The 57,004-nt window shown below is 47.5% G+C and overlaps 4 protein-coding genes and 3 long non-coding RNA genes across 9 annotated transcripts in view; 4 read left to right on the plus strand and 3 right to left on the minus strand.

The window, feature by feature from the left end:
- Positions 1-2,103: 2,103 nt before the first annotated feature.
- LOC126510060 (uncharacterized) lies at positions 2,104-3,220 on the minus strand. Its single transcript, XR_007594313.1, has 2 exons — positions 2,860-3,220; positions 2,104-2,407 (listed from the first exon to the last, which is right to left on the minus strand). It is a non-coding gene; the product is annotated as an uncharacterized lncRNA (long non-coding RNA).
- Positions 3,221-3,361: 141 nt separating this feature from the next.
- Positions 3,362-5,810, plus strand: Apoa4 (apolipoprotein A4). Its single transcript, XM_050156370.1, has 3 exons — positions 3,362-3,529; positions 3,798-3,924; positions 4,615-5,810. The coding sequence occupies exons 1-3, from the start codon at positions 3,481-3,483 to the stop codon at positions 5,603-5,605; spliced, it is 1,167 nt and encodes a 388-aa protein (XP_050012327.1). The 5' UTR covers positions 3,362-3,480; the 3' UTR covers positions 5,606-5,810.
- Positions 5,811-14,037: 8,227 nt separating this feature from the next.
- On the minus strand, positions 14,038-25,190 carry LOC126509957 (uncharacterized). 2 transcript variants are annotated; one of them, XR_007594288.1, is made up of 3 exons: positions 24,807-25,190; positions 16,688-18,782; positions 14,038-14,566 (listed from the first exon to the last, which is right to left on the minus strand). It is a non-coding gene; the product is annotated as an uncharacterized lncRNA (long non-coding RNA). The 2 variants fall into 2 exon arrangements; XR_007594287.1 differs by lacking the exon at positions 14,038-14,566 and having other exon boundaries at positions 14,574-16,841; positions 18,673-18,782; positions 24,807-25,151.
- A 1,173-nt stretch (positions 25,191-26,363) lies between these two features.
- Positions 26,364-33,091, minus strand: LOC126509958 (uncharacterized). The gene is made up of 3 exons (XR_007594289.1): positions 32,857-33,091; positions 31,197-31,508; positions 26,364-28,220 (listed from the first exon to the last, which is right to left on the minus strand). It is a non-coding gene; the product is annotated as an uncharacterized lncRNA (long non-coding RNA).
- A 170-nt stretch (positions 33,092-33,261) lies between these two features.
- Positions 33,262-35,762, plus strand: Apoa5 (apolipoprotein A5). Of its 2 annotated transcripts, none has more exons than XM_050156197.1 (4): positions 33,262-33,389; positions 33,891-33,947; positions 34,035-34,134; positions 34,615-35,762. In XM_050156197.1, exons 2-4 carry the CDS (start codon positions 33,908-33,910, stop codon positions 35,564-35,566), a joined length of 1,092 nt encoding a protein of 363 aa, XP_050012154.1. In that variant the 5' UTR covers positions 33,262-33,389; positions 33,891-33,907; the 3' UTR covers positions 35,567-35,762. The 2 variants fall into 2 exon arrangements, with proteins under 2 accessions (XP_050012154.1, XP_050012155.1); XM_050156198.1 differs by lacking the exon at positions 33,262-33,389 and adding an exon at positions 33,485-33,657.
- A 670-nt stretch (positions 35,763-36,432) lies between these two features.
- On the plus strand, positions 36,433-46,474 carry Zpr1 (ZPR1 zinc finger). The gene is made up of 14 exons (XM_050156196.1): positions 36,433-37,917; positions 38,044-38,205; positions 38,606-38,696; positions 39,029-39,099; positions 40,176-40,262; positions 40,520-40,642; positions 41,005-41,052; positions 41,224-41,290; positions 41,608-41,678; positions 42,449-42,538; positions 43,133-43,243; positions 44,295-44,381; positions 44,510-44,575; positions 45,947-46,474. The coding sequence occupies exons 1-14, from the start codon at positions 37,741-37,743 to the stop codon at positions 46,079-46,081; spliced, it is 1,386 nt and encodes a 461-aa protein (XP_050012153.1). The 5' UTR covers positions 36,433-37,740; the 3' UTR covers positions 46,082-46,474.
- Positions 46,475-47,737: 1,263 nt separating this feature from the next.
- The window catches only part of Bud13 (BUD13 homolog), a 22,750-nt gene continuing 13,483 nt past the window's right edge, over positions 47,738-57,004 (plus strand). The window contains exons 1-4 of the mRNA XM_050156205.1: positions 47,738-48,425; positions 51,507-51,597; positions 52,999-53,083; positions 54,203-54,985. Coding sequence (XP_050012162.1) covers positions 48,283-48,425; positions 51,507-51,597; positions 52,999-53,083; positions 54,203-54,985 — 1,102 coding nt within the window. The 5' untranslated portion in view covers positions 47,738-48,282. The remainder of the gene's footprint in view (positions 48,426-51,506; positions 51,598-52,998; positions 53,084-54,202; positions 54,986-57,004) is intronic.

A 57,004-nucleotide genomic window follows, 5' to 3' on the forward strand; every position in this document is an offset into this window, starting at 1 on the left:
ACAGACTCGAAAAACCAAAAAAAAAAAATAAATAAAATAAAAAAAATAAAAAAAAACCAAAGGCCCAGTCAGGCAGAGGCCTACTCGGTGCATAACACCCAGCCATGGAAAAGCTGGGTCCCAGCACCTGAGCTGGCCCTCGGCAGCTGTTTCTACCTAAGCTTCCTCTAAGAAAAGCCCTTGGTGACAGCCAGGAGGGAAGGACAGTGAGAAGAGGTACCAGGATCAGGCACTGTGTGTGGTGGCAGGAACTGCTCGGCTCAGTCCTCTTCTTATCTCTTGCTCCGAGGCAAAGGGCACAACAGGACTCAGATCCCAACCTGGGATTCTGTACTAGGTCCCTGGCCCTGAGAATGCTGTGACAGGCCCACTGGGTCCTTTTCCACTGGGAAGGAGGTCTGGGAAGCCTGCCAGCTTCACTGCACAGAACATGCCCCCTGAATCAAAGAAAGCCCAAACGTGCTGGCCAAGAGCCCCAGCCATGTGATACTGAGCTACACGGTGTGTGGACCCCACATAGCTGGCCTGCAGGGTATCGTGGGACCTGGGGCCTGGGACTGAGCCTCTTCCAGAATATTTGTGACTTCTCAGCCATCCAGCTTGGGCCTCAGGAGGGTTCTTGGTGGCTTTCTGGCCTAGAATCCTCTGCAGAGAGGACTGTACTTGACTTACAGACCCAGACCCAGGGAGGAACCAACAGTGGGTGGGTATCTTTCTCTCGCTATGATACAGCATCTTGGCAAACACAAATCAAGGGTTTTGTCCTGGCTCACCGGTGGGGAAGTCTTGGTGGCAGGAGTTTAAAGCAACTGGTCACAACTAAAAACCGAGAGCTGTGAAATGCTGGCTCTCAGCTCAGCTTGGCTAGCTGTCTCCATTCTCTGCAGCCTAGGATCTTCACCCAGAGACCCCCTCTCCAAGGTGGTTCAAGGCTCTGCCCAATTGACAGTTAACATTAACCATCGCGGTGGGAAAGACGTCTTGGACTGAGGATGGCCCTCAAGAGCGGCTGCCAGTCTCCTGTCTGGCTAAGAGCAGGCTGGGTGATGAGAGTCCCAGGGCTCTGCTCCGACCCTATCTGGGCAGATTTAAGGGTGGCTAGAGATGACGGAGAGCATGTCACTGGCCATGAGCTCTGGATGAATGCAGGCAAGCAGATGGAGGGTCAGAGATGCGAGTGCCAAGACCCCTTGACCCTCTGTGCCTGATGTCCCCTGACTGTTGCAGCTGGCTGCAAGGTGGGTCTGTTCACCAACAGCTGAGTTATGGGGTTCTCACTTTGCCCCACCCCCTATGCAAATTACTTGCAGCTGCAAATGGAATATGCCCTCGTCTTGGAGAAGTCAATATGTTCATGTATGCTTTGTCAGGAGGCAGTACACCCTCTGTGCTAGGGTCGTACATACATGAATGCTGGGCGCACATGTATGCATGCTGTCCCAGTCTCTTAGCTCAGAGCCAAGTTCTGTGTCCACAGACAACTTGGATATCTATGCATATCTGCCAATCAATCACTGGCACCCTTCCTGAACAAGTTTAAGTAACATAGGTCTTCTCAGAGAGGGTACAAACGGGCAACTACCTCTGGACCTGTCCCATGCTGGTGGCACCTGGTACTCAGACTGCAAGTCCAGGAGGTGGAGCTGCAGCCGAGGCATCCCTTGTGACTTGTCCCCCGTCAGTTCTGACCTTTGGGACCAGCACAGGGTGGACCAGGCCTGATTCGGCAGAGTAAACTGGAGACCGATGAGTCAGTGGTACAGAGAGAGAGAAGCCTTTTTAGAGGCAAAACATGGCTAATATTCAATGAGCACCTACTGTGTGCCGGATTATCTCACATAATCGTTTACCACTGAGACTCAGAGGAGTCATGAGACTTGCCAAAGGCCACCTGGTCCAGACTGCGTAGAATTCATATGTAAACCCAGTCAGACTCCAGAGCCTGCACTCAGAAAACACCGAGAGGCAACAAGATGACTCAGTGGGTTGAGTCATCAAACCTGATGACATTCTCAAGTTGTCTTCTGACCCCGACTCATGTGTTGTGGTGCAGGCATACCCACCCCCACCAAATAGAAGTAAAAAAAAAAAAAGAAAAAAAGAAACTCACTAAGCGTGGCTGCTTTATGAAGGATCTCACTCCTGGCCACTTGAGAACACATTGCAGTATAATGGGGACTCAGCAGGGGAGGGCAGCTGTCTCTAGTCCCCTGAGACAAGCCAATCAGGACACATTTAAAAAATGGGTGGTGATGTAGCAAAGCAAACTTGGCACAACTGTGGTCTCTTCTGAGGGTTCTTGTTTCACAGATATCTTGTGGACAGCAGTCAATGATGGGTATCATCATGCAGTCCCGGGTGTGGACTCACCGTAGTCTGGAACCTCTCCTCCGGATGTCCCCTGCAACTGTATGTGTGGACACATTTGGAGTCTTAGCAGGAGATCAAAAAACTCACTTTCCACAGCAGTGTCTGTCACCTCCTGTTGGTGGCCATTCTGTATGACTCTTGAGTGTGGCTGAGGACAGTGGGATAGCGATCGAGCCTTAATCAGCCCCACTGTCTCGGTGTTGCCTCCAGTCCACTTGGTGACCCTCTGAGGGGAAGGGAGGCTCTCTCTCTGCCACTCTCTAGAGAGGGTCAGGTTCTCTGCTACCTTCCCAGCTCTGATCCACGGAAGATCACCGTCATTAGCCTCAGCACTTACTTCCGGCTAAGCCCCTTGCCCGTTTCACAAGTACTGTATAATTTAATATAACAAATTATACATTGTCCAAAGGGGAAACTGAGGCTTGGGGCTTCAGATAACTAGACTGAGGTGATTCAGCTTGACAGTCATGAGACATAAAGCACACTTACGCTTAACCCCTTCAATCCTGGGTTCTGACCAAGGGTTGTCGCAGATACCTAGGCCACAGCTCACTGCCTGCTGCAGCCCTGAATGGGCCTGGTGTTTTGTCCATAGCTGATGTTCTGAGACAGAGTTTGGGTTGGCGACAGCTGTCAGAGAGGGCCTGTCTCACTGGGGCAGAAAGAGGAGACCTGGACCTTGTTCCCCAAGCCTGGCACAAACCCAGAGCTGCCAATGGGGCCTCTGGGGCCTCAGTCCTGCTCAGGGACACCCCTTGTCTCCCAGGCTTGTTTCTCTTGAAGTTCCCAGGTCCCCTTCCCAGACTCCTGAACAGGGAGGGTGGGGCCAACCCAACAAGGCCGCTTCCCCCTGCTGCCTGTGTTCCGTCAGCTTCCACGTTGTCTTCTTAGGGTCACTAAAGTCCAAGAGGCCTCCTGGGAAGGTGTGTCACCTTCCAACGTGGAGCCACACACTGGTGAGGAGGCGGGGAGAGAGGGCTGGAGGGGCTTTAAATGCGTGGCTGGCTTTGCCTGCAGTCAGTTCCGCAGCGACACAGGTGAAGTGTTTCTTCTCACTACCGGAAACATCCAGTGTAGCCAAGACTGTTGCAGGCCAGCGAGGAGCCCAGGATGTTCCTGAAGGCTGTGGTGCTAACCCTGGCCCTGGTGGCTATCACGGGTAAGTAGACACAGCTCTCTAGCCGCCGCTGCGTACGAGAGGCAGCGTGGAAAGGCAGCTCTAGAACTAGAGAACAGCTGAGGGTGGCCTTGGGTTTGCTGCTCCTACGAGAACAGACCCTTGTTGGTACCAGGGCTCTCCGGGTTAACCCGGAGATGGAGAAATGGGTTGGGTTACCCCAACTCCAGCACCATCCAGCTCAGAGCTGAGGCAAGGGTCCAGAAGAGGAATGTACACTGTTCATGACTTGTGGCTGCTCTCTTCCCAGGCACCCGGGCTGAGGTCAGTGAGGACCAGGTGGCCACTGTGGTGTGGGACTACTTCATTCAGCTAGGCAACAATGCCAAGGAGGCTATGGAGAAAATCCAGAAGTCAGACATTACCCAACAGCTCAAGTAAGTGGGGTCAGCCTGCAACGCCAGGCTTTCTTGAAGGCCAAAGCTGATGAGAGGTGGGACGCCAACACTTGGGATCCTTCCTTTCTCACTAGGGGACTCTGGCCTCTCTGGACCTAGACTGTCCCTATAAACAGGGAAGTTGGGCCCAGGCATCAATCCCTATAGTATCTTCCTAAGTGTGCTAAGTTTGGTAAATAGCCAAATCCCATTGCAAGCTCGTGGTAGAAGGAGAAAGAAGACATGTCCTGTGAGGTGGGATTTCTAGAAACATGGGTGCCTGCGAAGTCAGGGGAAGAGAGGTTGGAATGTCTGCAGATGCTCTGATCGTGAGCAAGGACTTCAGACCTTGCGCCGCTGGAGGACTGCAAGGTTGCACAATGTGACCCTTGCCTGGGAGGTAGGGGGCAGGAGTTAAAGTCCAGTCCTGTTCTGTTCTTTAATCACAAGGAAAGGAGTCACGTGACAGGTAGATAAGGATGCTGAAGCCGAGCAGAAGTCTTGCAGATAAAAATCCAAAGGAACACTAATCCTAGTAGATTTCCTGAAAGCATGACCTACCCCAGGGAGGGCCACAGGGACAAGATGGAGGTCTTGGTTCCCATGGACACACTCCTGACCTAGACAGGTACATAAAGCAGAGTCTCTACTGCCAAGTGTAACAGGGCTTCTCTCCACCTTTCCCTGAAGCACCCTCTTCCAGGACAAACTTGGGAACGTGAATACATATGCAGATGACCTGCAGAAGAAGCTGGTGCCCTTTGCCGTGGAACTCGGTGAGCGCCTGGCCAAGGATACAGAGAGGGTAAAGGAAGAGATTAAAAAGGAACTGGAGGACCTACGAGCACGCATGATGCCCCACGCCAACACCGTGAGCCAGACATTCGGGGAAAACGTGCAGAAGTTGCAGCAGCAACTGGGTCCCTATGCCGAGGGGCTGAAAACCCAGGTCAACACCCAGGCACAGGAGCTGAAGCGCCAGCTGACCCCCTACATGCAGCGCATGCAGACCACGCTGCAGGAGAATGTGGACAACCTGCAGGCCTCAATGACACCCTTTGCCAATGAGTTCAAGGACAAGTTTAACCAGAACGTGGAAGAGCTCAAGGCGAGCCTGACCCCCCGTGCCAGCGAGCTGAAGGCTACAATCGATCAGAACCTGCAGGAGCTGCACAGCAGCCTGGCCCCCCTCGCCGAGGGCGTGCAGGAGAAACTCAACCACCAGCTCGAGGGCCTGGCCTTCCAGATGAAGAAGAACGCCGAGGAGCTTCAGACCAAGGTCTCCACCAACATCGAGCAGCTGCAGAAGAAACTGGCACCGCTGGTGGAAGACGTGCACAGCAAGCTGAAGGGCAACACCGAGGGCCTGCAGAAGTCTCTGGAAGACCTGAACAGCCAGCTGGACCAGCAGGTGGAGGAGTTCCGGCGCACCGTGGAGCCCCTGGGGGAGATGTTCAACAAGGCCCTGGTGCAGCAGATGGAGCAGTTCAGGCAGCAGCTGGGCTCCAATTCGGGGGACGTGCAAAGCCACTTGAGCTTCCTGGAGAAGAACCTGAGGGAAAAGGTCAGCTTCTTTATGGGAAGCCTGGAGAAAAAGGAGAGCCCAGACCAGACCCTGGCCCTCCCCGTCGCCGAGCAGGTCCAGGAGCCCAACCCCAAACCCAGCCCCGTGGAGAGCTGACCTGTCCCTGGTGCCCGAAACCCATCCCAGCAGCAGACACCTGCCCTGCCCCACCCCCTGTCTGCCCTGCCCCACCCCTTGTCTGCCCCGCCCCACCCCCTGTCTGCCAGTCTGCCCCTAAACACTCCTTGTACCTGCTTGAGGACACTTGTCCTGCAGGAGGTGATGTCTCATCTAACTACTCAATAAAGCAACTGAGAAATTAGCCCCCGTTGGTTGCCATGTGATTCCTTGGGGGCTGGCCTGAGGTGGGGATGAGGACAATGCTGGTCCAAGCTGAGCAGCATCTGGCAGGGACAGGGTGGCACTGTGGGGGAGCCTATCTGAGGCTCGGGGGTTGGTGTGACAGAGAGGACAGAGAGGAGAAGGCAGAAAAGATGTCAGTCTATCAGGAAACACACACCCCATTTACAGTCTTTTAGCCACTGCCAGTTAACAAAGGCCCTGGAGGTTCTAATCAAACTTCCAAGCACCAGACAAGCCAAAAACGGCTTTGGTGGCATTGTGTGCCTGGAGACCGGGTTTCATGTTGACAGGGGCCCCAGGAGGGCAGCAAGACAGTTCGTCACACAGCAAGTGCCTTCTTGCAGGGCCTGTGTCCTTGAATTTATTTATGTAAAAGTAAACCATCCTCCTCTATCCTACGGCAAAGTGTAAATTTCTCCACCTGTTGGCTAAACCTGTTGACTGCAGAGCGGTGTGACAGAAACCACAGGATGTGAAGGAGTCAGGGTGGAGCAGGCGCTGGAGCTTGCAGAGAGCCCTGACACGCTCTGCTCAGCAGCCTCTTGAGGGATGGCCTGCCTGTCTGTCACAATGCTTAAAGCATTGTGTCTCTTAGGCGCTGGCCTAAGAGATGGACCCGAGCAGTGGGCACAACCAGCCATGGCAGTTGCGGTCTCTGAAATGAACAATTCCTCTCTGCCCTTGGAGACCCAAGGAGGGAGTCTCAGAGTAGAGTCAGTCCAGGGCTTCCTCCCATAGTATGGCACAAACTGGCCGCTGCCTCCGACTCAGGTCTTTAAGTCACACCCCTGCTCCTCAGAATGGGGAAAGTCACCCTGCAAAGTTCTGGAATGGACTGAAATATGCTGGGGGTAGCCCCAGCTGCCCTGGCCTCCTCCTCTGCTCCCAAAGCTTCTTCAGTGTGTCATAAGTTCAGGCCTGGGTTTGAATCCTGGCTTCCCAGGTGCCTGCTGGGTGATTTGGGGGCAGGTAACATTTTTTTTTTTTTGAAAAGAAAAATGAGGAGGCTTGGGCCCGAGTTGTTCAGAAAGTCTGATGGTACACGGAGCCAGGCACTTACTCCTACCTCAAGTGCAGTGTAAACACTCAATGAGCAGAGTGTGCTGAGGACACCCCGGAAATGTCCTCTTCTGCTCAGCTCCCTAGCCTCCAGGTCCAGGCCACCAAACCTTCAAATCTCCCCGGCCCCTTGTAACCGGATGCTCAGGTCAAACCGTCACAGTTACTCCCACCCATGACCACTAGCCGGGACGACACAGGTGAGTACATTTTGCTAAGAGAACTGGCTCCAGGAGGCTTGCTGACCAGCTAGGAGAGGCTTTCTCAGAGCGCCAACGCACAGAACAAAGGCTAAGTTGGTTTTCTGGGCTGGTTTGGAAACTTTTGCTCTCCCCTGTAGGTCTTCTAGATGAGTTCTGCCTCTCAAAGCCCCTGAGTCTCCCAGACCCTTGTTCATACTACAAATCTTGAGTGGGACCCCTAAGGTTTTTTCCTGCTGTCTCCAGGACTGCCCCACCCACTCCCAGGGTCCTACTACAGTCCTAGTTTCCCTGAATGAGATACACTCGCTTGCTTTCTCCTGAGCCAGGATGTCACTCCTGGTCTTCAGTCTCTCAGGTCTCTGACCTGGCATACACTTCCCGGTCACAGCATTGCTTTTGGCTGCCTTAATACGCTGGATATTCCTGTCCCCTCAAACTCATGTGTTGAAATGAACTCACCGTGGTGAGTGTGTGTGTGTGTGTGTGTGTGTTTGCGTGCGCATGTGTGTGTGTGCGTGTGTGTGTGTTTGGGTTGGGTGGGTGGGTGTAAAGGTCAAAGGATAACCTCTGCTGTCATTCTCAAGAGTATCGTTTGCTTCCTTTGAGACAGGGTCTCTCGTTAGCCTGGAGCTCACCAATTAGGGCAGGAAGGCTGGACAGTGATCCCCAAGGACCCGCTTGTCTAGGCCTTCCTGAAGTGAATGTGTTTCAACCATCAATATAATGATTTTGGGCTCACACTTTTAATTTCAGCACCCAGAAGACAGAAGCAGGTGGATCTCTATGTGTTCCAGGCCAGCCTGGTTTACATCGTGAATTCCAGGTCAGCCAGGGCTACACAGTGAGGCCTGTCTCAAACAGAAACAATTAAACCAAAAGACGATGACGATATTAGGTTGGTCTATTTTTGCCTCCTATCATTCAGTTTGGGGCTGGGTCTCTCCAGAATTAAACAGTTATATTCGGAGTTAGCTTTTGAGTTTTCTGCCCATTGCCATGAAACCATCACAAATGTTTTAAATTTACTGTGACCCCTGTGTCCTATGAAGAAAACACCCACAAAGATTCAGCTGGCTCACAGTGAGAAATGACAATCAAGGATTTGTGCATCAAACTAGGACCAAGTTTCCCTCCCCTTGCCAGTGGGGGCGGCAGACCCAGGACAAGAGCAACGGGATCTTGTGGAGACCACCTGTGGCTTCCTGGGGAGGGGGGAAGTGTGCAAAGACACACGCAGGCAAATTTGAGAAAATATTGCCATCTTAAAGGAGGTCAAGAGAAGCAGAAGTGGCTTTGACAGGCCTACAGTTTTTAATCAAGGGCTGGGTACTACTGAGAATGCTCAAATAGAAAACGGCCATTGTCAAGGGGCTAATCTTATATTCTCTTCTTTTAGTAAAAACTACATTTAGTTGTGTGTGTGTGTGTGTGTGTGTGTGTGCAAGCGCATGGGCTTGCACATGTGCTGTGAACCTCTCCCAAACTTGTCATTGGTGATCTATAAGGAATGTGTGTGGTTTGTATATGAATGGCTTATCTATACCTTTATGCTTTGATTTGACCCAAAGAAACTCTAAGAAGTCTGTTATTCCCATATGCTTTAGAAACCTCAGGTATTAGATGAAATATAATAACTTGAAAAAACGTAGCTAGGATTTTGGGTAGTTAGAGTAGATTAATAGATTCCCTACAAATTTGGAAATTTGCAACAAAATGTAATTTGTTTTAATTTAGGAAAAAAAGAGAGCTGGGTGGTGGTGGTGCACGCCTTTAATTTCAGCAGAGGCAGGTGGATCTCTGTGAGTTCGAGGCCAGCCTGGTCTAAAGCGTGAGTTCTAGAACAGCCAGGACTACACAAAGAAACCATGTCTCAAAAAAAAAAAAAAGATAAAGAAAAATAACAACAAACAGGATTGGAATTTTTACTTATGAAAGGGACCGTGGAGAGCTGTCCTCACTTCAGTGGTTAAACATAGCTAGACAGCACCATCTCTGTATCAGGAGGTGGTCCTCATCAGGTACCTGATTGCTGGAACCTGTATTTTGGAGTGCCCAATCTCTAGGACTGTGGGAGATAAACATGTGGGCTTAAGGGAAAAAAATGAAAACTGGCTTATATGAGATTTGTGCTCTTATGAGCCTTCTTATCTGTGGTATTTTGTTAGAGCAGTCTGAACCGGTCTTTCACAAAGGCTGCCTGACTTCTGAATGTTCCTGCTTTGGCTGGGGAATTCCCCTTTAAGGAAGCTTTGTTTCTGGGTTGTTTTTTCTTTCTTTCTTTCTTTTTTTTCTTTTTGAAATAGAGTCTCATGTATCCCAAGCTGATCTCAAATCTGATGTGTAGTCAAAGATGACTTTGAATTTCTGCTCCTCCTGGCTCCTTCAGCCAAATGCTAGAATTGCAGTGTGCACCACTGCCCCAGGCTTTTTGGTAAGTTTTAATTTTTAATTCTCTTATTTATACATTTATTTACTTATTTTCTGTGTGTAAGTGGACACATATACATGTGAATGTATGAATATGGGTACATGTGTGTGCGCTCCTGGCATGGTATGTAGAGGTCTGAGGACAACTTTCAGGTTCACCAGGCGGGACCTGGGCTTGGAGTCAGGTGACCAGATCTGACAGCAAGCACCTTTACTGGCTGAGCCAACAACCAGCCCTCCACTGAGTTTTAAGGGAGCACACTTGTGACTTCTATTATAGATGCCAAGAACAGCTGCCTCTTACAGCCCAGGAGCAGGCCTGTAATCCTACTATTAGGAGGCTGAGGCAGGAGGATTATGAGTTTGGGGCCATGCTGGGCTTCACAGTGCAACTCTGTATGAACAGAAGGAGTGAGGGAAAGGAAGGAAGGCGGGAGGGAGGAGGGAAGGAGGGGGAGGAAGGAAGAGGGAAGGGGCAGTATAACTCTCTCCAGGAGTCTGGTGTATGGTGGCAGTGGCTATGTTTTTCTCCTACTTTTACTGTTGTCTTTTTTCCAAGCTTTGGATCAATTAAAGAAACAAAACCCAAAAACAACAAACTAGTTTAATCAATTCAATTTTGGCTCAAGTCTTCAGCACAAGGTCCATGGCTTACCCCACACACCTGCCCAGTGTTTTTTGGGGAGTCTCATGTGCCTTGGCCTTTGTAAACCACAGCCTCTTTCCTGCCTGTCTGCTGGACATGGTCCTCAGTAGATTGATGGCTCCTCGAGGAAAGAGCCATCCTCTTTGCTCTACGACAGTGCCTTGGCTTAGCCTCCTCTGGCTCAGTTAGGCCTAGGTCATCTCTAGCAAGCAAGATACTGGGCAAATGGAAAGTCACCTCTGGGCTTGGGAGACCTGTTGAGGTGTGCGCTGACACCTGCGCTTAAGTTTTCAATGAGGACCTGAGTTCAAGGGGGGAAAAGTCCTGATATGGGTCTGGGGAACTTTGTATTTTATTTATTAACTTTGAAGGCGCTATGTGTGTCTGATCTGCCTGCCCGGACTTTTTGTGTTCGGGATTACAGATTTGAGCCGCCGTGCCTTGTTTATCCAGTGCGGGACACTGAACTCAAGCCTTGTGTATGCTAGGCAATCACTCTGTCAACTGAGCCACATTTCCAGCCCTGTTATTACATTTTGAAATAGTGAGATGGTCTGGCTTATGTAGTCCAGGTTAGCCTTGAATTCCTGACCCTCTTGTATCAGCCCTAAACGCTGGGATTATAAGAATACATCAACATACTCAAATTAAGTTTCTATTTATGAAAATATATCCCAAAGATCTTAATTTAAAAATAGGTTGACAATTACCAACTACACAACTCTATTGTTACACTTTGGATTTGAAGTGTTCCTCAGATGACCCTCTGGTAAGATCTGACCATTAGCCCATGGCGCTACTGAGGGAGGGGGTAGAATCTTTAGGATGGGACGTAGTGCATGAGTCGTTGGAGGAATCACAGTTCTTGAAAGCGACAGAGGTAGCCAGTCCCTTCTGCTCTCCTTCTTTGCTTCCCTGCCAATACACGGTAAGCATCTTCCTTCAGATACGCTCTTGCTGCAGGTCCAAAAGTAGAAGGCTAACCGGCCTTGGGACCTTTGAGACCCTTAACCAAAATAAACGTTTTTTCTTGTTAGGTTGATTTCTTTTGGGTGTTTGTACAGGCAACAGAAAGCTGATGAACACAGTGTGTGTTTGTATGTGACAGTCCAAGGCAGTGAAGAGGCTCTTGAGACCTTGGCATCCATCAGTCAGAGAGCATGCTGGGTGCTGAACAGGAGGCCCTGAAAAATGGCAGGAAGGAGATTTGAAACAACTGTTCCGTGTGTGAGTTCTCTGACCAGGCCTTTGGAGAGCATGGAGGGAGGGGGTTGAAGGAGGGAAAACAGATCGAAAGAGAAGGCTAACTGCCCTTCCATGATGGCCAATGAGAAATGTCCAGTAGCAAGGGTTGTGGCACTTTCTTGGGGTGACGGAGATAATTCTCATTGCTGACTAACGTGAGGTGTTTTTGAAAGACAATTATCAATACTAAATGGGTTGTGTAATCCTTAGACTGTGGCGTCAGTGATGAAGAGAAGAGGCAAAGGCAGTTAGCTCCACAAAGGGTGCAATTGGAATTTGAACCTGGGAAAACCAGCTTGGCAGACTTTTCTGTTAGCTACCCAGCTGTGATGGCAAAGCCCTCACGGATAAGTAGGGATGCTCCCGCACAAGGGGCAGGCTGGATTCTGCCTCATCATGTTCCAAGCCCAGAATCAGGCTTCCATTGGAGTAAGGAGTTCAGAAGCCAACGGAGCCAGCCCCAGGACTCCTGAGGAGGAAGGGGTTTCCATTTTTATTTTATAAATTTCTAGAACACTGGATTTTTTTTAAAAAAAAGATTTATTTTTATTTTCTGTGCATCAGTGTTTTTCTTGCATATATGTGTATGAGCCATGTGCAGTGCATGCTTGGTACCCACAGAGGTTAGAAGAGGGCATCGGAATACCCTGGAACTGGAGTGACAGACAGTTATGCAGCACCATGTGGGCGCTGGAACCACATCCAGGTCCTTTGCAAAACAACAAATGCTGGTAACCATTGAGCCATTTCTCCAGCCCAAGCTCTGGATATTTTTTTTTTTTTTGGAGATAGGGTCTCTTTACATAGCCCTGGCTGTTGTGGAACTCACTCTGTAGACCAGGTTGGCCTCAAACTCACAGAGATCTGTCTGTCTCTGCCTCCCAAGTGCTGAGATTAAAGGCATGCCTGGCCTTATACTACTTTTTATTTGGGGAAAATATTTATGTGACGTTTACCATTTCAACCATTGTAAGCAGTGCTATTCAGAGACCTTGCTGTATTTCCAATGCTGTGCGATCTTTTCCCACGGGTCTTCTAGTTGCCCTCTGGTACAGAACTATCTTCCGAGCCAAACCCCCACCATCTTCAGGAGTTTGGCAGAAGATGAGCACAGCTGGTCTTGTTGACTCTTTACTTTGCCTCACAGAAGGAAGAGGCCAAGGAGAGTCATGGAAACCTGACCTGAGGATCCTGTCACCCATCCCAACCTGTCACATGCAACTCAGCCCTAATCGCATGTGGTCTTGGGAGAGGGGCTGGAGGGTATAGACAGGGAAAGATACGCATAGGAGGTTCTGTCTACACAGTCATGTGGAAGTCACTGTCCCTGCTGGGTGTTTTATGTCCCCTGTGGTCTTGCCAGGAACCTCTTCACCTCTGTGTAAGAAAGCCCAGGAAAAGAACCAAGGTGAACTTTGGAACCATACTTTGGTTTGTCCTTGGACCTTAGGCAGAGGCGCAGATGTTTGTGTTTTTCCCCAGGGAAAGAATTGTGATAGCACACTCCAAACAGAAAACTCATTCCTGAACTAAGCCATCGTGAACACAGGGATAAACTCAGGGGTTCAGGAGTACCCGCTTCCATCCCAGTCCCTGCTCCTTGTGATTTTGGCTATGTGTCCAGGGGTATCACATGGTAATTCTATGCTTAACTTTTTAAAAAGATCTCTCTCTCTCTCTCTCTCTCTCTCTCTCTCTCTCTCTCTCTCTCTCTCTCTCTCTTTCTCCCTCTGTGCATGTGTGCATACCGAGTGCAGTTGCACACACCTGTGCATGTGCCTGGAGGTCAGAAGAGGGCCTTGCTGTCCCCTCTGTCACTCACCACTTCTGTTGAGGTCACTCCCTGAACCTGGGTTTCTATTTTTCTTGTCTGCACTGAAAGCAAGTAAGCCCCAGGGATCTTCCTGTCCCCGACCTACTGAAGCTGGACAGTAGGCACTGGTAGTTCTCTGTGTGTGTGCTTTACCAGAGAAGTTGCTGGTCCCCCCCCCCCCACTCCCGAGTTCAAAGGTCAGCAGGCCTCTGAGAAGAACAAAGGGGTCACTACCCTTGGAGTCTCTGGTGTCCCCAGTGGCCCTGATCAGATGCCCTCCTGCACCCTCACTGATCTTGCTGCTTTTGAGAGATTGTCCTGGCAGGGTCAAAATCAGCTCCTGTCTGGGATGTCCTGTCCATCCGCTGTTGGCATGGGACACCCACTGTCCCCAGGGGGAAAGTTCAAGGCTGCTCTGCAAAGAGAGAAACAAGTCTGAGGCCCACCGGGGATGTCTGTGTCTGGGAATGAAGAGAGTGGGGTCCTGGTTGTACTGCCATGGTAACCAGCAACTGACCTGGGGATTTCTGTGTCTGGAAATGAAGAGGATGGGGTCCTGGTTGTCCTGCCATGGGTGACAAGCAGCTCATGACAGAGGGGAACATTAGAGACCCCAGAATTTCCAGGACACAGAAGGGAGGAGGTTCTAAGATGTGGGTTAGTGCTCAGGGGATTAAAGACAGGAACCTAGAGCCAAATACAATGTAGGATAGTGGACACCACCCGGTGTCCCTGATCATTACTGCAGGTCCCCACTAGAAGGTGCTCAATAAATATTTGTTCAAGTAGTAACTGACAATTGGCAAATCCTTTTATTGCTAAGCCTCATGGTGACACACGTTCACCACATCGAAATAACACCCAGTTGTTCCTCAAGGGGATTATGCCGCTTCATCTCCTCCAGCCAGGGGTGGTCCCTGCAATCCTTGGTGCTGGTATTCACACCTCATGTGGTCTCTCTCCTACTGCAGCAGGCTGACCTGTGTGATCAAGAAGCTGTCGTGGAGGACAGAGCGTACATTCCCAAAGTGGGGGTGTAGAGGGTATTGCGGCTCCCTGGTTATTTCTCTGGGACCACCACTCTCAGGAAGAGAGTCACCGTGTCTGAGGAGACTCCAGCAGTCATAGGGTAGTTCCCTGTAGGGATGAATGGAAACACTGCCCCAACAGCTAGCAGTGATGTGCTAGCCAAGCATGTGACCTGCCTTGGAAACAGACCACACTGCCATGCCCCCAGTCTCAGTCCAGCCTCTACAAGGTGATTGCTCTTGCTTGCAGCCTCCCGACAGGTCCACAGAAATGGTGAGATGAGGCTGAGGAGGCTGAAGAGAGAGCTGATAAAGTGGCTTGCCAGGCAAGCTGGAGGACCACGCCAACACACACACACACACACACACACACACACACACACACACACACCCAGGCAGGCCTAGTGGTACACACGTGTAATCCCAGCACTGGGGAGACAGAGGTAGGTAGATCCCTGGGGTTTGCTGCCTAGTCAGCCCAGCTTAATCAAAAAACAAAATGAAGCTGAAGTTTTCTCTGTCCAGATGCTGCATTTCAGACCTTCCTTCCTGAGGCCCACAGGGAAATAGCCTCTGTACTTGTACCTCTTCACAGTCTCTACACAGAGACTCTTTCATGGAGCCCCCAGCATTTACAGAGACTATCAAGCTGGATGGGGTCTGCACTTCACAGTCGTTTCTGGATGAAGGATCTTGGGTTCTGTTCTCCTCTCTCTCTCTCTCTCTCTCTCTCTCTCTCTCTCTCTCTCTCTCTCTGAAAAATCACATTATTCATTTAGTGTGTTTCTGTCTGTGCATTTTTTGTTTGCTGGGTTTTTTTTTTTTCCTGAGACATGGCTTGTCTCTGTGTGTCAGGCTGGCCTTGAACTTGCTATGTAGCTGAGGGTGGCCTTGGACTCCTGAGCTCCTATTTCCACTGCCCACGTTTTGGAATTGCACCTGTGTACTGCTTGTGGCTCTACAAGCTCATGTATTTATTATGACACATGTGGCTGATGACTCAGAGTGTTTTGAGAAGGGCAAAGCTGTCTCTAATCCATATGCATGAGCAGCGTCACCCAGCAGGTGTTCTACTGGAATTCCTTAGCCCTTTGAGAACCCAACGAGGTGAACAAGCGGAAGCTCACCTTTCCCTACTGCCAGCTTAGGACCAGCGCTCTCAGGCCTGCTAAATTCATCGGAACTGGTTCACTTTCTTCATAATCCCTCCTCCTCAAAGTTGTTGTGGTTTATTCTTCCCTCTTCCTGTCCTTCTGAGTCTAAATATTTTCTGTAACATGATCTCTTCTCTGTTTTTAGGAGAGGTTCAGCCCCAAGTAAAAGCAGGTACATATACTCTGCTAGCCATTTCTGCACAGCTGTCTACAGAAGTGACCAGGACAGACTGCCAAAGGCTTTGCTGTGTATCCCTCCATTAGTATGGAAGCCACTGGTGCTAGACACCAGGGAGGGCTGCAGTACTGGGGCAAAGGGTCCATGGACAGAAATGAGCTTGTCCACATTCTTCCAGCTACACTTTCAGTGTGGGAGAGAATCATGACATACATGTATCTCACCATAGAATTTCACTGTAGTCTTATTTATAGCATATTTTATTATTTTTGAAGTTTTTATTTATATGTATGTGTGTGCCTCTGTGTGTATGTATATACATTACATAAGTGCAGGTATCCCAAGAAGCCAGAAGAGGGCGCTGAATCTCCTATTACAGTTGTTCTCTCTCTAGCCCTATCTATAATTCTAAAACATGGAAACAATGCAGTAAGAGGAAAATGCTTGACCCCAAGCTTGAATATCGTGAACACAAGCTCTATGCCCCCAGCCAGTGGCCTTTTATGGTGGTGCTTTGTAGGGAACCCAGGGCTTCTTGTCTGCTGAACAAACACTCCACCAAATGAGCTACACCCCCGGCTCTATGATTCCGGAGGCCAGTGGAAGGTCAGGGGTAGTGCTCCTGATCTCAGTTCTTCCAGAGGCTAAGGTGGGAGGGTCCCTTGAACCCAAGCACTGGAGTCCAATTTGACAACATTGTCAAAACTTGTCTTGAAAATAAAAACCAATGTGCCGCGCTAGTATCGTGGTGGCACATGACTTTATTCGCAGCACTCGGAGCTCTGGGAGTTTGAAGCCATCCTGATCTACAGAGCGAGTTCCAGGTCAACAGGGCTACATATTAAAATCTTGTCCAAATAAATAAAAAGACAAATAAACACCCTCTGAACTGTTTTCCACACTGTTTGGTGAAGCCCTGTCCCATTGAATCTGGCATGGCTCCTTTCTGATGATAATTACGTAAGTGGCTGAACTGTCCCCTTCCCAGGGGAAACCTGGAGCCAGTGTGTCGGCCAGCTCCTGTACCTTTGACCTCTTACTGCCTCCGTGACTATGGGTTTTGCTTTGTTTTATTGTTTTTACCAGCTCATGCGCCTCTGCTATTTTGTTATCCTCTCTGGCCTCAGGTTCACTTTCTTCTTCCCCCTGCCCTGGTCTCCACCGTCGTCCACCTCAGCAGGCATTTCCAGTAGCCGTGGGTCTCTGGTGGTGCAGCGGGGTCCTCTCTAAACACAGGCTGAGCAAATAAATACCATTTATCTTGTTTGGCGCATCCACACGGTGTTTACTCACTATGCTGAGTACATCTGTGGTATCAGTCCACGTCAGTGGCTCCACCCAGCATTGCGCCATGAACAAGGGTCACACACATACACATCAGGCTGACGGCACTTCACAGACCCCGCGGATCATGGTCTCAGGGAGTAGACAGGTCATAGAGGCATTCCTGAGGCCTGAGGACTTAGTGTCCTAGTTGTAGCTAGATCTGGTTCTGACTACAAAGGGGTCAGGAGAGGAGGGACACAGAGCAGGGTGTGGACAGAAGGACCGCCCACTCTCAGAAGTGACAGGGTGGTTGCACTTGGCTTCTATCCCCTGGCTGGCCCTGGGCTTCTCTTCCTGTATTCACTTGAGACACCATGTGTCCCCAACAGCCTTCTCCCTTGAATGATAAACATCATGGGACAAGGGGAGGGGCCCTGCCTTCCCTGTGAGCGCTGGCTTCTCCCGCTGGGGAGGGTAGCTGATTCTTGTTTTGGATAGGAACTGGGTTCTTGATTGACTTCTGAGCACAAGGCTGTGAGCTGAACGGGACATTAGAGGCCACAGGCCTGGAATTGGCCCAGGGAAGGACCTTGTGATGTCTCTTTGAACCCTGGATTGTCTGTAAAGAGAAGCATCTGCCTTGGAGTGTTGATTAGTGCTAGAGATGCAGTTTATACTGTGCATGGAGGGGGTTCTGTGAAGGAGACCATCTATTAACATTCTCCAACCTTCCTGGGCCCACACTCAGGAAGACGCAGGCCTCCTTCCCCACTGCGGCTTGCCGCTCTAGCTGACTGTCTTTTTCCTGGCACACTGACTGGGGGTTGTGTTTTATTTTTCTCCCACACATGACAGAGCAGCAGTTCTCGACCTGTGGGCTGCAGGGACTGAGCGACCCTTTCACAGGGGTCATCTGAGGCCATCAGAAAACACAAGTTTACATTATGATTCCTAACAGTGGCAAAATTACAGTTATGAAGTGAGCAACAGAAATTCTCTCATGATGGGGGTCACTCCAACATGAGGAGCTGTATCGAAGGATCACAGCATCAGGAAGGCTGAGAGCCACCATTCTAGGAAGAGTCTATTCCTTTGCCAAACTCCATGTTTGTCTCCGACCTTTTCTCTTACTGATCTGCAGTGGCCTCTTTTCCATCCAAGGTTTAGTCTTTTGTGTATTTTTCTGCAGCCACAGTGACATGCAGCATTGTCTCACATTTTATAATCAGGCAGCTGAAATACCCTTGTCCATATCCTCCAGTAGCTTGCTGGTCTCCCTCTTTCATTGTTTGGGGCATGATTCCCTGTTGACCCATATGTACCACGTCTGTTCATCCTTATCAGTTGCGTACTGCTCCAGTTAAGGAGTAATTTACTTGCCCATCTGTGCATGAAGAATGTTTAAGTGGCTTTTGAAAAAAAAATCTGGTTTTATTTATTTATTTATTTATTTATTATTTATTTATTTATGTGTATTTGTGTGTCTGTCTGTTTGTGTCTATGTATGTGTGTGTCTGTGTATGTCTGTGTATGTTCTGTGTCTCTGTGTGCATCTGTCTGTGTCTGTGTGTGCGTCTGTGTATGTTCTGTGTCTCTGTGTGTATCTGTCTGTGTCTCTGTATGTGTATGTGTGTGTCTGTCTGTGTCTGTGTATATATGTGTGTGTGTCTGTATATGTGTGTGCATGTGTGTACCTGTGTCTGTGTGTGGATTATGTGGAGCTTAAAGACTGCTTTCTAAAACGCTACAGTAAAGCATTGCTCTCCTGGGCTGGAGAGATGGCTCAGGGCAACAGCACATACCGCACTTGCAGAGAAGTAAGCCTGGATCCCACCAGGGCAACTCATAGTAACTCCAGCCAGTAACTCCAGCTCCAAGTGATCTGATGCTCTCTTCTGCTTGCTGAAGGCATCTGCACTCATGTGATAAACACACATACATAGACACAATTCAGAATAATAGCATAGGGATTGGAGAGCTGGCCCAGCAGCTAATGCCCTTGGCACGCTTGCAGAGGGCCCAGGTTCAGTTTCCAGCACCCAGATGCTGGTTTAGAACTATCCATAACTTCAGTTCAGGGGGTCCAATACTCTCTTTTGGCCTCTGCAGTTTCCAGATACATACACAGTGCACTTACATACATACATACAGGCAAAATTCTCAAACACATAAAATAAAAGTTAATATATCTTGCCAGACATGGTTCTGCACATCTTTAATCCCAGTACTCAGTGGGCTGGAGAGATGGCTCAGTGGTTAAGAGCACTGACTACTTGACCTGAGACAGCGAACTCCACAGGAGCAGATATAGGGGAGCAACTGCTGTGCGAGTGGGCCAGAGCCAGAGACCCCTGCAGATCCAGGCATGAATCTGGGACCTTCGAGAGAATAGACCTGAGCCAGGACCCCTGCATGTCTGGGCATGAGTCTGGGACCTCTGATGGAGTAGTCAGGAACCAGAAACCTCTGGAGGCCGAGGCATGAATCTGAGACATCTGAGGGAGTAGGCCTGAGCCAGGTCCTTGTGGGTCAGGGCACACCCAAGTCTGGGACCTCCAAGGGAGAAAATCAGAGTCATAGAAATTTTCAGGACCAATCCCAAGCCAGGGACCTCAAAAGGAGCAGATCTAGACCAGGGACATTTACAGAAACAAGTCTGAGCCGGCAACCTAGATCAGAGCAAGCCTGAGACAGCAAACTCCACAGGAGCGGAGCAAACCCCTGGAGCACTGAGTGACCCCCAGGAACACAGAGTGACCAACGGGGTAACTAGAACTGTGGCACTGACTATACCATAATGAACAACCATCTGAGCCTTTTATCCACTGGCACCTAAAAGATTAATCACCAGAGTCACAGACAGCACCAACCACACCAATCAGAGGAAAAGATGAGTAGACAAGGTAAGAACACACGCAACCACAAAGAGCAACATGATACCAGTAAAATCTAGAGAACCTACAATAGCAAGACTTGAACAACCAAATATAGATGAAGCAGAAGAAAATGACCTAAAAAAAAAAAAAAAACTTCAGGAGGCTGTTTGAGACTCTCAAAGAGGAAATGAGAAATTCCCTCAAAGAAATGGAGGAAAAAACAAACAAAAAGTTGGAAGACATCAGCAAATCCCTTAAAGAAAATCAAGAAAAAGCAATCAAACATATGAAAGAAACTATTCAAGACTTGAAAACTGAAATAGAGACAATAAAACAGAAACTGAGGGAATTACAGACACAGAAATTATGAGAAAATGATCAGGAACCACAAATGCAAACATAAACAGAATACAAGAGATGAAAGAGAGAATCTCAAGTGCTGAAGATACAATAGAGGAAATAAACTCATCAGTCAAAGAGGACATTAAGTCTAACAAGCTTAACACACAATATTCAGGAAATAGGGGACACCATGAAAAGACCAAACCTAAGAATAATAAGTATAGAAGAAGGAGAAGTTCAACTCAAAAGCACAGAAAATATACTTAACAAAATCATAAAAGAAAACTTTCCCAACATAAAGAAAGATATGCCTATGAAGATACAAGAAGTGTACAGAACACCAAATAGACTGGATTTAAAAAAAAAGTCCCCTCATCACATAATAATCAAAACATTAAACATACAAACAAAAGAATCTTAAGAGCTGCTAAGGAAAAAAGCCAAGTAACATATAAAGGCAGACCTATCAGAATTACACTTGACTTCTCATTGGAGACAATGAAAGCCAGAAGGTCGTGGTCAAGCGTTATGCAAACACAAAGGACCACGGATGCCAGCCCAGATGACTAATACCCAGGAAAGCTTTCAATTACCATAGAAGGACAAAACAAGATATTCCATGACAGAACCAGATTTAACCAATAACTAGCCACAAACCCAGCCCTACACAAACTACTAGAAGGAAAACTCCAACCCAAGAAAGTTGGCTATATCAACAAAAACACAGACAATTGATCTCACAGCAGCAAATCCCAAAGAAGAGAAAAACACACAAATTAACATCACCAACAACGAAAACTAAATTAACAGGTGATAACAATCACTGGTCATAAATAGCCCTTAATATAAATGGACTCACCTATAAAACTCACCTATAAAACGACACAGGCTAACAGATTGAATATGAAAACAGAATCCATCCTTCTGCTGCATACAAGAAGCACACATCAACTTCAAAAACAGACATCGCCTCAGAGTAAAGGGTTGGGGAAAAAATTCCAATCAAATGGACTTAAGAAACAAACTAGTGTAGCTATCCTAATATCTAACAAAATGGACTTCAAAGTCAAATGAATCAAAAGAGACAAAGAAGGACATTTCATATTAGTCAAAGGAAAAATCCATCAAGAGGAAATCTCAATACTGAACATCTATGCCCCCAATACAAGGGCACTCTCATATGTAAAAGAAATACTTCTAAAGCTTAAATCATACATTAAACCCCACACACTACTGGGGGGACTTTAACACTCCACTCTCACCACTGGACAGGCAAGTCAAACAAAAATAACACTCCACTCTCACCACTGGACAGGCAAGTCAAACAAAAAATTAACAGAGAAATAACAAATGTTATGACTCAAATGGACTTAACAGACATCTATAGAACATTTCATCCAAATGTTCACAGCACCTCATGGAACCTCAAAACTGACCAAAACAAACCTCAACAAATACAAAAAATTGAAATAACCCCATGTATCTTATCAGATCACCATGGCTTAAAACTAGAATTCAACAGCAACACTAATTCCAGAAAGCCCACAAACACATGGAAAGTAAACAGTGCTCACCTGAATCACCAATGGGTCAAAAAAGAAATTAAAGGAGAAATTAAAGACTTCCTAAAATTCAGTGAAAATGACCACACAATATACCCAAATTTATGGAACACAGTGAAAGCAGTGTTAAGAGAAAAGTTTATAGCACTAAATGCTTACATAAAGAAGCTGGAAAAGTCCCACACTAGTAAATTAACAGAACACTTGAAAACTTTAGAGCAAAAAGAAGCAAACACACCCAAGAGAACTAGACTGCAGGAAATAATCAAATTGAGAGCTGAAATCAACAAAATAGAAACAAAGAAAACAATGCAAAGAATCAATGAGACAAAGGGTTGCTTCTTCAAGAAAATCAACGAAATAGACAAACATTTATTCAAACTAACCAAAAGGCAGGGAGGGAATATCCAAATTAACAAAATCAGAAATGAAAAGGGGAACATAACAACAGACATGAAGGAAATCCAGAGAATTATCAGATCATAGTTTGAAAACCTGTACTCCACAAAATTGGAAAACTTAAAGAAAATGAACAACTTTCTGGATAAATATCTCTTACCAAAGTTTAATCAATACCAGATAAGCAAATTAAACAAGCCTATAGCGGCTGAAGATATAGAAATAGTCATCAAAAGTCTCCCAACCAAAAAAAGCACAGGACCAGATGGTTTCAGCTCAGAATTCTACAAGATTTTCAAGGAAGAACTAATATCAACACTCCTCAAATTGTTCTACACAATAGAAACAGAAGGAAAACTGCCAAACTCTTTCTATGAGGCTACAATTACCTTGATACCCAGAACACAGAAAAACATTACTAAGAAAGAGTATTACAGACCAATTTCACTCATGAACATTATTGCAAAAATACTCAATAAAATACTGGCAAATCGAACCAAGAACACATCAGAACCATCATCCACCATGATCAAGTCGGCTTCATCCCAAAGATGCAGGGATGGTTAAACATATGAAAATCTGTCAATGTAACCCACCATATAAACAAACTGAAAAATAAAAAACACATGATCATCTCATTAGATGCTGAAAAAGCTTTTGACAAAATACAACATCCATTCATGATAAAGGTCTTGGAGAGAGCAGGGATACAAGGACCATACCTAAACATAACAAAGGCAATATACAGCAAGTCAACAGCCAACATCAAACTAAATGGAGAGAAACTCACAGTGATCCCACTGAAATCAGGAACAAGAAAAGGTTGCCCACCCTCTCCATATCTATTCAATATAGTTCTTGGGGTCCTAGCTAGAGCAATAAGACACCAAAAGGAGAACAAGGGGATAATCAAGGGGAAAAAGAAAAAGTCAAACTCTCACTATTTGCTGATGATATGATAGTTTACATAATTGATCCCAAAAAATTCTACCAAGGAACTTCTACAACTCATAAACACTTTCAGTAATGTAGCAGGATACAAGATTAACTCAAAAAAAAAATCAGTATCCCTCCTGTATACAGATGATAAATGGGCTGAGAAAGAAATCAGAGAAACATCACCCTTTATAATAGCCACAAATACCATAAAATATGTTAGAGTAACTCTAATCAAACAAGTGGAAGACTTGTATGACAAGAACTTTAAATCTTTGAAGAAAGAGATTGAAGAAGACACCAAAAAGTGGAAAGATCTCCCATGCTCTTGGGTAGATAGAATTAACATAGTAAAAATGTCAATCTTACCAAAAGCAATCTACAGATTCAATGCAATGTTCATCAAAATCCCAGCAAAACTCTTCACAGACCTGGAAAGAACGGTGCTCAATTTCATATGGAAAAGCAAGAAACCCAGGATAGCCAAAACAATCCTGTACAATAAAAGAACTTCTGAAGGCATCACAATCCCTGACTTCAAAGTCTATTATTACAGAGCTACAGTACTGAAAACAGCCTGGTATTGGCATAAACACAGGCAGGAGGAACAATGGAAACAAACCAAAGGCCCAGATATTAGTCCACACGCTTATGAACACCTGATTTTTGACAAGGAAGCAAAAAAATGTCAAATGGAAAAAAGAAAGCATATTTAACAAGTGGTGCTGGCATAACTGGATATCAACATGTAGAAGAATGAAAATAGATCCATATCTATCACCATGCACAAAACTCAAGTCCAAATGGATCAAAGACCTCAACATAAAGCCAGCCATACCAAACCTCATAGGAGAGAAAGTGGAAAGTACACTTGAACACATTGGCACAGGAGATGGCTTCCTAAATATAACCCCAGTAGCACAGACACTGAGAGAAACAAGTAATAAATGGGACCACCTGAAACTGAAAAGCTTCTGTAAAGCGAAGGACATGGTCAACAAGACAAAACGACAGCCTACAGAATGGGAAAAGATCTTTACCAATCCCACATCAGACAGAGGTCCGATTTCCAAAATATACAAAGAACGCAAGAAATTGGACACCAAAAGTACACTTAATCCAATAAATATGTTTGTCATAACCAGAACCTGGAAACAACCTAAGTGCCCCTCGACCGAAGAATGAATAAGGAAAATATGGTGCATTTACACAATAGAGTACTACACAGCAGAAAAAAATAATGACATCTTGAAATTTGCAGGCAAATTGATGGAGCTAGAAAACATCATTTTGAGTGAGGAAACCCAGACCCAGAAAGACAATTATTATATGTACTCACTCATAAGTGGTTTTAAAACATAAAGCAAAGAAACCCAGCCCACAAATCACAGTCCCAGAGAACCTAGATAACAATGAGGACCCTAAGAGGGACATACATGGATCTAATGCACTTGGGAAGTAGAAAAAGACAAGATCTCCTGAGTAAATTGGGAGCATGGGGACCATGGGAGAGGATAGAAGCGGAGGGGAGAGACAAGGAGGGAAGCAGAGAAAAATGTAGACCTCAATAAAAATCAATAAAAAAAATTAACTGTTAAAAAAAAAAAAGAAGAAGAAGAAGAAAGAAATATGCCGCTGGGTGGTGGCGCCCACCTTTAATCCCAGCTCTCCAGAGGCAGGTGGATCTCTGAGAGTTTGAGGCCAGCCTGGTCTACAGAGTAAGTTCTAGGACAGCCAGGGCTACACAGATTAACCACGTTTCCAAACACAAACAAGAGGAAGAGGAGGAGGAGGAAGAGGAGAAAAAAGTATGCTAAATACCTTTTGTATTATTGACATGGATAAGGCCTTTGGGAGGACAGAGGTAGACGCTACAACTCGGATATGAAAAGCTTTCCCGAAACTCATGCGCCGCAGGCTTTGTTCCCGGTCAATGCACAGTGGTGACAGGGGTGGGGCTTCTGGGAAGTAGCCAGGTCACAGGTGTTCTAACCTAACTGATGGGTCAGTCCTTGGTCGGTTGTAATCTTTGGGATATGAGATCTAGTTGGAGGAAGTAGGTCACTGGGGTGTGCCGCCTGATGAGGGAACACTTTGTCCTTAATTCCTTTGTCTTCCTATTTCTTGGCTGCCCTGGGGTGAGCAGCTTTGCCCCACATGCCCTTTTTCCGTAATGCTCTGTCTACTTAATCAAAGTCCCAGAGACACAGAATCGGCTGACCATGCACTGAAATCTCTGGGAACAGGAGCCAAAATCAATCCTCCCTTCCCTAGACTGTTTCCTGGGTATTTGATCAAAGCAAATTGGCCTGGGGAGATGACACAGGTGGATAAACATGAAAACCTGAGTTTGGATGCCCTAAACACTCCTAAACTCGGATCAGCACACACATCTGTAATCCCAACACTGCTGTGATGAGATGGGAGGCCGAGACTGGAGAGTCCCCAGAAGTTCACCAGGCAGCTAGCCCGGAGTCCTCAGCAGCAAACAACTAGAGACCCGGTCACAGGCAAGATGGAAGCAAAGACCAACACCCGAGGTTGTTCTTTGACTTCTACTTGTGTGTGGCACATGTGCACCCTCACTCACCAACTTGAACGTGCACGTATGTGCGCACGCATACGCACAAAGATTAAAGAACAACAGCCCAAATAAAAGCTCACTAACGGGCTGCCAGTGTAGCTCGGTTGTCAAGAACTTGTTTAGTATGCACAAGCCCTTGGATTTGAATTCTCGCACTACATAAACTGGGCATGCTGGTGTATATCTATAGTCCTCAAACTTGACAAGTGGAGGCAGGAGAGTCAGGATCTCAAGGTCTTCTCTGCTAGGTAGTGAGTTCAAGATCAGCCTGTGATATATGACTCTGTATCAAAAATAAAACTTGATTAAAGTCAAAATACAAGTGTGGTAAAAGCACAACATGCTGGGGAATATAAGAAGCGAAGACATGTGACGATCAATAGAAAATGCAGCGATTTGGCAAAAAAAATCCTTGAAACCCAGCCAGATTACATAGATTGAGGTCACAGAGCTGTACTGCAAGGCTAGAAGGCTGGAACTCCTCAGGTCTTTAGACTTAGTTATTTAATTGCTCCATGCCTCAGTTTCCTTGTTTGTAAACTGATGGCAATACTAGTACCTAACTCTAGGATCTGTGAGAAATAAGACTTTTTAAAATGATTTATTTATTTTAAAAATATATATTTTTGAATACTTTTTATTTATTTGAGACAGTATCTCATGTGGCCCTGCCTCACTCACTCACTTTTTAGACCAGGCTGATCTTGAACTCACTGAGACCCACCTGCCTCTGCTACCCAAGTGCTAGGATTAAATGCATGTGCCACCCACCACTGCCTGGCATGATACCCAGTCTTCTCTTTCTTTATTAAATTTTATTTTATGTGCATTGGTATTTTGCTATGGGTGTCCAATTCCCTGGAACTGGAGTTACAGACAGTCATGAGCTGAACTACGGGTGCTGGGACGAGAACCAGGTCCTTTGGAAGAGTAGTCAGTGCGCCTTTTGGGGGGGGGGGGTTATTATATATACATAATTGATTTTTATTGAGCTCTACGTTTTTCTCTGCTCCCTCCCTGCCTCTCCCCTCCCCTTCAACCCTCTCCCAAGATCCCCATGCTCCCAATTTACTCAGAAGATCTTGTCTTTTCCTACTTCCCAAGTACATTAGAACCATGTATGTCTCTCTTAGGGTCCTCATTGTTATCTAGGTTCTCTGGGATTGTGATTTGTGGGCTTGGTTTCTTTGCTTTATGTTTAAAAACCACTTATGAGTGAGTACATATAATAATTGTATTTCTATGTCTAGGTTTCTCACAATGATGTTTTCTAGCCTCATCAAAATGTCGTTATTTTTTTCTGCTGTGTAGTACTCTATTGTGTAAATGTACCATATTTTCCTTATCCATTCTTCAGTCGAGGGGCACTTAGGTTGTTTCCAGGTTCTGGTTATGACAAACAATGCTGCTATGAACAAAGTTGAGCACATGTCCTTGTGGTACAATTGAGCATCCTTTGGATATATACCCAAAAGTGGTATTGCTGGGTCTTGAGAAAGGTTGTTTCCTAATTTTCTCAGAAATCAGCACAATGACATCCAAAGGGGCTGTACCAGCTTGCACTCCCACCATCAATGCAGAAGTGTTCCCTTTACCCCACAACCTCTCCAGCATAAGTTGTCATCAGTGTTTTTGGTCTTGGCCATTCTTACAGGTGTAAGATGGAATCTCAGAATTGTTTTGATTTGCATTTCTGTAATGACTAAGGATGTTGAGCATTTCCTTATTTTTTTTTTTTTGTTTTTTGTTTTTTTGAGACAGGGTTTCTCTGTGGCTTTGGAGCCTGTCCTGGAACTAGCTCTGTAGACCAGGCTGGTCTTGAACTCACAGAGATCCGCCTGCCTCAGCCTCCCAAGTGCTGGGATTAAAGGCGTGTGCCACCACCGCCCGGCTTCCTTATGTTTCTTTATGTTGCAAGGAGGTTGCTTGTTTCATTCCTAGCCGGTTAGTCTTGAAATAATCACACAGAAACTGTATTAATTAAATCACTGTTTGGCCCTTTAGCTCTAGCTTCTTATTGACTAACTCTTATGTATTAGTTTAACCCATTTCTATTCATCTGTGTATGGACACAAGGCTGTGGTTTACAAGCTAAAGTTTCAGCATGTCTGTCTCAGGTGGTGGATCCATGGTTTTTTTCTGACCCTGCCTCCTTTCTCCCAGCATTCAGTTTAGTTTTCCATGCCTAGCTCTGTTCCCCCATAGCTCTGCTATAGATAGGCCCAAAGCAGTTCCTTTACTAACCAATGACATTCACAGCACACAGAGGGGAATCCCACATCACCTTTCAGTCATTTTAGATTCCTCTGTTGAGAGTTCTCTGTTTGGGTCTGTACTCCATTTTTTTTATTCGATTATTTGTTCTTTTGATGACCAATTTCTTGAGTTTTTTGTGTATTTTGGAGATCAGACCTCTGTCTGATGTGAGGTTAGTGAAGATCTTTTCCCATTCTGTAGACTGTCATTTTATCTTGTTGATGGTGTCCTTTGCTTTACAGAGCTTTTCAGTTTGGGGAGGTCCCGTTTATTAATTGTTTCTCTCCAGCAGCATATTTCTTATAGTCCCCAAATTCTCACCAGTTTTAGCATTACTCAGAAGTCCAAGTCTGGGATGCCCCTTGTACGCATAGCAAACACTTAGCAAAGAGCACCTATAAGAATAAAACAAACAAACATAAAACAAGTTCCTTACTTCCATATGCTGGTGTGGGGTGAATATCCCTGTTCCAAAGGGAATACTGTAGATATAAAAATTCAACCATCATTTTACTCTCACAGGATCCCCTAGAAAGAACGTCACCCCCATTACAGCTGGAAGTAATTCTAGAAGATGACGTTCCCTCTCCCAGCTAAGTTTGTCCTCAGACTTAGGGACATCATATAGGGGTTGTTTATGATTGGTATACGGTTGAGGGTTGGGGGAGGAACTCTATAAGCTCCGTCGCTGGCATCTCTAACTTCCTGGGGTCTTCACAACAGCATAAGTTCCAATGTCACTGTTTTACCCATTGCCCTCCAAAGGGGCTACAAGATTCAGACTCTGTCATATACTGTCTTTTGCCTGTACCCCCAGGTCTTGACCCTCGAGAACTTAAAATCTGTGTGGATGCTTTGGTGAGCCCATAACTCTCCCATTCTGTGTGTTGCAAAACTATCCTCATGTGGATGATTCCAAGGTCTGCTAAAGACGTTCTAGCAGTAGCCCGGGCCACTTGGACCATGACTGCAATGGACTCCAGGAGTCTGGATGGCTGACTGTCGGGAGAGAGTCAGGCAATAATTCATTTGTCAGTCCTGTGTAAACAGTGGTCCCTGTTTTAAATCTCTACTTAAAAAAATGTCTTCAGCAGAGTTTATGACTTTATATACACGAGACAGTTGTGACAGGGTCCAGCCAACTCATATACAACTGCGTGTATATGCGACAGATGCCTGGGAACTGGAGTTACCTCCCTCTGGTAGTGTTTCTACCTTTAAACATAACTTGAGCTGGGAAGCCTGAGGTTAGGGGGCTGTGAGTTCCAGGCCAGTTAGGGCTACTGTCTCAAAAACAATCAGGCAGAGACAAGTCAAGAAAGGTTAGGACTCATATGTGGTTGTAGTGTAAGATTGGGAGTTCTCTTACACGGGATAATGGTATCATAGTTTTACAGAATGCCCCACTTTGCTTTTTTAATTTTTTTTATTTATTGTGTATACAGTGTTCTGTCTGCATTTTGCCTGCACACCAGAAGAGGGCATCAGATTTTATCATAGATGGTTTTGAGCCACAATGTGGTTGCTGGGAATTGAATTCAGGACCTCTGGAAGAGCAGTCAGTGCTCTTAACCTCTGAGTCATCTCTCCCATGCCCCTCCCCCGCTCCCTTTGACTTTTAGCAATCTGAGAACAATAGCTGTGGAGAGAATTAAATGCTGTCTATAACTAGTGGATAAGCATAGATAGAAAATATTTAAATGGAGAGAGAAAGTAAGCCTGGCAAACAACCATCACCAAACGAAGGCTTTGTGCATATGAAGCATACACTCTACCGACTGAACCACATCCAGCCATATAACTTTAATATATAAAGTTCCTATTTGTAGGGGCTGGAGAGATGGCTCAGTGGTTAAGAGCATTGCCTTGCTCTTCCCAAGGTCCTGAGTTCAATTCCCGGCAACCACATGGTGGCTCATAACCACCTGTAATGAGGTCTGGTGCCTCTTTTGGCCTGCAGACATACACACAGACAGAATATTGTATACATAACAAATAAATAAATACTTAAAAAAAGTTCCTATTTGTATATAAGAACATGGCCTCGGGGCCAGAGAGATGGCTCAACGATTAAGAGCATTGCCTGCTCTTCCAGAGGTCCTGAGTTCAATTCCCAACAACCACATGGTGGCTCACAATCATCTGTAGTAAGGCCTGGTGCTCTCTTCTGGCCTGCAGGCATATGCAGGCAGAACACTGTATATATAATAAATAAATAAATCTTAAAAAAGAAAGAAAAAAATAAAGAAAGAAAGACAGATAGACAGACCCTGGCCTCCTGTAGTACCTTGACTTTGTCTTTTGTTTTTGTTTTTGGAAACAGAGCTTCTCTGTGTAGTCCTTGCTGTCCTAAAACTCACTCTGTAGACCAGGCTGGCCTCGAACTCACAGAGATCCACCTGCCTCTGCCTCACAACGCTTGGAATAATGGGATTAAAGTTGTTCACCACCACCACCTATCATACTTTGTCATCTATAGGTGAGGCATGCAGAAACAAGCCTGTAGTTTTCTGTTGCCTTAGTGGAGGGACAGTGACCGTATGAAGTAGAGCCAAAGGAGGTAGCTGCTTCTCCAATGTGTTTGAGCCAGTTGCTGCATCTTTAGTGCCATTGCCACCTATACTCCCAGAAGAATCTTTCCTGCTGTCTCTAAACTTTGGGAGGAGTTGAAACAGGCAAACCCAGCAAGTACTTGGCTTTCCAGATTGTTGCGTCAAAATCCATAATTTCAGGTGTTCCTAATAACTACAGTTTGACTGTTTAGGAGTTTTACAGTCCCAAAACATTGTTGCTTTTGTCTCTTTTTCTCTCTTCCACATGGATTTATGCATTTTTAACAAGGGCACTTTAAAGACATTTTATTGGGTTTTCAGGAAACAGCTCAAGGTGAGCACATGCGATCAATCCATCATCCTTTACTAGAGGTCAGCCCATCGCTCTTTTGTCTCTTCCCCATCTACCAGTTTGAAAGTTATTCTTCCTTTTTACTCATTTAATGGGTTTTCTTTAAAACTTTAATAGTGTTGTCTGACGTAAAAGTGAGAGATGATCAATACCCCATCTTCTCCCTGGATAATGCAAGCCTGGAGAATGCTTTGATCTGCCCTTCCCCATTTCCTACATTACTTTGGTCTAATATTTTAGTTCCCCATTGTTCGAAGTTGGCCCATCATCAATATGTATATTTTTAGCAACCCCACTTTTGTGATATGTGCTGGACCCTGTACTAAGAAAACTAGAGTGTATTAGACAAGCTAAATTACATATGAATATACTTTGTTGGATAGAACTACATGAAATTGCCAATATTTCAGTTTTAGTCATAAAAACTGATTTCATTCATATGCATCCCAAAGCAAATACACACATACCTCCAATCATCCCAAACATGTCCACCCTGAAGCCAGGAGGTGCCGGCAAGCAATGACTATGCCTCGTATTAGACCTTCCTGTTTGTCCAGGTTCTCACAGAAAGACAGAAGCTACTCAGTGTGTTTCAAGCACGCAAGTCTTCAGTGCAGAGATGAAGAACACTTGGGAGCTGGAGAGATAGCTCAGCAGATCAGAGCATTTGCTGCTCTGTGGAGGACCTGGGTTCAGGTCTCAGCTCCTGCACTGAGCAGCTTGTAACTCCGGTTCCGGGTATCTGACGCCCTCTTCTGGCCTCCTGAGGCATCACCCCCCTACACACATATACACAGATATTAAAAAAAAAAAAAAACAACAACAACCTCTTAGAAAGAAAAAAATAAAATTTCAAGACTAGCTGATACAGTAAACCAGGCCTGGACTGGAGATTTATTTAAAAGACATTATAATATAGGCTAAAGCATGGCTATTAGGAGAAAGAGAAGTGTTCAGGAAAAAAGGAAGACATGCTCAGGTGTGGGTATTATGGGCCCCTCAAGGGAGAGGCAAGGCTCATTGCTTTTACAGTAGTCATATATAGGGCTTTGGTGAGGTTTGAAGTGACTCTCTTATCACTGGGTAGTTCCCGTGTGTGTGTGTGTGTGTGTGCGTGCGCGCGTGCGCACCTGACAGATAGTATCACAATCAATAACTTAAAAAGTTTAGCCCATGGGGACACTGTGTTGTTTAAGGTTTCAGGTAGTGTCTGGGGAAAGCAGTGAGGCCCTGCTCAGGACTCTATATCCGCAGCTTTTTTAACCTAAGGCATCTTCATCTGAAAGGAACCCTAGCTATGTCTGCAGCCTTTATAACAAGTGGCAATGGTGTGGGTATTCCTGCTTCTCAGCTGAGAGGCTTCACTCAGATTCTAGAAGAGCCCTGTCCCTTTCGTGTCCCTTCAATTGCCCTGCCTCAGGATTGCAGATGCGAACCATCATGCTGTGTTAGGCAGTGCTGGAGATCAGTCTCTGGTCTTTGCACATGCTGGGTAAGTACTCTGTCAACAGACTTACATCCCTCTGTAATGACTGAAGTGCTGGGGGCTGTGGTGGTTTCTGCAGCTTCTTCTTTTCTTTTTTTTCCTCTCTCTCTCTTTTTTAAGTGTTAGTTTTTGAGATAGGACCTTGTATTGCAGCCCAGACTAGCCTCAGACTTGAAATCCTTCTGCCTCCTCCTCCCCTTTGCTGGGATTATAGGCATACATCCCCATTCCTGGTACAGAGGCCTGAGAAGCAAGGAGCTCAAGGAATGGGCGAGGTTTTGCATGGAGAGAGGGGACTCGGGCTGAACTGGGTCACAGTGGAAGACGGATGGGAGAAGAGGTCCAGCGACTGCGGCAGGCTCTGAATGCAATCAAGGAGAGAGGGATGGAGGCTGTGGCCGTGTATGAATGGAGGTGAGCAGACTCATAGGAGGCCTGGAGCACTTGAGAGCAAGGATGGAGCACTCAGGTGTGTATGTGCAAGCGTATGGAGGAAGCTTGTCTGGGCTTCCAGGCTTCCCCTTCTTAGAAGCCCAGAGTGGTGGAGTCCAGCCTTCCCTGTGAGTGAGGAGAATCCTTCCTGTCTAACCCCTGAGGCCCGGAATCTCAGATGCAGCCCACCCACCCTCCTTCAACTGGACCTGGCTCCTCCCGCTCAATGCAGGGTATTTCTCACACGGAGAGACAGGAGGGTCTGTAGCCCTGTAAATGCTGGCTCTTCTCAGGCTGCCGCAGTGGCCATGGTGGAGCAGATCAAGTCTGCCCTGGTTCTAGCCAGTCCTGGATTCTATTCCTTTGCCTGGCTGGCTAGGGCAGAGTGCCCTGGGTAGTTGAGTAAGAGCAGGGCCCTCAGTAGACAAACAAGTGGTGCCTATTGGCAGACGGGTCAACAAGCAAGTGGGGAGGCTGGAGGTCACACAATTTGGGGGGTAAGTTCTGTCCACTCTTAGTAAAGGCTCCAGGAAGCCACTTCCCTACTGGGCAGTGTCCTGAGGCTGGGAAGCTTATTAGCGCTCAGAGCACCGGGAAAAGGAGAGAGGGGATGCTCGGAGCCAACTGGGGTCATCCTTCTTTGAACCTCCACGTGGTGTTTGCTCAGAGCAATTGCTGTCAGAGTCCCAGACTCCTGGAGTATAAAACAGAATGTCTGCTCTCTGTGCCCAGAACTGAGCAGGTAAGCCTGCATGGCAGAGGCATAGTGGGGGTGGTAAGGATGGTGGGGGTGTGGGTGGGGTGGTGGGGGTGGTAGCTGCCATTGTAGGGAGGAGCTGCTGGTATGGGCTAACAGAGTGCCTGCCTCCTGCATCTTGGGTATGCCAATTTCTCAGCCACAAAGTGGGCTTGGAGGCAGGAAGACAAACACACAAGGGAGCTAGATTACCCCAAGGTGGGCAATCCCTCTAGAGCAGCCTGAGTTCCAGGATCCCTACTTTGTGACTGAGGTAAGGAACAACCTGCTGCTGTTGTCTGAGGAAGACATCTCTCCCATCCCAACGCCAACCCCATGCCCCAAGTGCCTAGTTAAGGTCTCTGGAGCCTTCTACATGATGTTACCTATACATGAGAGAAGGGTTATTAGGATTTGGAGCAGCTAGCCCCTAGAGCAGGGTTTCAAGATCCAGTCTCTTCCTTTGCCCCTTCTCCTGATCGAGCCTCCGCCTACCTTCCTTTTCAGAGCGCATCGTGGTAAGCATGGCTGCAGTCATCACTTGGGCCCTGGCCCTCCTCTCAGGTGAGTCTTCCGTCTGACTTCAGGGTGGGGTTGGGATGGAGGTTGGACTAGGGGCCCAGTCTTTAACCATCTCATCCTTCTCTGCAGTGTTTTCAGCTACTCAGGCACGAAAGGATTTCTTGGACCACTTCAGACAGAGCAGCGGGGACAAAGGCATGATGGGCCAGCAGCAGAAGGTGGCACGGGAGTGAGTGACCAGGACTCGGGTGTGGTGAGGGTCCCACACAGCAGTGTTGGGGAATGGTTCTTCAGCTCTGTGGTTCTTATGGAAGCGGAGGGAACCAGTCATGCTTCAACTGGCAAGCATGGCTTAGCCATGTTGGTCACCCTCTGCTCAAGTGTCTCCTGCCCTGCTGCCCTCTTTCCCATTGAGGTGTGGCACCTGAGATTAGCAGGCCGTAGAATGACAGGATAGTGTGTCTCTGGCCATGTCTGTGACGTCTTCTTGGATGGCGCTGTAGGACTGAATTGAATTGCCCATACAACGTTGTGTTTGTGCTCTGAATGGGAGGATGTACTTGGCTGGTTTAGGACTAAAGACCCTGGCTCTCTCTGCCACTTCTCCTGTCCTGGTGTCTACAAAATATTGCTGGCCCATGGCTCTGGGGCAAGGAGGATGTTCAGGGCTAACAGTCTAATGGCCTGGTTCTCTACCTTTCTCCTCCAGGAGCACGAAAAATAGCTTGGAGCAAGACCTCTACAATCTGAACAATTTCCTAGGAAAGCTGAGCCCCTCAAGTGGGCCGGGGAAGGAGCCTCACCCACTGGCACAGGATCCAGAAGGTATGAGAAAGCAGCTTCAGCAGGAGCTGGGGGAGGTCAGAGCTCGCCTGGGACCCTACATGGCTGCGAAGCACCAGCAGGTAGGCTGGAACTTGGAGGGCTTGAGGCAGCAGCTGAAGCCCTACACGGTGGAGCTGATGGAGCAAGTGGGCCTGAGCGTGCAGGAGCTGCAAGAACAGTTGCGTCTTGTGGGAGAAGACACCAAGGCCCAGCTGCTGGGGGGCGTGGACGAGGCACTGAGCCTGCTGAAGGAAATGCAAAGTCGAGTGCTGCATCACACAGACCGGGTCAAAAAACTCTTCCACCCTTATGCCGAGCGCTTGGTGACCGGCATTGGGCACCATGTGCAGGAGCTGCACCGCAGTGTCGCTCCTCACGCGGCTGCCAGCCCCGCGCGACTCAGCCGCTGTGTGCAGAGCCTGTCCCACAAACTCACACTCAAGGCAAAGGACCTGCACACCAGCATCCAGCGCAACCTGGACCAGCTGCGCGAGGGGCTCAGTGCCTTTGTCCGCACCAGCGCAGATGGGGCCGAGGCTGGAGCCTCCCCGGACCCCCAGGCACTCTCTGAGGAGGTCCGCCAGAGACTCCAGGCTTTTCGACATGACACCTTCCTACAGATCGCTGCATTCACTCGGGCCATTGACCAGGAGACAGAGGAAGTTCAGCAGCAGCTAGCACCACCCCCGCCTGGCCACAGCTCCTTCGCACCTGAGTTGGAACACCCGGACAAGGACAAGGCCCTGAACAGACTGCAGAGCCGACTGGATGACCTGTGGGAAGATATTAGTTACAGCCTTCACGACCAAGGCCATAGCCAGCTGGGAGAGCCCTGAGGATCTGCTGGCTCAGGTTCACTCCCCAGCTCTCTGTCTGGGGATCCTTGGATCCTGAGCCTCTAGCATGACCTATTGGTCAGAAGGTGGAGGGTTCTGCACAGCATAGGTGAGGCCACCAAACGGTGCTGCCCAAACCTATCCAGCCTCCTCAGCTCCCTCACTCAGGTGCATTACACTCGCCAGGTTTCGCAAACCCAGCTTCTGGTGCTCATTTGGGAAGCCACACGAATTGCAACATTTGGGGTGAAGGGCGAGGAAGATTGTGTGTGTGTGTGTGTGTGTGTGTGTGTGTGTGTGCATGGGAGCCTGTCTGCAAGCTGGTACATGACAGTGCTGGAAGCTTGTGCCACTATAACCTGGAGTTTGGCTCCTGTTACTTCTGGCTGCCTGATGGATGGGCACTGTTAGAGCTGGCCCACAGAGAGGAGCTCTTGTCTTCCCAGGGCTGCCACGAGAGCTTCTGTTGGAAGAGAGCAGGAGGAAGTGATAGAGAGAGCATATTATGGTGTGTGCAGATCCCACTAGCAGTGCTGCTGGTGGATCAGTGCTGCAACGGGGCAGAGCCCCTATTTCCTTATGTAACTCCGCACCCATAAAGGGACTGAGCCCTCCACACAGCAAGGACTTCTAAAATCCCCTAGGGAGCATGCTGTACGCCCCCTCCCATCTTCCATCTCCACATCCTGACTCTCGGGGTGAAACTGACATCTTTTGTTGAAATGAAATAGATGCTCGTGACGGAGGAAGTTTGTTGGCCTGGTGTGACTCTCATTGGACCTTGTCCGAGAGCAATTGCCTTCCCACTGCCCCAGAACACGCCCACCCTCCACTCTTAGCACGCTCTTTCTCATTGTCCCTTTTCCGTTCCTGGTATGTCAGAGGGGTCCAACCTGGGTGAGTTCTGCCACAGGACCTTTAGCTCAACCACAGCTGTCACACATGGGTGGGGGTGAGGCAGGTTTGACCCTGGTTCTGCACCAGTCTCGTTCCACACCCTACTCATCATAGGACAGCGTGCGTGGAATACAGCCTGTCACTGGACAAACACGCCCTCGTCACCGTCACCTGCAATCCCTGAGGGATCCTGTCACCCTTGCTCCAGGTGTTCTGGATTCCTTATGGATTTTTGACCCTCTTCTTGGGATCCATACACTAACTTTTCCCCACCCCGTCTCTGAAACAAGATCTCACCATGTAGATCAGGTTAGCCTCAAATCCATAGACATCTGCCTGCCCCCCCCCCCCCCCCCCCCCCCCCCCCCCCCCCCCCCCCCCCCAGTGCTGAGGTTAACAGTATATGCCACCATGCTTGGAGAATCTCAAACTCCTAACTCTCCTCCTTCGTACACACACTCAGCAAAGATCGCCTGGGACCAGTGAAACTGGATGAGGTGGGAGAAATAGGCAAGCATAAAAGCAGCTGTCTTTCTATACTTCTGCCCAGCACCCTGTCCTCCCTGCTCAGCCTGCCTCAGCCTGCCCTGCCCAGGATTCTTCATACCCCGCCACCACAGACCCTATGTGTTCCACGCGACCACACACTTATAATCCCTGATATTGTAAACGTAGTCAGTTTCAGCCACGGAACTGGGTCCATGACGTGGAGAGTAAGTGCTAGAAAGAAAACTTGAAAGAAACCAATAAAGCAGGGTGATTTGTTAGGAAACGGAGAAAGAAACGGGTGAGCGAAGTGGGGAAGAGAGGGAGTAAGATCAGGGCGGTGCTTATGAGGATAGAAATAGGGAGCTGGAGGAACAGGGGGGGAAAGAGGGGAGAAGAAGCTGAGCCCTGGAGAGGGGACCCAAGCAAGGTCTGGCTCATCACGAAGCAAGCAGAGTTTGGAGGGCACAGCCAAGGGAATTCCAAGGCAAGCCAGTCCCCTGTCGTCAGGCATTTTTACATAAACTTGGGGACCAACGGTTAGGCTCCGTGTGTGGTGGAGGCACAATCAAGAAGCCAGACACTGACTTGACTGCGAGTTGCGGTATTCCAGTCTGGCTACGGAAGTGCAGTCCGCGTGATCCAGGAACCGGAAGTCAGATACTGACTTGATAGGCGCAGGATTCGTGGCCCCTTTAAGAAGGGGCGGGCACTTTAGGCAGTAGCTGGAGGAAGTGAGGTCACGTAGGCGCCGGAAGCCGGAAGCTGCTACCTGAGAAGCGTGTGGGGTGATGTCTGCCAGCGGGGCAGTGCAGCCCGGTCCCCCGGGGCCGGGGGCTGCAGTTGGGCCCTCGCCCTCCGCGGCCGGATCGCCAGCCACGGGGCCCTTGTTCCGGCCCCTCAGCGCCGAGGACGAGGAGCAGCAGCCCACCGAGATCGAGTCGCTGTGCATGAACTGTTACCGTAACGTGAGTCAGGGGCGCGGAGTCTGGGGCCGGGGGACTACCCAGGCGGGCACCCAGAGTCTGTCCAGGCGTATAGGGAGGACAAATGAGTTTCACTCATTTTTTCCCTCGCTGCTTCTGCTTCCTCAGGGCACGACGCGCCTTCTGCTCACCAAGATCCCCTTCTTTAGAGAAATAATCGTGAGCTCCTTTTTCTGCGAGCACTGCGGTTGGAACAACACGGAGATCCAGTCAGCAGGCAGGATCCAGGACCAGGGAGTGCGATACACTTTGACCGTTAGGGGCCAAGAGGTGGGTATAGCCCAGAGGAGGTACTATCCACGGTTTCAGAGAGAGCTTTGAAGGCCAGAATCAACAGCTCCGGTCCGGGTCACCGCACCTTCAGTAAATCTCTGTGGCCAAGCTTGAGTATCCCCCTTTGACTGTGGTATTGGTGGTGCTGCCCTGTACTCGGCGGTCCTGGAATTTTGTGATGGAGTGAGTGGGCAGGAATTTATGGGCTGAGTTCCCAGCTTCTGGACGTTCTGGCTCGTCCCATATTCCTGTCCTGAAGTAGTTTGGACGTTTCTGAATGGAAGGGAGGGAGAAGAAACATCTAGGCTGGCGTCTGATAGAGAAGATGGACTGGTTGCTTCCCAGAGAAGCCACATTGCTGACCTCTCTTGCTAGAACGCTTTTCCTTTCTGTCCAGGACATGAACAGAGAAGTGGTGAAGACAGACTCTGCCACCACACGGATCCCGGAGCTGGATTTTGAAATTCCAGCCTTCAGCCAGAAGGGAGGTGAGTCTTGAGATCGGGTATGTGAGCTGTTCACACATTCCTGAAATATTACTTTTTTCTTGCAAAGCCTGGTTGCCAGGTCAGGCCTAGTGCCTTGTGTTTGGCCGTGCAATCATAGTGGATTTTTGGCCGTTCGTGCTTTAACGTGAGTAGAAAGTTATGGCAAAATCACTTGAGAGTAAGGGTGGTTGGGAGTCCCAGGAAGACAGACCGTAGTGCACTTATTTAGAACTTGACAGTTGGGGGAAGCAAGGCTTGCAGGGTTGAGGTAAAGCGCGAAGGGTCATGGGATAGCAAGCTAGCACTCACTTGTCTTGCTCTTCATTCACAAGCTCTGACCACCGTTGAAGGATTGATCAGCCGTGCCATCTCTGGCCTGGAGCAGGACCAGCCCACACGACGGGTGAGCAGGGGTTTTCTCAAATTGCAGCAGCAAGGAATTATTGTTCGTGTTAAAATAGAGTCAGCCTCTTCTTCCATGTATCTGAACAGTTGGAGCGGTATATTATTTGTATTTTGATAAATAAATCTTGCCTGAAGAGCAGAGGCAAAACTAAAGCCACTGGAGGTCAGGTAATGGTGGCACACATCTTTAATCCCAGGATTTGGGAGGCAGAGTCGGGTGGATCTCTATGAGTTCAAGGACAACCTAGGCTGCAGCAAGATCAATGCAGAAATTAAATGCAGGTGGTGGTGCTCACACCTTTAATCCCAGTACTAGAAGGAGTCACATCTTTAATCCCAGCACTAGAGTGAATATAAAATGAGATGAGAGAAAGGCTGTTTATTTTAGGTTTGTAGTTGTCCAGCCTTGGTAGAGACCAGACTTCTCTTGTGGCTTGACTGCTTTGTTTTTCTGGTTTTCAGGTTGAACCCTAATACCTGTCTCTGGGTTTTTATTATTCATGTTACAAACTGTGTCTGATCAAATGTTGGGGAACTTTCTGACAAAGCACATAAAGGTGCTGTTTCTCTCTGTCTCTCCCCCGTGTATATTCAGGTTCCCCTTAGACAATGTAACATTACCTTGGAGAAGCTTTTCAGTTATCTACAGCCTCCTGGGTATTTTATATCTGTACTTATTATTACAGAAATAATGTAATTGCTCGTGTAGTCATCTGTCTCCCTAACTTACTAGAGAGGCATGACAAGATTTTGAATTTTAAGGAATGTATTTTTAACTGTGTGCTCTGTTCCTGTGTGTGGGTATGTGTATGTGATGGCAGATGCCTTTGTAGGCCAGAAGCAATGAATCCCCGTGGAGTGGAGTTACAGCTAAATGGTTGAATAAGTGGGAAAATAAGCCCTACCTCCTGCCCCAGCACTGTTTATAAACCTCAGATTTGCTGCTGTAGCCCACTGTGAAGTGTGGGTCCCATGCTCCCACTCTAAGGTTGAAGTCAGTGCACGCGATACAGTTGTGAGAGGGTTGGGCATGAGGTCTACTACCAGTCTGGTGTTTTCATCTGTTTGTGGTAGGCGATGGAACACGCCATAGCTGAAAGAATCGATGAGTTCATCGGCAAACTGAAGGACCTAAAGAGGCTGGCTTCCTCCTTCACTCTGGTAAGTATTGAGTGACTGCGGTTGTTTTCAGTGTAAGGAGGGAAGGGCGAGGCCATTGACACTGATTGATCCCTCTAACTCCAAGAGTTCAGGGTCCTCCTTGACTCCATAGCAAATTCTTGGCCAGGCGGGGCTACACTGAAGCCCAGCCTCAAATACAGAGCAACAGAAAATTGACTATGATTTGTCTGCTGTGGTCTGGTGGTGGATGGAGATTATGCATGGTTTGTTTTACTCTCTCCTCACCTATCTATTAGATCATTGATGATCCCTCGGGAAACAGCTTTGTAGAAAACCCACATGCTCCCCAGAAAGATGATGCCTTGGTGATCACACACTACAACCGAACCCCACAGCAAGCTGAGATGCTGGGGCTCCAAGTAAGTGGACTGAAGGAGTCAGAGGAATGCTCGGGGGTTGGCCTGCGTTCTGGGTTGCTTGAAGTCGCTACAGATTTACTTTGCTATTGTCGCCAGCACCACCTGGCAGCACCCTATCTGAGTTCACTTGTGCCTCTCATCAAGCTCAGTTAGGATTTGTGGTGACCTTCATGAGTCAGGTAGCAGTCATGGGACTCTGTCTTGAGTCCTTGTCCTTCCTTTGATTGAGGGATTACTCCGTCCTATGAGTTTGCACCTGATAGGGAACAAAGGCATTCTTTCTCTCCCTCTCTGAGCAGGGCAGGGTGTTGGGATGCTGAGGTCTACCTGTCAGCTTGTGGCTTGTGCTTCTGTTCTTTTAGGCAGAAGCACCAGAAGAGAAGTCAGAAGAGGAAGATCTCAGAAATGAAGTGAGTTATGTTGGCTCCTTTTGAAGACGTAGCAGATTTGTGGGCTGAGTCTCATGGAATCCAGTGTCTTTCATTGCCACAACTAATATGGGTGACCACCAGCATTTCAGCTGAGTATCTTTAGCTTCCATAGGTGGGAGTGCTCAACCTGTGTCCCATATTGTGTTCCAGGTACTCCAGTTCAACACCAACTGCCCAGAGTGCAATGCCCCAGCTCAGACCAACATGAAGCTAGTCCGTATCTTTTAAGCAGTTGGGTTGCTCTTCAGCTGACTCAGGCACGAACATTATATTAAAGATGGGAGCCTTCCCTTCAGGGAAAGCAAATGCTTTATCCTCTGTGGTGAGGAGGACCCTTTGATGAAACTACATACCTTGACTTGTGTGTGTGGCCTATGCCATGTCTTTAAATATTTGTAAACACGGGACCTGGAGTTAGGTTGTCTAGTGTGGTCCAGCATCTGCTTGTGAGGGATTTGGCTTTTCTTTTTCTGGGTGGGTGGGGCTGTCTTACTCTCCAGGAAGCAGATAGACTTCTTTAACTCCATCTTCCAGAAATCCCCCACTTTAAAGAGGTTATCATCATGGCCACCAACTGCGAGAACTGTGGGCATCGGACTAATGAGGTGGGTGGGCTCCATTGCTGGGGAGGAAGATTGGCACAAGGGCAGTGCCTTTGCAGTTACTTGCCTGCTTTCTAGGTGTACTTCAGGATGGGCGTGGGTGTAGTTGGGCTTCTGGGGGCTTAGTGTGGGGGAGGAGCCCTTGAAGGAACTGAGAATCAGCCTAGAGAGGAAAAGTTGGAAGTAGCATAGATTGTAAGAGGGATGAAGAGGTGACCTTGTAGAAGAAGCTTTGACCACTCAGGGCTGGGAGTTAGGCAGATTGTAACTCTTAGTGAAGAACTCGAGAACTGTCTGGAATTGATTTGATAGCTGCTGTGGAGGGTTGGTTGTAACCCTCCTTCCCCAAGTATATCAAACATAAGCTGATGAAACTTACTGGGGTGGGGAGCGGTGGACAGTAAACCCGGGGCCTGGGACATTCTAGGCAAGTGTGCTGTCAGCCTGCATCCCAGCCCCTGAGTAACTTCTTCATCTATGCATTGACTGCAGAGATGGGGAATGGAGTCTCTTTCAGTGCCTAATAGTCAGGGTTTTTATTGTTAAAGGTGCATTCAGGGTGCTTGGCTATTTGGGCTAAATTTGGCAAGCTACCATGGCTGGGCACAGTGTTCCCACCGACTCTTGGTGTTTTGGTTTTGGTCCCTGCTGCCCTTGCTGAGTTAGAAGGCTATCGTTGGCAAGTGTTAGTCTGTGCCTACATAGAGCTGAAGTCTTCCTGGCACTGGTGACAGGGTCTTCCCTGGTGCTGTTCCTGACCATCCTTCTTGCAGGTGAAGTCTGGAGGAGCGGTAGAGCCCTTGGGTACCAAGATCACCCTCCACATCACAGACCCCTCAGACATGACCAGAGACCTCCTCAAGGTAACAGCCTGCTTGGAAAACAGCTGCTCCTATAGCTGCTTCTGTCTAGAGGAAGTTATCATTTTAGTGTTCGAGAACACAAGGAAGCCTGTAGTCCCTTGGGCTGGAGTGACCCTGAGTAGTAGGGTTCTCCATGATTGGGACTACAGACCCCGCAGGTGGCCTGTAATCTTTCTGAGCAATGACTCAGTTGCTTTTTAGTTTCCATTGACTGTGTGGGCTCTTCTCCGTCCCTAATGATAGCTTGTACCCTAATGGTAGCTTGTAGCTATGACTCGGAGTTTCAGTTTATTATGCCGGGTTCGTGTTGGTTCAGATGGGGAGTGAGTCCCTGGCTTTTAGCTAGGTAGTCAGAGAAAACGAGCATAGTGACCTTGTCCTCAAACAGTCACTGGTTTATTAATTCATTTGTCAGGAGGCCTCTGGTTGGCTTTCTTTGCTCTGGTTTAAATCAGTTTGTCTCTCTGAATACCTGTTCATCTGTTTGGTGCTATGGATTGAACCTGGAGCCTCTGGAATAGTAGACAAGGCCTCCTGTATGAAGCGATGCTGCTTTCCTCCCATTTAAACCTTCATTTGACCATTGTCTTACAGTCTGAGACGTGCAGTGTGGAAATCCAGGAGCTGGAGTTTGAACTGGGAATGGCAGTCCTTGGGGGCAAGTTCACCACTATGGAAGGGCTTCTGAAAGACATCCGAGAACTGGTGAGTCTGGAGTGTGGTATACAGCTCCTTTGAGCAGCTGGGCTGAGGAAGGGCTGTCCTAGTTCTAGAAGCTGGGGCAGAAAGACGGAGGATTTGAGGCCGACCTGAAGCCCCATCGCAAATGCCCTCTACCAAAAATAATCGTATTTTATTGCTTATAACTAAGGTTTTTTTGTTTGTTTTGTTTTGCCTTAAAGCTGGTTTGAGAGACTTAAGTATTGATTATGAAGAGAAGTTAGTTATAGGAAATTTTGAATGGAAATCCTCACGACTAACCGTGAAGTAATATAGTTATTTTGTGATCTTGAGTAAGTCATTATCTCATTGCAGTATAGGAGAAGGAGGGTCTTTGACATCTAAACTCCATAGCATATGTGTATGTGATGGTTTAGCATATGTAGTGAATCCACTGTGTTCAACACAGATAGAAAATTGAGGAAACAATTAATCTGGTGAACACTGCGGACTCTTGCTGTCAGCATTTCCTAAGCAGTAGTGCGTAACTACAGTAGATCTTATATGTTTGCTCACTTTATTTTAGAGATGGTTTTGCCATGTAGTTGAGGCTAGCCCTGAGATCACTGTCCTGCCTCCGCCTTCCGTGTGCTGGGATTACAGGCTCTTGTGTAGCCATTCCTGGCTTCTCTTTGTAAATTGTACTTTGCTTTCTTTTCCAGACTGGGATTAGATATTGTAAGAACTCTTACAGAGAGTTCATCTCATATTGAAACAGGGGTTCTCTATAGCTTTGGAGCCTGTCCTAGAACTCACTTGGTAGACCAGGCTGGCCTTAAACTCAAGGAGATCCATCTGTCTCTGCCTCCTGAGTACTGGGATTAAAGGCTTACACCACCACTGCCCAACTAGTAGATATCCTTCCCTGTCCTAATCTCTGCCGCCTGCCTCCCCTCACCTAAATCAGCAAGCCATGTGGGAAGTGGAGTCCAGCCTTCTCTGACTGGGCAACCACTGCTCTGCACACCTGCTGTGTGCTTGAGACCAGTAACCAATATAGTTGGTGTCGTAGTAACTCAACTGTCACATGCTACAGGTAACCAAGAACCCATTCACATTGGGCGACAGCTCGAATCCTGACCAGTCAGAGAAACTGCGGGAGTTTAGTCAGAAGTTGGACCAGGTAAGAGGACATGGACCGTTTTTATAATTCTAGTTTCCTGTAAATTGAGTTGGCTCTTGTGTGGCGATCATAGCCTCTTCTTTCCGGGATCAATGGGAGAGTTACCTGCTATGTCCTCTCTCCTGTAGATCATCGAGGGCAAGCTGAAGGCCCACTTTGTTATGAACGATCCAGCAGGAAACAGTTACCTGCAGGTACAGTAGGCTTTCCTGTGTGTTCTAATCTTCATAGACTATGCATGATAGCCCTTGATAAAGACTGACTTCTGAGTGAACTGCTTCACTCAGGAAGAAAAGGGAAGGTGGGAGGATTTCAAGTGTGTGCAATTAAAGGTAAATAGGCCAGACCTACTGCAGGTCTGTAATCTGAGCTGCTCAGGAGGCCATGAAGATTGCAAGTTCAAGACCAGCCTGTGCAATTTAGTAAGCCTGACTCAAGATTTTTAAAAAAAAAAAAAGTGAAAAAAAAAAAAAAACAAAACAAAAACAAAAGTGCCTAGGACTAGAGAGACGGCTCAGCTGTTAAAAGCTCTGGCTGTTCTTCCAGAAGACCAGAGTTCAATTCCCAGCATACACACAACAACTCACAACTGTCTGTAACTCTAGTTCCAGGGAATCTGATATCCTCACACAGACATAACAAGAATCCACAGGAAAAAAAAAGTGAATAAATCATTTTTTTAAAAAGCAAGCGTGTGCCTACCCAGCTAGCTTGCTCAAAACCCCAGGTTTAAAAGTGAGCAAGAAAGTAAGATCTCTTCTTTTTGCTCCTACTCTTGTCCTCAGCTTTGAGGTTTCTGTCCTGCATCTCTGACTGTGTAAGGAGCAATAGAGTCCTGTCTATAGTTCAGGGTGGGCATGTTGGGAGTTGCTAGGCTGATTGGGCTTGCATCTGTTAATTGATAAAACTATATCTTGTTCTTATTGTGGTGTTTGAACCTAGGGCCTCATCCTTACTTTAACATTAATGAATAGTGATGGGGCTGGCAAAACTGGCCTGAGTTACTTATATTATCAAGACCTTTGTTGTAATCAGTCCCTCCTCCCTCAACCCCCTCTCTTTCTTTCTTTTTTCTCTCCTTCCTTCCTTCCTTCCTTCCTTCCTTCCTTCCTTCCTTCCTTCCTTCCTTCCTTCCTTCCTTCCTTCCTTCCTTCTCTCTCTCCCTTTCTCTCTCTTTTCTTTTTTCTCCTACCCTCTTTTTCTTTAAACTTGTAGTCTTCCTGTCTCGGTCTCCAGAGTACTGGCATTACACACAATCACCAGCTGTGGCTACGATTTTTTTTTTTTTATAAGAAGGCCATATATAAAAATGCTTAGAACTGAGGATATAGGTCATTGAACTCTTATATACCAATGTATATAAGAGGGTTTGATAACTAGCACCCCTATGAGTGTGTGTGTGTGTGTGTGCATGTGTGCATGCATGCTCACAGACACACTATGTGGTATTGGGCACTAAAAGCCCTCCAAATCCCATGGAGTTCTTAGAAAACTGAGAGACAGTTGCAGCTGTGGGAGCAGATGGTGGGATATAGGGCACTAATTGTCTGCCCTTGGCCTTGCAGAATGTGTATGCCCCTGACGATGATCCGGAGATGAAGGTAGAGCGGTACACGCGTACCTTTGACCAAAATGAGGAGCTTGGGCTCAATGACATGAAGACAGAGGGCTATGAGGCAGACCTGGCCCCACAGCGGTAGCAGTGCACAGCTCCCAGGCCATCTTTGATGCCACCAGCCCCACAGGCTTATTTATGACTGTTGAAAAACAATGAATGTCCAAGCCCTTGCCCCTGGTGAGGAAGATATCGCTTGAGCCAGAGATCTAAGCATGAGATGAGCAGCTGGAGATGCAGCTGCAGCCCTACTGTGCTCCCCGACCTTCTTTTGGAGGTTTTAAGTCAGCCTGAGAACTCAGAACACCGTGGGGTCTGCTATCACCTTTTGCCTGTCAGCTCTGCCCTCGAGCACTGAGACTCTAAAGCTCGGTGATGTGAAATACAAGTTCCAGCTGGCTTCGGGCTTGCCTAGCTTCTGGGGGGATGTGGAGCACTGGGGAAGAAGCTAACATTAAAGCGATGGCTTTTAACAACACCTGCCTCTGCGGTCACTGTGTCCTTGCAGAATACCATGCCCTTAGGATCCAGCTGCCTAAGCTGACCATGGAGGGTCATACGTGTAATCCCAGCACTCAGGACTGAGGCCAGTTTGGGCCAGGTAGTGAGATTCTGTCTTCAAAAAAAGAAGAGGGATTTTAAGAAGTTTCTCAAACTTTGTCTACTGTCACTGGGCAGTCAAGCAGAGTTTCATTCATTCCAACAGACCATGTCTACTCTGAGTCGGGAACCTGCAGGACAGCCAAGGGCTACACGGAGAAACTCTGTCTTGGGAAAAAAAAAAAAGTTTAGTGGGGGAACTGACAATACTAGACAAGGGAAAGAGAACCTCAGGGTTGAGTCGGAAGGGAAGGGCATAGAAAGAGTGAAGGTTTTTTTTTTTTGGTTTTGGTTTTGGCTTTTCAAGACATGGTTGGTTTCTCTGTGCAGCTTTGGAGCCTATCCTGGAACTAGCTCTTGTAGACCAGGCTGGCCTCGAGCTCACGGAGATCCACCTGCCTCTGCCTCCTGAGTACTGGGATTAAAGGCATGCGCCACCACTGTCCAGCAAGAGTGAAATTTTAAGAGTCTGAAGACCAGGTTAGCAAATGACTCCTAAACTTCAGAGCGTTAATGTGTGCGCGCGTGTGCACATGTGTAATGATGTATGTGCATGTGGAAGCTAGGGGAGGACATTGGGTACCCACTGTAGCACCTTCTACCTTCCCTCCACATCAGGTAAAGGCAGGCAGGTTACACAGAGAAACCCTGTCTAAGAGCAAAACAACTCAAATGGCTCCACGTGTTGCTGGCCTCTGGCCTCTGCTGGCAAAAACCAGAATCTGTCAGTGTGAAAATGGGTGGGCTATGGTACTTCTCCAAGGCTAGGCCATGGTGGTGCAAGTGTGTAAATCTACCTACTTGGGAGGCTGAGGCAGGAGGATAACAAATTCAAGATCAACCCAGACAACTTAGGAAGATCTTGTCTTCACAATTCAGAAAGGGGCGGGGGTTAGAGTTCTGCTCTAGAACTTCTACCTACCGTGTGAAAGTTCCTGGGTTCAATCTCCAGTGCTAGATGGAAGAAGAAACAGCTGTGGGGGTCAACTGACGATTCACAGAACAGTTAACCTTCTATAGAAGTACCAGAATCTTCCTAGTTTGTTTTTTTTTTTTTTTTTTTTTGCCACACTGACATCAAATCGATGTCATTTTTGAGAAGATTTTATACCATTTTCTTGAGACAATACCAAACCTGTAAAGATTTGATGAAACCTATTCATTTTTTCATAGTCACAGTATTGGGAGTGGGATTTGTTTGACTCCCTCTAAATGGTATTTGGAAGCCTGATCTAGCATAGTGTCCACCAAAAAGAATTTATACCAATAAAAATAGCGGGAATACACTAATTGTGCTGGACACTTCTAAGCATTTGGCACAGCATCCATTATTAAAATGCTGTTCAATAACTTGCCCCCAGTAGTACAGTTATGATCGGGCCCCATATTCAAACAGGTGCTATGTCTGATCTGAGTTTTCATCAGGGCAGGATCTAGTTAAGTCGGCTTTGGCCTCCGGCTGGGACAGTGCCGGCTGAGGGTGTTGCACGTGTGCATCCTAACAGGAAAGCAAAACCGGACTCTTACATACACACCCACCCAGCCACCCACCCACACCCAGCAAAGGAGTCATTACGTCTATCAGTCTCATGCTTTGGGCTTCCGCTCCTGGCTCCACCCCCATCCGTTTCCAGTAGAAGAAGTTTGTCCCCCGCGCCGAGCCGTTGCTCCGCCCTCGCCGCTGCCATGGCGGCAGCTCCGCCGGTCTCCAAGGCTGAGTATCTGAAGCGTTACTTGTCTGGGGCAGATGCCGGCCTGGAAGGAGGTTCAGAGTCCGTTCGGAAGAGGCGCAAAAAACGACCGAAGCCGGGAGGCGCCGCTGGCAAGGGGTGAGTGGACTTGAGGGGACGTCGCGCTGCCCCGTTGCGCCTCGGCCGCAGCTCTTCCTCCTCCCCGCCCGCGCGGCGCTCCGAGCGCTGCCGACCCCGGCCGGAGCCCAGGCCCCGCTCCACTGCTCAGGGGCGAGCTTGTCGCCACGGCTGGCAGCTCAGGCCTCATCCTCTGAGCAGCGCCTTCCATGTGTTAAGGCTAGCTGGAACTTTCCTCACTGTTTTCCCGCCTTTGTAACCTTGCATTGTCCGTCGAACAGATTGGAAAGTCTTGCCCCAGAATAGTGGAGCTTATTCAAAGCCCCAGGGCTTGCTTTTTTTTTTTTTTTAATTTTATTTTAGGGTCTAAAAATTGTTTCTGGGAGATTCAAAGTATCAGGAATTGATCTGGAATCAAAGATCCAAGTCCTGTTACTCTTATCTACTAACAGTATCAATTAACATGGGTGCAGTTCATCTCAAATGTCTTGGCCTCTTTCCACAAACTTCGACTGTATAACTTTCAGAACCTTGGGATGATGAAGTAGACATTGTTTTAAGGTTCGAAGTGGGGTGTGCTGAGACAGATTTCGGATGAAATACCCTGTAGTGACTTGGCCCCTGGAACCTGGAAAGTTTGGGATAGGGGATCCAACATTAGCCCACAGAACAAAGCAAATTCCCTATATACTTTAGCGCAGCTGCCCTAAGTTTAGCAGCTTATTAAGAAGGTGCTATTTTGGATACAAGGTCGAAACTCTGGAAGCTAATCCCATTCTTACACCCACCCTGGGTCTGCTACTTGCTAGGAGCTTAGCAGTTTAGAGAAGGTGCTAGATAGAATATAAAGCGTGGCTCACCCCTCCCCTCCATGGGGGCAGCATCGTGATCTAACAGTATTATTCCCATATCTCAGCTGAGAAAATTTTGTGGCCCACTGAAGTGGGTAAACTAATTCCTCCTTTGCCCAGACTTATCTTCATTTGGAACTTGAGCCTGGCATCATTTGGAGATGGAATCTTGGGGGTGTTGCCAGTTGAGCCTATATCCAGTTAAGGTGGGTGCCAAATTCAGTGGGTTGACATCCTTATAAGAAGAAGCAATGCCATGCAGAGAAAAACGTTTAAGCTTTGTAACAGCACTAGAGTTTGAATCCCAGCCATGCTATTTATGTTTATAGCCTGGGTGGTCTTGGGCAAGAGAGATCATCTCTCTGAGACTCTGTGTCCAAGGCTTTAAAGCAGTGACCCTGAACACTATCGTTTGTCAGAAATGGCTGTTGTGATTAAAGATGCATCCTGTGTTCCTGGCTTTTCAAATACCTCTTTGCAGCACAGTTTGTCTGTGCGGATCACGTTATTGGCTGCCGTCATCGTTCAGTAGTTGGTGGACTGGTTCCTCAAGTCCACAGGTACTTAAGTTCCTCCACACAACGATACGGTATTTGCGGGAAAACTATTCATATCCTCTTTAAATAATCTCTGGGTTACTTTCAACACCCACTGTAGCTTAGATGGTGTACTGGCTGGTTTTGTGTCAATTCAGCATAAGCTAGGGTCGTCAGAGGAAAGAACCTTAGCAGAGGAAATGCCTCCATGAGATCTGACTGTAAGGCATTTTCTCATTTAGTGATGTATGCTAGAGGGCCCAGCCCATGGTGTGTGGTGCCATCCCTGGGCTGGTGATCTGGGTTCTATCAGAAAGCAGGCTGAGCAAGCCATGGGAAGCAGGCCAGTAAGCAGCTCCTCTCCTTGGCCTCAGCATCAGCTCCTGCCTCCAGGATCCTGCCCTGTTTGAGTTCCTGTCCTTGACTTCTTTCAGTGATGAAAAGAAATGCTGAAGTGTAAGCCACATAAATCCTTTCCTTAACTTGCCTTTTGGTCAAGGTGTTTTGTCACAGCAGTAGGAGCTCTAAGGCAGATGGTATACCAGTACTTGTTACATCGTTTAGGGCATTGTCACCAAAGAAAGTCTGTATTTGTTCAATACATTGGTAATTGTCTTTCTTTCTGTCAGTCTGTCTTTCTGTCTTTCTCTCTTTTCTTTCCTTCCTTCCTTCCTTCCTTCCTTCCTTCTTTCTTTTTCTTTTTCTTTTCTTTTCTTTTTTTTTGTTTGTTTGTTTTGTTTTTCGAGATAGGGTTTCTCTGTGTAACAGTCCTGGCTGTTCTGGAACTCACTTTGTAGACCAGGCTGGCCTTGAACTCACTGAGATCCTCATGCCTCTGTCTCTCAAGTGCTGGGATTAAAGTCGTGCGCCCCCACTGCCTGGCCTGGTAATTTTCTTTTCCCTGGGTATTTTTAGTCTGTAGTAGGTTGAATATGCAGTTGCAGAACCCATTGGTATGGAGGGCTGACTATGTCCTGTGACAGTTGTGTTGAAGAGGCCTTGATGAACAAGACTGACTTAGTCAGCAGGATATGGTGGTAGATACTTAACCACCCAGCACAGGGGAGGCTGGGGCAGGAGAACAGGGTTTGAACCTAACCACAGGGAGAGTATGGGCGGTGGGGGGGGGGGATGAACAAATAAAAGAATGTCCTAGCCCTTGGCTGTTGGAACTTAGAGTTTAATGGGAATGTGGGCTTTATACAATCAGTGATTCAACAAATTGATTTAACTTGTTTGATAAATACAAATGAAAACATTCTAAGAGTGTGTAGAGGGATTTCCAGCTTGGGAGTAGGAGACAACAAGAAAAATACATCCAAGAAAGCTATTCAGTGTCAGAACCCAAAGAAAATGAGATCACTGGTTAAGGGAGAGGAGAGTGGGCCTGGCAGAGGGAAGGGGCTGCATTTGTAAAACCTGATAGAGTAAGAAATTTGACTCAATCCAAGATAGACAGTGATAGACCAGGAGATGGCTTAGTGCTTGCCAGCAAATGTGACAACCTGAGTTCAGTCCCATGAACCCACATGGTGGAGGGAGAGAACCGACTCCTGCAGTTGTCCTCTGGCTTCCATATGCGTGCTGTGGTACATGAATATACCGTCATATATAAACACACGATAAATAAATGTAAAAAAACCCAATAGGCTAGTGTACATAGGCCTGTGTCCCAGAATGAGTGCCTTTTTGAGCCTTTTATTGTTCCCATCTAGAATGCGGATTGTTGATGACGATGTGGGCTGGGCAGCTATCTCTACCACTAAGCCGGAAAAGGAGGAGGAAGAGGATGGAGATTTGCCTGTGGTATGTATCTTGGAGTCTTGTTGGGACGTTGAAATGATTCAGGTGTCTCATCCTTGACTCCCCATTGTGGGCTAAAGCTGAAGGGGAAAGCTGAGCAAGGGAAGAGGTGACACAAAGAGCTGTCTGGTGCTGTTTTTGTCTATGATGCTCGTACAAATGATCCCAAAGTAGTGATTTGACTGTGTGCTAGTGTGAATATGATGAGTTTTTAGCAGAAGGTTTTGAATTTTGAACTTCCAGCCTAGCACTGTTCGGGTATGATAGTCAGGTGACCAGAAGGAGACACAAGCAATTCTCTGCATGCAAGGACTTAGGTAGACTTAGTTTATTGAGTACCAACCATGTACCAGGCACTGCCGAGCAAACACAAAGGATCTCATTCAGTCTTCAGAGCAGTCCTTTGTATCCTGCTTCTAGAAATAAGGGCATTGAGCTTAGTGATGGGGCTCGCACCTTTCATCCCAGCACTCGGGAGGCAGTGGCAGGCGGATCTCTGAGTTGGAGGCCAGCCTGGTCTCCAGGACCGCCAAGGGATAGAGCTCAGAGTATTATATGAGGAGTGATGGTGGGACGTGGGGAGCAGAAGTAGTACAGAGGAATGATGGCCTGCATTTGATTCCATTTTTACGGTTGGCTAGCCTAGGGTCATTTACCTTCTCTGGGTCACAGTTTGCTGGTCGGTGGCCTCGGATCTTTCTTGGCAGGATTATGGTAAAGAACTGACTAGGAGAATCATGCTTGCACAGCTGCTCTGTATAGCTGCAGCCACGCTGAAAGTCTCAGTCAGAAAGGGCTTAAGGTCAGAGTTAGGATGGAGGAAAAGAAGTTCTCTGAGGGCAGATAGGGGTTCAGTAAAACCAAGAATGTTCTTTTGCTGTTGCAGAATACAGGGACTGACGTGAAAGGTGAGTTCTGCATCGGGGAGGATTCTATGAGTGATAATTTATCATTGATCGGGAAGATTGGAGGCTGTCTCTGAACGTTCTGTAATTTGGTGTATGGCCAGTAGTTCCCTTTAGTTGGATTCAAGACCTGTCATTGTGACAATCACAGGAAAGGCTTCGTAAGGGCCGAATCTTTGATTAGCGATAGGCAGGTTAGAAAGGCCGTGTTCTCACTGTGCGTGGAAACTAAAAATGTGGAAGGAACGAGCTTTTCACGTACACATGGCTTTTGTACGCCAGCAAGATTACTAAGAAGGTCTGCGTGACTTTATCTCTGGGGGGAGAGTGACTGGTCAGAGGAAGCCTGCAGTCACTAGGGTGACAGTGCTCACGGGCCAAGAGTAACAGCACTGCTGCATGTTTCCTGATGCCACAGGGCAAGTGTTAGGAGGCTCTTGTGACGAGTGCTCCTTGGCCGGATTGTGCAGTCTCTTACTGCAGTGTCCCACTCCTGCAGGTGGCTGAGTTTGTGGATGAGCGTCCAGAAGAGGTGAAGCAGATGGAGGCCTTCCGCTCCAGTGCCAAATGGAAACTCCTGGGAGGTAAGTGTCAGCAGCAGATACTCTAAATGTCTGCTCTATAGGGCAGGTCCCTGTAAACCTTCTTGCTTTAGAGCAGTGGTTCTCAACCCCTTTGGGGGTTGCCTATCAGATATTATTTCATATTACAAATTACATTATAAATACTTATTTTACGAATCATAGCAGTAACAAAATGACAGGAAGTAGCAGTGAAATAATGTTATGGTTGGGGTCACCGCAACATGAGGAACTGTGTTAAAGGTCACAGCATTAGGAAGTTGAGAAGCGCTGCTCTAGAGGAATGCGTTGCTTGTTTCATTGTGTCAGTGATTATGCCAATTGTGGGAAAAAGGTGTCGGGACTTCTGGAGGAGGACACAGGGCATTAGAGACTGACTTGTTAGACCATGACTGTTTAGAAACCTTTTAGCCCCGTTCCTCCCTGGTCCACAAGAGGGAGCAGTTGGTACCAGCAGGACTTTGGAAGGACCATATGAGTAACAGGAAGAGCATGGAGGCCCAGGCTTCCCAGGCTTGTGAGAGTTAAGAAATCTGTATAAAGCATTGCTCCACAGTAGATAACAGTTAATGTTTGATTTCTTCTTCTTTTTTTCCCCCTGATTTCCCCTCTTAAAAGGGGAGCATAGTGACATGGATTAAATACTTAGTACGTTTCATTTGATGTGTACAAGTTTAGTCACTGTGCCTTTAAAAAGGAGTGAGTAAGCCTGTAAATGATCTAGACTGCATAGCAACAGGAGTCACTGGAAATGAATTGGATTAGGAAGGAAAAGACTGGGATTGGGGCATGTCTCCTCTGAGTAATGGTGGCCTTAGGGGATCCCCAGAACCTCTGTTTTCATGTCTGTTAGACATGATCACCTGCCCTGCTTACTATAGGAGTACTATGAATGAACGTGCTTTAAGTGCTTTGCACACTGGGGTCTTGGGAGGAAGTGAGAGGAGTTACTCTTTAGGTTGTCTGTGAGTGCTGCTTTGCTGCCCCTAAGCACAGGAGCCAGGTAGACCTTATGGGCTTTTCCAGTAGTTCAGAGATAGGTGTTTCTGGGCCATGTTTTTAAACTGGGTGAGATGTGCACGATGATCTGTGGGGAATCTGATTGTTTGCTTTTGTGTTTAGACCACAGTGAAGATGGGCATTTCCGTCATGATGAGCAAGATCCATCTTCTCCTAGGAGGGTTCGTCATGACACCCCGGATCCATCTTCTAGGAGATCCCGTCATGACACCCCAGATCCTTCTCCTCCCAGGAAGACCCATCATGATACACCAGATCCGTCTCCTCCTAGGAGGGCCCGTCATGACACCCCAGATCCCTCTCCCCCAAGGAGATCCCGTCATGACACCCCAGATCCCTCTCCCCCAAGGAGATCCCGTCATGACACCCCAGATCCCTCTCCCCCAAGGAGATCCCGTCATGATACCCCAGATCCCTCTCCCCCAAGGAGATCCCGTCATGATGCAGACACATCTCCTCCTAGAAGGGTCCGCCATGACTCAGACGCTTCTCCCCCCAGGAAGTCTCATCGTAATTCTTCAGGTGTATCTCCTAGGAGAGGCCATCCTGGTTCCTCGGGTGTCTCTCCCCCCAGAAGGGCCCATAACCACTCCCCTGACACAGCCACACATAGGAGGACTTTTGACACTTCAGACCCACAGCCTCTCAGGAGGGCTCGTCATGACTCCCCTGATTTGGAACTGTCCAGAACCAAAAGTAGTAAAGCTGCGGAAAGATCCTCTAGCAAGACTGTACACCAGAGGGGGCTGGGACCCTCTCACTCATCACTCTCCAAGAACAGCAAGTACGGGCAGGACTCTGACCTTTCTCCACGGAAACGGCAAGCAAAGGCTCATGTTGGCGCAAAGAAGCAGCTTGATCCTAAAGGTGAGCATATGGCTGTTTGTAAGAGGAACTTGATCTTGTGAGTATGAGAGTGAGTTTCCTTGGAAACATTTTGAAACATGAGCGGCTAGGCATAGAGTTAAAAACTCCCAGGGGTAGGGAGGAAAGTCCTTATGTGCTCTTGCTCACCCTTGTAACCCATAAAAAGGCACTGATGGGGCAGGCGAGGTGGCTTTGTGGGTAAAATAATTTTCTGTACCAGTGCAGTGAAAGGAGAAAACTGACTCTGAATGCTGTTCTCTGTCCTCCACATGTGGGCGCCTGCACTCACACACACATACAGTAATAATGGATGCAAATGAAAGCTGTGAATAGAATGCACAGGAAGGTTTTCACCAATTGTCATTCAGACACCGTCATTGTTAGTGTTGTAGCCAGGGCCTTGGGTGCTTCTGGCATGCATGAGCCTGGCTGTGCAGAGTGTACCTGCTATGTATGATCTTGCATGAGCCTGGCTATGCAGAGCGTACCTGCTGTGTGTGATCTTGCATGAGCCTGGCTGTGCAGAGTGTACCTGCTATGTATGATCTTGCATGAGCCTGGCTGTGCAGAGTGTACCTGCTATGTATGATCTTGCATGAGCCTGGCTATGCAGAGCGTACCTGCTGTGTGTGATCATGCATGAGCCTGGCTGTGCAGAGTGTACCTGCTATGTATGATCTTGCATGAGCCTGGCTATGCAGAGCGTACCTGCTGTGTGTGATCTTGCATGAGCCTGGCTGTGCAGAGTGTACCTGCTATGTATGATCTTGCATGAGCCTGGCTATGCAGAGTGTACCTGCTATGTATGATCTTGCATGAGCCTGGCTATGCAGAGCGTACCTGCTGTGTGTGATCATGCATGAGCCTAGCTGTGCAGAGTTTACCTGCTGTGTGTGATCTTGCATGAGCCTGGCTGTGCAGAGCATACCTGCTGTGTGTGATGTTGCTTGCTCTCTTCACTCAACAAAGTTTCTTTGGTTTGTAGGTATTGTTATGTTACTGTGATTTTCTTTCTTTTTTTATTTTTAACCTTTTTATGTTATATAAATTGACTCAGCCATTTTCCTGAGATTGCATGCTTTGGATTATTTCTAGCTTTGCTCTTAGGATAGTTGACAGTCATCCTGTACATATACTGTTGGAACAACTATGGATTGTTTCTTATCTTAGATCTCTTGGGGATTTAAGTGACAGGTTCCTAGAAAGCTGAGCAGTTGTTTGCTAGGTCAAAACGTGTGGCCATTGCTACAACCTGGTACCCACTACAGGAGGTAAACAGTGATACTGTCATCGAGAGCAGACCTATGCATTTGTTCTAGCAACTGTTTTGATTTTAAAGTTAAATTACTTTTGTTGTAGAAGGAGCAGGCTGTGTCCTGCTGCTCAGTCGGTAGAGCATGAGACTCTTAATCTCAGGTTGTGGGTTTGAGCCCCATGTTGTGCGCCGAACTGTTGTAGAAGGAGAGTGGGCTGCGTCCCGCTGCCTGGCTAGCTTAACCCCCAAAATAAACACAAAAAAATTGTATAAATTTAATTACTGTCTGGCCCATTATATCTGGCCTCTTCTTGGCCAACTCTCACATCCTGATCTAACCCATTTCCGTTAATCTGTGTATCACCACAAGGTCGTGGCTTACCTGGAAAGATTCAGCGTCTCTGACCTGGCGACTTCATGGTGGCTCTCCCTGTCTGCCTTCCTCCTCCCAGCCTTCTGTTCTGTTTACTCCGCCTGCCTAAATGCTGCCCTATCAAAAGCCCAAGGCAGTTTCTTTATTCAACCAATGAAAGCAACACATAAATTACTTTATTATTCTTGAGTTTGAGGACATCAGCACATACTCCAGGCCTTCCTGACTCTGCCATACCACGAGGGCTGACTCCAAACTCTTCTGTTGATTCTGGACAGAGTGGCAGTGGTAGACCAAAGTATAGATGAATATCTGAAATCTCACATACTTTTCAAAGTCCCCAGACACTGGTGGCCAGGACTCAGAGCCCCTGACTTTGTTCTCCGTGTCTCCTGTGCTTGTTTTATGT

This window comes from Alexandromys fortis, unplaced genomic scaffold, assembly GCF_014885135.2.
Source record: "Alexandromys fortis isolate MF-2015 unplaced genomic scaffold, M_Fortis_MF-2015_v1.1 scaffold_89, whole genome shotgun sequence".
Taxonomy (NCBI): Eukaryota; Metazoa; Chordata; class Mammalia; order Rodentia; family Cricetidae; genus Alexandromys; species Alexandromys fortis.

Bases quoted from the DNA above. Each gene is read 5' to 3' on its own strand.
- Apoa4 (XM_050156370.1), top strand. From the start codon at position 3,481: ATGTTCCTGAAGGCTGTGGTGCTAACCCTGGCCCTGGTGGCTATCACG. The intron at 3,530-3,797 runs GTAAGTAGACAC...CTCTCTTCCCAG, and splicing joins GGCCCTGGTGGCTATCACGG to GCACCCGGGCTGAGGTCAGT. The intron at 3,925-4,614 runs GTAAGTGGGGTC...CTTTCCCTGAAG, and splicing joins GACATTACCCAACAGCTCAA to CACCCTCTTCCAGGACAAAC.
- Apoa5 (XM_050156197.1), top strand. From the start codon at position 33,908: ATGGCTGCAGTCATCACTTGGGCCCTGGCCCTCCTCTCAG. The intron at 33,948-34,034 runs GTGAGTCTTCCG...CCTTCTCTGCAG, and splicing joins GGCCCTGGCCCTCCTCTCAG to TGTTTTCAGCTACTCAGGCA. The intron at 34,135-34,614 runs GTGAGTGACCAG...TTTCTCCTCCAG, and splicing joins CAGCAGAAGGTGGCACGGGA to GAGCACGAAAAATAGCTTGG.
- Zpr1 (XM_050156196.1), top strand. From the start codon at position 37,741: ATGTCTGCCAGCGGGGCAGTGCAGCCCGGTCCCCCGGGGCCGGGGGCT. The intron at 41,053-41,223 runs GTGAGTTATGTT...ATTGTGTTCCAG, and splicing joins AGGAAGATCTCAGAAATGAA to GTACTCCAGTTCAACACCAA. The intron at 41,679-42,448 runs GTGGGTGGGCTC...TCCTTCTTGCAG, and splicing joins GTGGGCATCGGACTAATGAG to GTGAAGTCTGGAGGAGCGGT.